The following is a 72,089-nucleotide window of genomic DNA, read 5'->3' as shown; positions in this document are numbered from 1 at the left end:
CCATGCTGACTAGGCTACTTCCTTATCCTCTGGTGTGGGACTGTTTAGTATAGCCTCATCTTTTTCATTAGTTAAATCTATTGCGTTTTGCCCACTAAAGTTTTGGGTTTTATCTGTCCACCTTCAAAGTTTGCTCTCCTATCACTTTGATTCTGCACTTCATGCTATTGTAGCATGATAGTAAGTGGGAAGACAATGTGGTTTGTGGGAGATGGAGTGAGAAAGAGAAAGAAAGCAGTTAATTAAGCATTAACTAAGTTGCTGCAACTATATAAAATTTATTCTTTAATTCTTAAGATAACTTTGAAAGGAAGACTATGTTATTTTCCCAGTTTATAGATTAGGAAACTGGGTCTGGTCTTTTCTTTATCTTTGTTCTTCTTTTAAAAGTCTGTGTGTGTGTGTGTGTGTGTGTGTGTGTGTGTGTGTGTGTGTGTGTGTTTAATTGTGTGTGAGAAAACCAAGGAGGTTCTTAACAAAGGCAACATTTCTCAGTCAGCATTTCAAGAGATAGTACTTGTACCTAAAAACTAGTTAAACACTTTTGTGGTTAGATATGATCTGCATAGCTACCGCCACCTCTACTCTTCTCACCTTTGTGACCTTCTTCCTTCTAGCTCTTTCCATCCTAGACTCACCCAGCAGCTCTGGCCATCTTGGTTTCCTTACACACTCTGGGGATGCTCCTTTCTCAGGACCTTTGCCCTTGCTGTGTCCTCTGCTTAGAATGCCTTTTCTCCCAGTGGCTGGCTCCCTTATCTCCTTCAAGTCTTTGCTCAAACATCTCAATATAACCCATTCAACTTCACTCCTGCTGAGAACCAATTCCAGCATGTAATAATTACAAGAGTTTCACCAAAAGGTTGGTGAAGCTTGGGGGGCTCAACAAGGGTGAGCCACATATGCAATTTACATGTTGGAAATGGCTAAATGTCACTTCCCCCAAACCTGAATAGGATTGTTAGCTGCCAGACAGCTCAGGGCATTTTATTGCCTTCTGTTGGTCAAACACCTGAACAGCTGTAGGCTATTCCCCAATCTGACAATATCCTTTGATGCCCTACCCTTTGAAGTGTATTATCTCCATCTTGCCTTAGGACAAATTGTGTTAAATAAATACCATGGGGTACTTAGACAAGGAAGAGTCTTTAGCTCCTTCAGCTGAAGATCCTCTGAACCCCAATGCCTTTCAAAATTATTTTTCGTCTCTGGACTCTTTAATCATCTACACACAGCCCCTTCTCCAGAATGCAGAATCCTTTGTAATGCTGGGAAAAGAATCCCGGCAGACTCCCAACTCCCTGTCACAGTCTCCCTAACCCTCTTGCCTCTTTATTTTTCTCTATTGCACTTACCACTATGTGATAGACTTAAATGCTTTTTTTAAATATATGTCACTAGAGGCCCGGTACACCGATTCATGCACTGGTGGGGTCCCTCGGCCTGGCCTGTGCCTCTCGCAATCCAGAACCCCTCAGGGAATGTTGGACTGCCCATTGTGGCCCGATCCCCACAGGCCAGGCCAAGGGACCCCACCAGTGCACAAATTTGTGCACCGGGCCTCTAGTATGCATATAAGAGCTTTGGTTAATCTCTTCCCACCCTCTCCCTTTCCCCCTTCCCTCTGATATTCATCAGTCTGTTCCATGTTTCCATGCCTGTAAGTTCCAGAGAGCAGAGACTTTTGTCTGATTTTTTACTCCCAGTGCCTACACCATTTTCTGGCACACAGTAGATGTACAACTAATCTTTACCAAATGAAATGAAATAAATGAATAAAGTTGAGGAAAAGTTGAGTTAGGCAATTTAACCATATGTTTAACTGCAGGAGAAAAGGTCTTTAGTATTTCCATGGGCCTTTCAATCACCAAGAATAGAATCTAGCAAGCACAATTTCCCAAACTTATGTGAGCATACCACCTTCTTTACATGAAGCAGAGTTGTGCTTAAATGAAAATGGAGTTGTAAGAGCAGGTTTTAATGAGAAGAGAAAGGGGGAGGATACTAGAATCCAGTGTGTCTCAAGGAAAGTGAGAGAGAGCAATTTCATTAATTAATTCATTCATTTGTCCAGAAAATATCTATCAAGTACATCTGAAGAGCCACAAATCCTTCCAGACACAGGAACAGAGCAGAGACCCAAAGCAGTGGGGCCCTAGCTCCCACAGAGCTCACATCCTCCACTAACCTCTCTGGCTTTGCTGACTGCTTTTAATCCTATAAAATCTCTGAGAAATTTTCCAAGACTGTGTCCCAGTTGTTTTGAAATGTTCCAAGACTGTGTCCCAGAAATATAATTAACCCCTAAATGAGAAAGTCACATGTAAATTGGTGAAGCAACACAAGCTATGGATTTCCCACCTGCTCTGAGTTCATCCTTTCAAGATCTGCACCATAATCAATATCTTGCCATCCAGAATGCATGACTGAGGAATCCCAGATGACTGTCAAAACAGAACTGTACTCTTTTGTCATATCTTCCTCTGCAGCAAGGGAGATGATCATAATACAGAAGGAAGGGACTGGCTAGAGTATTAATTGGCAGGAGGTTGCTTTATCATCTCCAGTAGTCGAAATAAATAAATAGTTTTATCTTTAAAAAGGTCTTGTCTTGCTGATAAACAGAACAGGGCAACAATATATTGTCCAATAAGTTACTGTGGCTAAAATCTCACTCTGAAAATTACTTGTCATGGCAACAGGCTGGTGTCATCTCTGAAACAAGCAGCCTGAAGTAGATAGATTGTTTCAATTATCTAATTTTCATAATGAATGAATCCTGTTTATAGGCAATCCATAGGTGGTGGCAGTAGCAAATGGTGACTGTGATGTGTTGGTAGAAGGTAGAGTTTTACATTCTCTTTCAAAATACAAAACAGGATTGTCATTTCCTGTAAATAATCACAGAATTAAAAGAAGAGCAGGAGGGAGGGAGGAACTCCTAAAACGTCTCATTTTGTCTTAGCTCCTGTGATGTGCCCTTTCTTTCCAATCTGACCTCGCTCTGTCTAGTTCAGACAATGCTACAGGGAGGCAGGGACCCTTTTGTGATGTACTGTCTAACTGCATCTTGCTCTGCCCACTGTGCTCTTATAGTGTTGTGGGGGTGTTATACATACCGTGTTTCCCCGAAAATAAGACCTACTTACAGGTTTACTTCTGAGTGAAATATAAGGCATCCCCCAAAAATAAGACCCCAGGCTCTGTCTCAGAATGAAAATTAATTTACCGTAAACTGGTCGCTAGGGCCGCCCCGACTGGCGTCTAGCAACCAGTGACGTTACGCCGAGTCCTGACGTCACTGCTGTGTGGAGGCAGAGCGGAGGTCGGAGTGAGCGGTGAGCACGGGGCGGGAGAGAGGAGGAGACTTTCGCAGATGCGTGTAGAAGAACAGGAGGATTAGAGCAGATGGGATGCAGCGAAGGTGGTGAGTGCTGGTCTGTCTCTGGTGACACTACCTGATGCTCGCGGCCACCTTCATGATGACTGAAGGTTCTCAGTCAGTGGTAGACCCTGCTCCAGCCCAGATCCAGGCCCCAGCAAGCCCAGTGACAGTCCCCAGGCAGGCCACAGGGGATAAATGTCTGATAAAGGGGTAGGGGGGATGTCTGGTGAAGGTGTTCAGTGGCACAGGGGTGGGGGGAGGGGGATCAAAAGGGGTTACTAAAATGGTAATCCCCCCTCTGATTCTCCTGTGCCATTTTGATTCCCCCCTCTGATCCCCCCTGTGTCATTTTGAGTGATCCCCCTCCCCCCACCTTGATACCCCAATTCCTTTTTTTTTACCCCTAGAAAAAGCTACTCCATGGAGTACAAGAAAGGAATTGTGAAAGACTCTTGGGGCCAAAATCTTACTGCTTTCTGCAAAGAGAAGATGTTGAGTATCCTATTGGTCCGAAAATGGCAAGCAGAGTATGGTAACCTCATTGAACAAGTGGACAAGGGAAATGCTAAAAAGCGCAAGTGTGGATCAGGTCGGCAACCATTATTTTCCGAGCTGGAAGACCTGATCTGTGAATGGGTTGTTGACAGGACAGCAAAGGCTTTGGTTGTGAATAGGGCTCAGATTCAAGAATTTGCCCTTGCAATGGCACCACAGTTTGACATAGCCCCTGAAGACTTCAAAGCATCACAACACTGGCTGGATAATTTCCTTCAGCGAAGTGAACTGTCTTTAAGAAGATCTACAACATTGTTTAGGTTGGAAGATACTCAAGTTATTAAGCGAGCACTTGCATTCAAGTCCTTTATTGATGATGCTGACTTCTCTAAATACAATCTTTTCAGCATGATTGCTATGGATGAAACTGCAGTGTTTATGGGCCAAACATCTCAAACAACAATTGAACAGCGGGGTGCCTCCTTAGCGTACATTCCCTCCACTGCTTACGAAAGTGCACGTGTTTCCTGTATTTTGGCAATTAGTCTGGATGGCACTAAAATCCCACCTTTAATCATTTCTAAGGGCAAGAAGGAAAAGATTGAACGTGTTTTGGGCGTTTTTATTCTTGAAACTGAAAAAGCCTGGGCCACACAAGCAGTTATAAGGAAGTGGGTCAATTTAATGCTGCCACTTGTTATGCGAGGGAGCCAAAGAGGTCTGCTAGTCTGGGATACAGCCAGCACTCACCACGTTAAAGACATGAAGACATTTCTTCACAAAAGAAAAATAGATCAGATAATGATTCCCGCAGGAATGACGGCCTATCTCCAGACTCTTGATATTGCAATAAACAAGCCATTCAAAGACAATTTGCGCATGGAAATTAATGACTACATTGAAAATAGAATGGAGAGAAATCAGCGTGGAAACTTTGTGAAACCTAAACTGCAAGAAGTTGTGACTTGGGTGAAGAATTCATGGGAGAAAATCACTGACAGTTGCATTGCAAATGCACTGCGAGCAGGCTACCTTGACAAGAAGTACTCATTTAAAGACAGTGCTATTGCTAAACATGAAAGATCTGGTCCACTGATTCTGAAAGAAATGGAGTCACAAGAAATTCACCAGGAAATTCAGGAATTGGATTGTTATGATGATGTTCCAGAAGATGATGACATGATTGTCATTGAATAAATGAGTAAATTCTTGATACTGTAGGATTCAGTTTGTCTGGTTTGTGTTGACAACTACCGTACTACCGTACCGTATACAGGTAATAAATTTCCTTTATTTTCATTTAACAATAAATGTGTACCGTATTCTTCTTCATGGAAAAAAATAAGACATCCCCTGAAAATAAGACCTAGCGTGTCTTTGGGGGCAAAAAATAATATAAGACACTGTCTTATTTTCGGGGAAACACGGTAGGACCAGCAAATGCCCCAAGAACTCCTTGGCTTCATGGTAAGTGCTATTTCACAAATTAAGTTTCATATAAAATGTATGGTAACATTGTTTATAAAGCTCACTGCTAAACAAGAAATTCTATTACCCTACATTTGAGTAACCCCACTTCTTTGTGTTTTCTCCCAACCTTTTTAGGCCAGCAGTCTAGAGCATTTCTAGGGAGGCCAAAGAGATAGCATTAATTTCCTGCCCCACCCAGAGAAATGTCCTTGGTTTTGGTTAAACTCAAACCGAGAAGGAGGTAGGCCTGTGATTGGTGCATTTCATCCTCACTAACATGGTCCTGCTTTATCCCTCTCCACCTGTCCTGTGCCAAACAGGGATGATATGGCTCTCGATTACTCTCCCTTTTTACCATCCCAGCTTTCATACCTGGCACCATAACGGTCTCACTGTGTGCAATCATCCTCTCCAAACAAACATGGCTGTTAGTATGACTCTCAGTCCTGAAGAAAATTGACACTCACCCATCTTACACTTTCACTTAAATTCTCAATGCCTTCAGAGTCTGACTACAGTGAAAAATTTCCATTCCCTGCACTGATTTTTTCCTAATAATCACATCTCCTTTTCCATGCAGATCAAAAATAGAGAAGAAGGATTTGATTTAATTGTAATATTTCTTGGGTTGTGCACACATTGATTGAGTTGGTTTGCTTACCAAGCAATGCTTGCTGAATCCCAAAAATGAACAGGGACTTAGGCATTCAGTTATGCATCACTTTGATTACTTGTTTGACAAAGTTCAGTTTACAAAGCAAAGCTCAGAAACCTTTTTATTTTTAATAAACTGGAAGAACACATAAGAAAAACATTTTCCAAACGCTGCTGGCTGCATGCATCTTCAGAAAATTAGAGCCATATTCTCCCTGCAAAGACTCTGGTGACAGATAAGAGAACCTATAATCATCAATGTTTTAAATTCTAGCCCCATGAAATTTTCTGATCTCTGTTCAATCTTTGTTCAAAGACCATCTGTCTTCAGTCCAGTAGTTTAAATACTAATGACCAAATTAGTAAACATTTATTTTGTAAATTGGCAAAGGGGTAGGCAGAAGCAGGCTGAACCTTTCATTAATATTTTGTTTACAGTGATAGAAAATGCCATCAGACGAATTCGAGCCAGAGAGCTTTTTTTCTAACAGGCACATAACATTTATTAATGAGTGGCTGAGGACTCTTCTGTTTTAAAAAATGAAAAATGTATTAAAATAGCATTTTTGAGGCTTCCATATCATTGCCCTTTACCTCATGATTTATTAAGGCAATGATAAAAATCTTTGCAGCAAAGTTAGTATATTTGCTATTGTAGTTATTAAATAGACTGTATATTTGCAAGATACTTTGGGAATAAATGTCGTTGGGCTCTTCTAGAAGGTAACCTTTGAGTGAGAAGTGTGGAGAGTCAAGGGTAGAACAATTTAAGTTTTCACAAAATTTAGAACTAAAGGTTCTGAGACCCCCATTCCAAATGTGGAATTTTTTCCCCAACACATCAAGGCCTTTCTCAGACACCAGCTGGGTGTCCTGCAATTCACCTCAATTCTGACACTATCTACCCAGGGATAGCGTCAGTTCCACTGCTGAAGCGCTCAGTCCCCCAAGGCTGCCCTCCACTGCTATGTCAATAGCAAGCCAGGGTTGTTACCTGTGCTTCTGTCAGACTGGCTGTAATCAGAGATTCCCATGACCCACTCCTTGGGTTCCATTCATTTGCTACAGTGACTCATAGAACTCAGAGAAACATTTTACTTACTCACTGTTCTTATCACCCAGAAAATTCCAAGGGTATTAGGAGCTGTGAGCAAGGAGCCATGAATGAAGACCAAATATATATGAGAAATATATGTTGGTCATGTATTTCTTATAAATCACAATATCACTAGGGCTCTGTGAAGAATGATTTCCTTTGAATTTTAGCAATAGTGGAGGTAAGAGGAGTGTTAGATGAACCCACAGTTGATCTATCCATCATACTTATATTTATACTTTTGCTAGAGGCCTGGTGCATGAAAATTCATGCACTGGAGGAGGGGGGCACCACTCAGCCCAGCCTGCCCCCTCTCACAGTCCAAGAGCCCTCAGGGGTGGGAGGTGACCCAGAGATCAGGGGAAGGAGATGCCCCCATCACACCTCTGCTGCTGTCACTGCACCTCGGGCCTGCCCTGGGTGGCTGGGCAGCCAACATCTGAGGCTTGCCTGTGCCTTGGGCTGGCCCTGGGTGGCTGGGGGGCTGAGGGCAGGTCCAGCCGCATTGCTCACCTGCCACACTCCGGCGGGGCTGAAAGGACTGGGGGACTCTGGTGGGGCTGAGGGGACTGGGTGCCGCCATCTTGTGGCTATGGCGCTGCCATTTTTGTGACAGTGTGATGGTCAGTCTGCATATTCCCTCTTTATTAGATAGGATTCTCCAAGTGTACCATTTACATTCTTAAGTTTCATGACTTTGGAGAATTCCAAAAGCCTGACTTCTTCTAAATTGCATAATATTTTTATGGATATTAATGTATAAATATCTACTTGGACTTCATACTTATGTAAGATGAGAAGTTGAATGAGGCTTGTGACGCTTATGGTGCTGTGTATAGAGTTAAGGCTGTTCCTCAGAGGGGTCTATCAGGATACTACCACTTGAAAAATACAGGAGTTTGAAGGCTTCTGTTTAAATAGTCATTAAGCAGAAGTTCAGACCACCAGGTAGGGACAATCAAGAATCACATTTTGAGCAAGGGTATGGCTTAGATCAAGACAGAAAGCAGATGCCCAACAGAGAGGGTGCAGGCCAACATGCCCACCAAGACCAGCATGAAGGAGCCAGTTAGCACAAGGACCCAACAAGGCTTTCCCCACTGTTCTGAGGGCTGTAATCAGGTGTCCCATAGAGTGGTTTTAAAAGTAATGGTAGGCCCTAACCAGTTTGGCTCAGTGGATAGAGCGTCAGCCTGTGGACTCAAGGGTCCCAGGTTTGATTCCGGTCAAGGGCATGTACCTTGGTTGCGGGCACATACCCGGTGGGGAGTGTGCAGGAGACAGCTGATTGATGTTTCTCTCTCATCGATGTTTCTAACTCTCTATCCCTCTCCCTTCCTCTCTATAAAAAATCAATAAAATATATTTTTAAAAAATAAATGTAATGGTAGGGCCCTGGCCAGTGTGGCTCAGTTGGTTGAGTGCCATCCCATGCACTGAAGGGTAGCCAGTTTGATTCTCAGTCAGGGCAATTACCCAGGTTTCAGGTTCGATCCCCAGATAGGGTATATTCAGGAAGCAACCGATCAATGTTTCTCTCTCACATTTATCTTTTTCTCTGTGTGTGTCTCTCTCTCCCTTTGTCTCTCTCTAAAATCAATTTAAAAACATTTTTTAATAGATAAGGGTTGGCAACTGAACTCTGCATGAAAAGCCAGTTTCTTATTCAATAAATATGTATAGCTCCTCCTATGTCCAGGCACTCCATTAGGTTCTGAGGATATGGTGTATAAAACAGACTTGGTTCTTGCTTAACTGAGTTTATAATCCAGTGGGAAGGCCAACTTTAAAGAAATTCACCACACATAGAAACTCTACATAATAAACAGCCTTGGTCTCACGTGCTATGAAGGGAAAATGTAAGAAACAATTTGGAATCAGGAAAGAGTTTCTGAGAGTTTCTTTTAACTGTGACACGAAGGATTGGTAGAGGTCAAAGGGGTAAGGCAGAAGTGAGACAAAAGGAGCAGGCTGTTAGGGGAGGGGAGAGCTCCCTGGTCCGGGGGTCTGACAGAAGTCCCACCTGGCTGGAGCATAGTAAGGAGGACACGAAACCAGGGAGTACAGGGCGTTGTAGACTGGGGTAGGATTTGGAATTTTATGCCAAGTGAAGTGGAAAGCCATTGGAAGGTTTCCACCAGGGAAGTAAACCATATAGGTTGGCATTTGTTTAAAAAGCTCACCTTGGCTTCCTACATTGGAGCAGGGAGAGAATGGAGGCAGACACAGTAGACAGGAGGTTTATGCTATGGTCAGATGTGAGCTGATGGTGGCTTGGGTTGGTGTAGGGCAGTGTGGACAGAGAGAAACCAGAGGAAATTCTTTCCAGCTGCCCTCTGCTGTGACAGAAAAGCGCAGCCCACCCCCCACTTTCAGTCCCCAGCTGAGTACCTATCGCAATTGCTGCTACCCAGTTTCATCTGATGGGCCCTTTAATATTAGAGAAAAGGATATGAGACCACCCTAGCAGCCACCTGAATTAATAATCCTTGGAAAGGTTTTTATAACTGAGATTCACTTGAAAACTCTCTTTTGTTAGGTTGAAAGATTGCCTATGGTGAGCAAAGCAAAAGCAGTGCATGCTGCTAATTCGTTTGGCAGGAGATGTCTACTACGAAAGTCAGAAACACACTAGAACCGACCTAACCACAGGAAGAGCAATACCTCTTAGTTGAAAATCTGCAAGAAACTCATCATTTATTATTAATGTCACCAGGGGCACCAATGGCTTTGATATGCATGCTGGAGCTACCTGCCTGGCCCCAGCCGGGCACAGCGGCCTCGCACCTCCTCCTCCAGCCAGGAGCACTGATTCCAGGGGAAGGAGCTTTTCGGGAGTTTGCCCTCTAGACTATGGGCACACGAGTAGAAGTTTTGAGTGCAGAAAACAAATCATTTCAAAGGGGATGTGGGATTTGCTCTCAGCACTATTTAGAAAACCACAAAGTTTGTAGAAACAGAGCCTGAAAAGGAAATGAGTGCTTCTAAGCAGGACTGCAGGGCAGAGGCCATGCCATTTAATGTGAACCCACGTTTGTCCTCTAACCCTAAAGTTCCTGATATATTGCCTTGACTTACCTGTAGATTCCCCGAGAGACAGAAAACACTTAGGACCTCTATTTCTGTCCCCAGTTCTTGAGCAGACACAGTTTTATGTATAGCTAGATCAGAGGAAATATTTTGGCTGAACACGGAGAGCCTGGCAAAGCGGAATTGGGGTGGGACGGAAGGTGGGCAAGGCAGGATTGTGTAGACAGCAGACTACAGAGTGCATAACTGGGAAAGCAGGGACTTGGCATCCTGCCAGTGGTGCTTGCCAGTAACGCTCCCATGCCTAGTCTGCTAAGCCTTCCTGCTGCCACAGGGAATATTTATTCCAATAAAATGGGAGAAGAGGCTCCCTTTATTGATTCCCTGTATTGGCTGAATAACATTCATTTATACTTTATTGATTCAGCAAATATTTGAATGCCAGACACTGGGCTCTTTAGACAAGTTACTAAACCTCTCTGAGGACCAGAGGTCTCATTCTTATGGGGAGTTCATAGCCCAATTATAAAGTGATTTTGACAATTAAGTGAAATAATACCTTTAAAGTAAAAAGCACAGTGTCTGACCATTTGAAGCTGCTCCGTTTTTCCTTCCTTTCTCTTGCCTTACACCTGCACCTGTCACTCCTTCAGTGTGGTCCGTCTTGTTGTTGAATTGTACCCACCTCGGAAAAACAGGCAGCTACATAGCCCTGGGGGCTGCAGGGAGAGATTCTATAGTGAATATTCTAGAGCCATCTCTGTGCTATGGAAAACAGTAACAACAACCAGGAACACTTGCAGTTATTTGCAGTTTCTGAATGACATGAATTCAATTAGTCTGGTAACATCTCCACTCTAGTAGGGTGCATCTACTTCCCTTTCTCTCTGCTGATGCCAAGGTGATTTCTAAGTTCAGCCTTTGGGAGGGCAGGTGAGCCTTGTTTACACCATGTGGATCCACAATTTGGCATTTTCTGTGCTCTCCCAAGGAAGAGCTTCTTTGGCCTCGGGATTTCCTATGAAGGCACAGAGCTCTGCTTGGCCACAGCACAGGCTCTGAAAAGTCTCAAGAGCAGCTTACTTGAAAAAGTACCGCAAAATATCAAGCTGACCACACAGCAGTGGAAAAAATAAAACATTCATCAGAGGACATTACTGGGAAGGAAACAGCATAGCTAATTTCATGAAAGCTCCATTGCAATTGAGAAACAAAATTAACTGGGCAACAGTGTTATGAGCAACCTCAAAGCCAACATAAGATAACTAAGGAAAAAATAAAAATAAAACAAATCTATGCCATACATGTAGAGAATGCATGACTGGAAGTCGATTGAACAATATCAAATAATAAGTTTCAAGCAGTGCAAATGCCGGCTGGAGTCCTCTCATTTACTTAGGAAGACAAAACTTACATTTTGCTAAGGTTAATGCTAATAGTCATATCTTGTTTGAATATATTTGAGGAGAGAGCATGGTGAAGTAGAAAGGAAAAAACCTAGGAGCAAAGGTTGGCAAGATCAGAATGGAGTTAATTTTGTTAGCCTCAGCTGCAAAATTGGAGACTCCATGACCTGTATTTTCCCTAAAGGAGAGCCTGGTAAGTACACTTTTTATTCTATCTCGCTATAGGAATGGTTGAGAAAAATGTGACCCTCCAAGGGGCCTGAGAGGGAGTGACCAAAGCTAAGGGAGTAACTATCATTTCTTGAGCACCTATTCTCTGCCAGGCCCTAGGCCAGGCACTTCACGCCTCCTACGTACCTCCTTTGAACCATCTGTGTGAATGAATTTGAGGGGCAGCAGTGAGAACAGGCAGGAAAATTTTCCAAAGGGTCAGAAACCTGTGAAAAATGTCTGTCTGCCTGGTATTAGGCAAGCCAAGCACTCTTCCTGTGCCTCAGTTACCCTGTCTGGATGACAATCCTTGCTGGACCTACCTCAGATGGACCAAATAAGAGGATAGATACAAAAGAAATGTAACACAATGCCAAGAGCTTTTCTATTATTTTTTCTTATTTTCTTTTGGAATTCTTTGGACTTAAAATATAAAATATTGATCAACAGAATAAGTGAACTTGCTAAACCTATCAAGAGGTGGACTCAAGCCCACGGCACCGGTTTTTTCAGGAACTTGGGTAAATGGGCCCTGCTTCACTGATTGATAGGACTGGCAGAGTTCCTCGTCACGCATGCCTTGCTCTAATTACCATACCCCTAAAATGAAGGGGTGGGAAGCACGTGGTTTTGTTATTTTTTTTCCAGGAATCTTGGAGTCTCTCCAGATATTTAAAGAGATTGAATTTTATGGAATAAACCTCCTACTTATTTCTCAGACTCCAGCAACACCCAAGTACTGACACATCTTTATATTCAGAAATTGACAGTAGCCAAACGATCTTGCTTCTACCTATTCCTCTTTAGTGACACTCGTGCCCACTTCCCCTCTCATTTCAAGCACTCCATGGGTGCATCTGTGTGAATCTCCGAATGTATTTGTCAAGCAAAGATGAGAGAGAGGGGCCTGTTGGGTAACTCAGAGTTTTTTACCCAAAATGACATTGTTCCTACCTTTTCACAGAGTCTGAGCCTTTTAGATTCCTAAGGGACCTTAACAGTTACCTAATTTGACACTCTGCATATGTAGATGCAAAAATTTGGTGCAAGGAGGCTCAGAAACTTGACTGATATCTGAACCTGGAAAGTGGATCACTTGCCTCTGCTTTATTTTTCTTTCATAATCAGGAGTCCTCCACCTGAGTGACAAGGAGCATGGCAGGGAAGGGCTGGACTATGACTGCTGAGAGGACCCTGAAATACCTAGTGTTAAAAATCCAGAGACAAGGGTATCCACTGGGTACAAAGGATGATTTCCATGTTTCCCAAACAGACTCAATGACAAACAGAAAATGAAATGCACATGACCAAAATTACAGATTTATGTATTTAAGATATCATAACCAAAGGCATGTGATCTAAAACACAGGGAATCAGAATTATAGTGAACTAGGGCACAGTGTATGAACAAGTGCCAAGAAATGCTGATGTTTAAATACATAGCCAAAATACAGGTTTAAACATTATTCTTTATTTCATCTCTGTTCCATAATTTAATGTTTAAAAACTGAAGTGTGTAATAAAAGAAGCTTTTAACAAAATATAAATGTAAGTTTTTTACAAACTATACCTATTTTCAGTAACATCTAATTTTTGAATTTTTATTTCTAATAAATGATTTTTATCACATCAAAGTACTTATTTAAATGGTTAGATAATCAATTAATACAGAAAAGCTTAGGATAAAAACTAAGTCTCTACCAGACCTCTCCCCTCTTCTCCTTTCCTCATACCTGAGTCAACTACTTTATCTTTCTTAGTTGTTTGGGTTGTTGTTTTTCTATTGTTGCTGTTGTTAGCACTTTTCATATCACTAATATGCTTAGGCCAATATTTATTGATTTATCAATTAACTAATCACTTTTGTAACTGGTTATAATTTGTGTTTTTATTGTCATTGGTTGAACAATTAGATATTTCGTTAAACAAAATTAAACAGGTTTCCTATCGACGGAGTTTTGATGATTTATGAGGCCACTAAAGTGTTAAAGTTACCTGATAAGCACTGTTATCAATATATAGTGGGTAATGGGTCTTATTTATTTATTTATGTATTTATTTATTTATTTTACCTCTATGTGCTTTAATGTGTTTTTCCCCAAATTTCTTGTGTAGAATTTTTTTTTTTTTACTTCAAAATTTAGAAAAACATGTATACACTCAGTGGCCAGATTATTATGATCTCTGAACCCATAATAATCTAGCCACTCAGTGTGTGTGGGATCGGGCCTAAATGGGCAGTCGGACATCCCTCTCACATTCCAGGACTGCTGGCTCCCAACTGCTCGCCTGCTTGCCTTCCTGATTGCCTCTAACTGCTTCTGCCTGCCAGCCTGATCACCCCCTAACCACTCCCCTGCCAGTCTGATTGATGCCTAACTGCTCCCCTGCCAGCCTGTTTGCCCCTAACTGCCCTCCCCTGCAGGCTTGATCACCCACAACTGCCCTCCCTTGCAGGCCTGGTCCCTCCCAACTGCCCTCCCCTGCTGGCCATCTTGTGGTGTCCATCTTGTGTCCACATGGGCGCAAGATCTTTGACTACATGGGGGCAGCCATCTTGTGTGTTGGAGTGACAGTCAATCTGCATATTACTCTTTTATTAGATAGGATAGAGGCCTGGTGCATGGGTGGGGGCCAGCTGGTTTGCCCTGAAGGGTGTCCCAGATCAGGGTGAGGGTTCCCTTGGGGTGTGGGGCGGCCTGGGCAAGGGGCCTGTGGTGGTTTGCAGGCCAGCCAAGCTCCCCAGCGACCCAAGCGGAGGCCCTGGTATCTGGGGTTTATTTATCTTCTACAATTGAAACTTTGTAGCCTGAAGTGAAGCCAAGCCTTCTGCTCGCTCCATGGCTGCCGCCATTTCTGTTGGGATTTATTTATCTTCTATAATTGAAACTTTGTAGCCTGGAGTGGAGGCCTGGGCCAGCAAGGGCAGGCAGAAAGCTTGGCTTCCTCCATTGCCAGGGAAACCCAAGCCTCCCTCCTGCTCTCTGTGGCTGCAGCCATCTTGGTTGGGTTTATTTGCATATTCCCTCCTGATTGGCTGGTGGGCGTGGCTGGTGGGCGTGGCTTTTGGGTGTAGTGGAGATACGGTCAATTTGCATATTACTCTTTTATTAGATAGGATATATATATATATATATATATATATATATATATATATATATATTAGAGGCCTGGTGCATGAATTCGTGCATGGTTGGGGTCCTGCCAGCCTGGCCAGGGGGAGGGGACATGAGTAGTTGTCTGGCCTGTCTGCTGGTCAAACTCCTGGTCAAGGGGACAATTTGCATATTAGCCTTTTATTATATAGGATATACACTGAGTGGCCAGATTATTATGCATTCAGAGATCATAATAATCTGGCCACTCAGTGTATATATGAAGCCAGTGGCTGGAATGCTGAAACGCCAGAACGACTGGAATGACCAGTCACTATGACACACACTGCAACTAGCAAACCGGCCCGATAGGGCCCACCCCTGATTGGCCTCTCCCACCCCAATAGAGGGCTGGGTAGCTGGCAAAACCCCCCCTCAGCCCTTCCCCCCCACCGGCCCCACCCCCAATCTGCCTGCCCCACCCCAGTCAGCCTGCAGCCCCTCCCCCCAGCCATCCCTGCCCCTGATCACTCCCCCCTACCCCAATAGGGGACAGGGCAAACCTCCTACAGCTCCACCTCCTGCCAGGCCCTATTGCAGATCAGTCCCCCCACCCCCATCAGCGGCAGGGCTGGCTGGCCATCTGCCTTCGACCCCTCCCCCCAGCCAGCCACGCCCCCAATCAGCCCCCACCACACTGATCAGCCCACGGACCCTCCCCCCACCCAACTCTGCCCCCAATTGCCCTCCCCACCTCATTTGAGGGTGGGGCTGGCCCCCCACAACTTGCCCTGCTTTCAATCAGCCTCCCCACCCCAATCAGGGGTGTGAACCACCAGCCAATCACTGGCAGCCTCTCCTCCCAGCCAGCCTGGCCCTGATTGGGGTAGGCCGTCTGGCAACCTCCTGCCATCTCCTCCTCCCAACAGGCCCATCCCTGATCCCCTGATTGGGGCCGGGCTGGCCGGACCCCACCCATGCATGAATTTGTGCATTGGGCCTCTAGTATGTTAATAAAACTTAAATAGGGAGACATCTTGTTAGAAACAGTGACATAAAGACATGTCTACCTCCAAGAAAAAACAACACAATGAAAGAAAGAGATGGGCAGGAACGGGTTGGGAAGAGGCAGAGAGAGAATCTCATCTCATTGAAATTATAAAATGTCCAGAAACCATAATATGTTAAATTTGTATCAAATATATAAAATACACAGAGACATAACATGTACTTTTATGATGTCACATGACAGAAAATTTCCATAGGAGTTAGCAAGGCCTTGAAGAGCCCAAATTTCTTACTTAGGACATCAAGGGCAGGGTGTGAGAGGCGATAGATACCTCACAGAATGTTACTCTGGAGGTTAAGGGAGAGGGACAAATGAGGAAATCAGCAGGCATGTTATCTTTCAAAGGGCCACTTTCTGGTGTGACTGGGTAGGTCTTTTGCTTTGTAACTGACTCTTACAGTCACAGAAAAATAAAGACTTAAAACACTAGGGAGAGAGAGACCAAGAGGAGGGACTTGCGATGTACAGGACTGAGATATTTGGCATAGGCATTCCCTACCTCCTCAGAGGGCGAAGCAGCAGTCTGAGAGCACAGAACGCATATACTCTTGAGGCAGAATAAATAGCTGAGTTGATGAGAAGGTGTTGAGAAACAACATAAGTGGATTTAACCTGTGCTCCCTGAGGCTTCATTTCCCCAGACCCTTGTCATGTATATTCCAGACCACAGCTAGTCCCAACAGACTACACAACTATCTATAATGATAAAAGCATAATATTAGACCAGACAGCTGAATGACCTCCTGGATGTCCTTCCTGATGAAGCCGTGGTGGTGGGGCCCAAGGCAGAGGCAGTTAGGAGCAATCAGGCAGGCAGGTAAGCAGTTAGGGGCAATCAGGCAGAGGCAGTTAGGGGTGATCAGGCAGGCAGGCAAGTGGTTAGGGGCGATCAGGCAGGATCGGGCCTAACCTGTCAGTTGGACATCCCTGAGGGGTGCCAGATTGCGAGAGGGTGCAGGCAGGGCTGAGGGACCCTGCCTTCCCCATGCATGAATTTCGTGCACCGGGCCTCTAGTAATCTATAATTAGTTAGTTAGGATCCAATATAGACAAGAAAATAAAAAGAAAGAAAATAATATGGCCAACAAAAAATAAAAGAAGAATACTTTCCAGGATTATATCAGGAAGAAGGAAAATATTTTAAAAGCTATGGTATCAAATAAATAGTAAAATTGTGACTATTTTGAAGTTAAAATGTAAATAAAAGCAAAACAGATTTAAAAAGAAATGTAAAATGAGTTATAATAATATAAAAGATATTAAAATATGAAGAGAAATACAAAATAAATACTAAGCTGACAGATCTCAGTAAAAAAAAATTGAAGATATAATAAACTATCAAGAGAATTAAAAACAAATTTTAAAAAAATAAAATTAATTCTGTTGAAAACATCCAGGGACATTAGAGGCAGGCTTTAGCAACTTAAGTGAGAAAAATAAAATTGTAAAAAGAACTAATAATAAGGAGAAAATAATATATGTAGGACAAAAGGAGATCCAATATACATATAATAAGTCTTCTTGAAGTAAAAACAAACAATTAAAGAGATAATGTTCAATGATACAGTAAAAGAAATGTTTTTCTAAAGTAAAAATAGACCTTATATATTTTCTTTAAGAAAGTTTTTCTTCTACTATATCTTGCATGAGTTTTCTTCCATTATGACTTGTGTGGGGTGCATGTGTGTAGAATGGTACAGGAAAATTTCATAGAATGATTAACAATGAAATATATACTTTTAGAGATGTTACTAAACTTCAAGGATTGAACAAAGATTTCTAAGGGGGATGGATATAGGCATCTGGGCAAAAATTAGTTCTGTTCAAAAGCCAAATTTTTCTTATAATTTTCTATGGTGATGTTCAATGCTGAAATATTTAACTAAAGACATATAAAATGGTCTTGATAACATACAAAGCTGACAGATTAGAAGAATGTATTGAGTTAAGTAACCTTGGAAATGAGTAGAATCTGTAAAACTAAAGCAAAAGGAACTGTCCATAAGCACTGTATTCTAGTTGATAAAATTGTTTCCTGTAAGATATGGATTAATAGTTCTGATGCTGCTGTACATGTCCACTGAAAATGAACAATTAAGTAAATGGATGATGGGTAGTTACAGACCAGCAAGAGTAAGTAGCTGGAATGATCCAAGCAGTAATGGATTAGAGTTGGAGACCTCCATAAGAACTCATGTTTAACTTAATATAGATACAGTTCATTATATACTAGTACAAATATAGGAATATTTATAGGTATATGGATAAGTATGAGTTAGTATACACAAATATACTTTTGCTTTTTCAGGTGAGAGAGCCTAAAAGAAACAATACCACAGTAACAATGAGCACATTTAACACCCAGTACTTGGTGTCTAATACCATTTTCCAAAAAGAAACCAAGGCTTATTGGAGAAATGGCTGATTCTATGACCAGAGCAGGAAAAATACAACATGAATCTGGATCATCTTGCAGCCCAGAAAGTAAAGAAGTACACAAACAATAAACAAACAAAAAACACATATGCACAAATACAGGATATAGGAAAAGGGCACAAAAGATGAATGAAAAGAGTCCCAATAACCAATGCTAGAAGAGTTTAAGTAACAATGAAAATGTGTAGACAGTGCCTGGGAAGGCACATGGGCATTCTTTAATTGTTGTCAGCTGAACCCAAGGCGACAGGCAAAGCCACGCCCTGGGAACACGCCTTGCCAAAAGGGCAAGGGTGTTGTCAGCTTGACCTTCATTTCAGCCCATGGTGTGGGGAAGTGGTTTTGATATCTAAATCCAGCCTAGCACCAGGAATGCTCAGGGCCTACTCAAGAATGCAAATAATCTCCTTTTGTCTTGACCTTTTGGTGAAACTTCCTGGTATTTGGGATATAAAATAAACACACTGGATTGGCTCTGGGTCCCTGTCCCTGTCTCTCCATCAGAAGAGGATGGTGGTCCCACCCAGTCCCAGCTTTTTCCTTCTATCTCTGTGTCTTGTCTCTTTCTTTTATTTCTCAATCCCCAGCTTCCCCTACTCAGGAACTGGACCCACTCTCTAGCCGAGCTGGACGCGGAAAGAGAGAAATACCTACAAAAATGGCCCTTTATTGCTGTTAACTTTTTACAAAAAATCCATAACCTCAATCTAATCACAAGAAAAACATCAGGAATTTTCAATTGAAGGGCATCCTACAATGTACCCAACTAATCTTTTTCAAAAATGTCAAGGTCCTTGCGAACAAGAAAAGTATCAGAAACTGTCCCTGCAAGAGGAGCCTAATGAGACATGACAACTAAATGTGATATAAAATCTCAGATGGGCTCCCAGATCAGAACATGAGCACTAGGTAAAAACTAAAGCAATATGAACAAATTGGGTACTTCAGTTAATAACAATGTATCAGTATTAGCTTATTAATTGTAACAAATTTAACTATACTAAGAGAAACTGTGGGGGTGGCATATGGGAACTCTCAGTACTATTTTTGCAAATCTAAAACTACTCCAACGAATTGTCTGGATCATTTTTAAAATGTAAAACATGGGATGGAAATGAGCCTGAAACTTAATGAGGAACCCAGCCTGACCCATAGCAGTAGCCTGACCTTCCATCCAGCCTAAACCAGCAGACTTACAAAGCTAAACTGGGAATTCTGGAAATTCCCAGAATTCCTAAAATAGAAGACATGCAGCCTCCACTTTGCTAAATACTGTCAAATTGATGCCCCAAATGATTCTACTACTTAAACTCCTACCAAATTCATAAGCTTTTATTTTTCCCATGTTTGCTACCACTTGGCAACACAAACCATTTTATTTTTGTTAATCAAAACAATGAAGTTTTTACTTCTCTGAATTTCATGTCACGGATCCCTAATAAATGTGGGCATCTTTTATCAAAAAATACTCCAGCCCCGACTGGTGTGGCTCAGTAGCTTGAGCATCATCTTATGGACTGAAAGGTTGAGGGTTCAATTCCCTGGGTTGTGGGCTCAATCTCACATCGATGTTTCTCTCTCTTCTGCCTTCCTCTCTCTAAAAATCAATGAACTATTCTTTTTTTTTTTAATATATATTTTATTGATATTTCACAGAGAGGAAGGGAGAGGGATAGAGAGCCAGAAACATCAATGAGAGAGAAACATCGATCAGCTGCCTCCTGCACACCTCCCACTGAGGATGTGCCTGCAACCAAGGTACATGCCCTTGACCGGAATTGAACCCGGGACCCCTCAGTCCGCAGGCCGACGCTCTATCCACTGAGCCAAACCGGCTTCGGCACAATGAACTATTCTTTAAAAAATAATAAATAAATAAACAAGTACTCTAGCAGGGATTTCAGCAGGTGAGGACATTTTAAAAACATAGCTCCAATAACATCATTATGAAAATAACATTAATATTTATAACATATTAATATCTACCCAAAGTTCAATGTTCCCTCATTATTTAAAATATATTTTAAGTTAACTTGTTTGAGTCAATATCCAAACAAAGTTCATACCCTGCATTTAGATTATTGTATCAGAAGTGATAATAGGGAACAATGATCCTCTTTTGTGTTATTTATTACTTGAAGAAACTGAATCCTTTGTCTTACAGAAGATCTGGATCTGGCTGACTAAATTTTCTTGATGTCATTTAACATGACCTCCATCCCCCACACCCATCCTATCTAATAAAAGAGTAATATGCAAATTAACCATCACTTCAATACACCCACAAAACCACACCCACAAGCCATGGCCACCAGCCAATCAGGAGCGAGTATACAAATTAACCCAACCAAGATGGCTGTGGCCACAGAGAGAGAGGAGGGAGGCTTGGGTTTCCCCAGCAATGGAGGAAGCCAAGCTTTCTGCACAACCTGGCCAGCCCAGGCCTCCACTCCAGGCTACAAAGTTTCAATTATAGAAGATAAATAAATCCCAACAGAAATGGTGGCAGCCACAGAGCTGGAGAGAGCAGGAGGCTAGGATTGCCCCCGGCGATGGAGAAAGCCAAGTTTCTGAAGCCCTGGCCTGCCTTGGCCTCCACTTAAGGCTACAAAGTTTCAATTATAGAAGATAAATAAATCCCAACAGAAATGGCTGCCACCATGGAGCGAGCAGAAGGCTTGGCTTCACTCCAGGCTACAAAGTTTCAATTGTAGAAGATAAATAAATTCCAGATACCAGGGCCTCCACTTGGGTCACGGGGGGACATGACTGGCCTGCAAACCACCACAGGCCCCTCGCCCAGGCCACCCCACACCCCAAGGGAACCCTCACCCTGATCTGGGACACCCTTCAGGGCAAACCAGCTGGCCCCCACCTGTGCACCAGGCCTCTATCCTATCTAATAAAAGAGTAATATGCAAGTTGACCATAACTCCAACACACAAGATTTCTGCCCCCATGTGGTCAAAGATGGCTGCCCCCATGTGGACACAAGATGGCCACCTCAAGATGGCCAGCAGGGGGGGCAGTTGGGAGGGACCAGGCCTGCAAAGGAGGGCAGTTGTGGGTGATCAGGCCAGCAGGGGAGGGCAGTTGGGAGGGACCAGGCCTGCAAGGGAGGGCAGTTGGGGGCAATCAAGCCTGCAGGGGAGGGCAGTTAGAAGTGACCAGTCCAGCAGAGGAGGGAAGTTGGGGGTGACCGGGACTGCAGGGAAGGGCAGTTGGGAGGGACCCAGGCCTGAAGGGGAGGGCAGTTAGGGGTGACCAGGCCTGCAGGAGAGGGCAGTTAGGGGCAAACAGGCTGGCAGGGGAGCAGTTATGCATCAATCCGGCTGGCAGGTGAGTGGTTAGGGGTGATCAGGCTGATCGGTCCTAAACAGGCAGTCGGACATCCCTCAAGGGGTCCCAGATTGGAGAGGGTGCAGGCTGGGCTGAGGGACACCCCCCCATGCACGAATTTCATGCACCGGGCCTCTAGTGCTTTTTATAAACTGGGAGTGAGGTAAAGAGGCCTAATCAGATATGGGTTATTTCCTTTGTCAACAAGCTATATATATAAAAGCCTAAGTGACCGTTACGACCAGATGACCGGCCAGCCAGCTGGTAGCTATGATGCGCACTGACCACGAAGGGGCAGACACTCAATGCAGGAGCTGTCCCCTGGTGGTCAGTGTGCTCCCACAGCCAACCTGCAGCCATCCCTCCCCTTGGCTGGTGAGCCCTGATCAGCCCCAATCTTCCCATGCCCCTCCCCCTAACCAGCTGGCCAGGCCAACTTCCCATGCCCCTCCTCCCGGCCAGCTGGCCAGGTGGTCAGTGTGCTCCCACAGCCAACCTCCCCTGGCCAGCCAACCTCCCACAACCCCTCCCCACAGCTGGCCAGCCCTGATCTGCCCCAATCAGGACTAGGTGAGACAGCCCTGATCGGCTGGGAGGGACCCCACCTGTGCACAAACTTGTGCACTGGGTCTCTAGTACTTAATAATATTTCTGCACACTTCCTATTGCCTTGCATCAAAAGAAGAAGAATGTCCTGTTTGCCCCTTTTAGTGATGAAAGTTTAATTAGTGAATTCAGGCCATGTCAGCCTGATCCATCTTGTATAAAGTTTCACAGCTAATGTATGTGTCTTAACTAATGGTTTTAGAAACTGTTGATGACTATCAGCTAGATCCATTAAGGTTTGTAAATGTGGTTTTCTATTTCTATCATTCCTTCTGACTTTTTAGCTATTTTTCTTTAAAAAGTTATATTTTCTCACCAATTATTTTACTGTTCTGAAATATAATTCATACAGGAAAGATGACTTAGTCTCCCATTTGAAATGCAGTCTGTTTGAATCTGGGAGATACTGCAGCCACTTTTTTCAGTGAGTGGATGAGGGGAGCCGACTCAGGAAGTATAGCATGGGGATTTCTTTGGGATACAATTTCTTTTCCAATGCAATTAGGTGAGCACCAAATGCCTCATGCCAACCCTCTTCATACCCCCTCTGAGTCATCCTATTAGAAGCTTGTGCCAGGGCTGCCTCTGGAGAATACCTAGACGTTCTCTCTGCCAAACAGTCTGAGTAGGAACCAGGGTGGCAGGAAGACGGCAGTGACATTGCTGTCTCCTTTGGTATTATTGACTGGCTGGAAGCAACTTGTGGCAGCCCAGCTGGCGGTTTCCCTTGGCATGATTATTTATTCTCTGTGTCTCTTGGTATATGCTAGAATTGATCAAATAGACATGCAATAATCTTTACAAATCAGCCAAAGCTTATGTTAGCATCTTCTTCCCCCTTACGATATTTGCTTCCAGACAACACCAAGAACAGCACTACTGAAGACATCTTTTTGAGTTTGGAAAAGCACAAATTTCCTTTATTGCCTTTCACAGGAAATGTTCTGTTTGTCAGTCTCTTGCTATATACTACTACTATGCCAAGTGCTTTAAAATAGTGTACATGATTTAATGTTGACTTCACAAAAACCCTGCAAGGTTGTTTTATAATTTACTAACATGCCCATAATCTTTCAGAGCATTAAGTGGTAGAACTTATATTGTAATAGAGATCTGTATCATTCCAAGGTCTGTATTCTTTCCTTTTCCCATGCCGCCCTGAACATTCATTGAACACAGTCACTCTCCAAGGTGCTGGGGAAACAGGGTAAGAAACTGGTCCCACCCTGTGTTACCTCTCCACTTGCTCCTCAAGGTATGGTCTGAGATCCAGCAGCAGGGCATCGTCTGGGAGCTCCTTAAGTACACAGAATCTACTATTTTACCCCAAACATATTTAATCAGAATGTGTATTTTTAAAAGATACCCCAGTGTTGTGTGTGTATAAACATTATGTTTGAGTTGCACTGACAACGAATTTTCAACCTAGTGGTGAAAAGAGTACACAGACATTTAAAAAGAAAACTAGCCACACAGAGTAGCCAGAGGTGAGTGGACAGTGAGTGTTGTAAGACGCTGCTCTATGGGGACCCAAAGGGGGCAGAGAGTGTGCAGCAGGGACCCGGGGAAGACTGTGTGCAGGAGGCCTAGCTCAAGTTGGGTCACGCAAAAGTCTACGGTAACATGGGGAGATGATTCTGAGCAGAGAGAGTCCAAAGAGGAAGGCATAGATAAGACGTTTATATGATGCATGAGAAGCAGAGTGGACTCTGTCCCAAATGCCCACTCCTTAGACTTTCTAGGGAAGGGCAAAGACTGTGGTTTCATTTCTGTTCTCCCAGCATCTTACTCAGAGTCTAGCACTTTGTTGATATTCAATAAATATTTATTGAATGAAAGGCACTTCTTACAAGTTACACTTTCTTACCGAATTACTTTATATGTAGTTAACCTTCCTAATATTTGTTGATATTTTCTAGATAAGTATGTTTGGGATGGTGTTACCTTGAGGAGACAGGTCAGCCATTGCCATCTAAAATCTTGGTTGGCTGTGTGCATAACACAGTGATGGCGTCCAAAACAAAGTATACACAAAATTAATTTCTTTAAGTTCTGTGCAGAGATCAGAAAATTACATAAGCATCTTATTTTATGAATGGATATATTATGGCCTCTTTTTAAGAATGTTTCCTTAGAATTGAGTCATAAAATGGAATTGCTTGATAAAAGGGATATAACATTTTAAAGCTTTGAATTGAACTGCCAAATTGATTTTCAAAAATTATATCCCCTTCAGCAATACCCTGATCTGTAAAAACTGATTAGGAAAAAAGAAGGTAAGGGGAGTGGGTTAACTGATGAAGAACGAAGGATTGTTTCTGTGTTATTATCATAGAAAATGTAACAGTCACTTTACATAGTATGTCTCTAATCCTCACTATAGTCTTTAAAAGACGTATCATTATTGCCATTTTACAGATTAGGAAGCTACAGCTGAGAGGGGTTTACAATCTGCCCCCGAAGTCATGTGGCTCTAAAATGTTGAGGTCAAATTTGAAACCAGAGTTCTAAGTCTATAAGACCTGTATTCTTCCGCTTACCAAGACTCTTCCACTGCTCCACCTGTTCTGGCTTCCTATGGCTGCATACCGACCTACTCCAAACGCAGAGGCTTAAAACAGCCACTCTTTTACCATATCCCCCAATTTGTGCCTTAGGAATTTGGGCAGGGCTTGAATGGGAAGTTCTTTGTCTCCACATGGCATTAGCTGGGCAGTTGAGGTGGGAGGGAAATATCCACTTCCAAGATAACTCACTCACACAATCGCAAGACAGAGCTGGCTGTTGGCCGGCAGCACAGCTAGGGCGAGCAGGGGAGGGCCTTAGGTCTTTCCTGCATGGGCCTCTGCACAGGCTAATTGAGTTTTCTCATCAAATGGCACATGAGTTCCATGGGTAAGTATTCCAAGAGACAGACAGTAGAAGCTTATAGTCTCTTAAGACCTGGGTCCTAAAACTGGCACAGAATCACTTCTATCTTATTCAATTGTCCAGAGCAGTCACTGAGTCCACCAGATTTAAAGGGAAGATATGTTGACACAGACCCCAACACAAGTATCAACAATTAGCAGACACCTTTAACGTATCGCATTTCCTAAAATAGAACATGGAAAGTGCCAGCATTCAAGTCATGTATCCTATATGATTATTCCAGAATAGTTCACATGCATGATGCCTCCGAGAAGAATGTTGTTTTCCCTTATAAGGCCTTTCCTTCTGTTCTCTTTTCTGTAACCAGGTGCATGAATTCTTGTGGAAAAAAAGAAAGACATTTTCTTAAGATTTTCCTGTGAAGTTTCTGTGTATTTCAGAAGCAAGAAGTGGTCAGAGAGAACGCTGAATTATGGAGAAGGTAGGTGTGTACTTTTAGTTTCCTCTCTTTTGTGCTATGTGCTGACTTGCTAATGTGAAGTTGCAATGTGGGGAGTGGCAATTCTCCGGATTCAAGACCCTGTTTCCTAGATGATAGTAGTTAGAGAGATACAGCTCCTCTTCCATGAAGCTCTGCAGTGTGGGGTGCTTCGGAGTGGCAGGGGTCTACTGAAGAGAGCCCCGTTTTCCCAATTACAGGTAGAGCTGCCCTGGGATCCTCAGGGTGCCTAAACTAGTTAGAATTCAAATGACATTTCCATTACACAAATCCATGCAGATCTCATTCTAAGCCAACACAGGTGTATCTGGCTCTGGCAGCCATAAGCATTGCTGATACATTTCCACTTCATTAACAATTGCCCTTCCTCCCACAGCTATGTTGGGACCCCACACTGATGGTGAGCAGAGTGCACTGTCAGTAACCAGAACACCACTAACCCGTTCCCCCGTTTAAGCAAATATGGAAATCTAACATAATCCCCATGTGTCCACCTAATTTAACACCCCCTCTCCTGACCTAAACAAATCTCCCTTGGAGACTCGCCAGGCTCTTCCTTCTACCCATGCCCACTGAAGTCTCAGGGTCCCTACAGTAGACGCACTGAGAAGAACAGCCATAAAGTGAATTGATAACAAGATATAAAATTCGTTAACAGTGCAATAGGAACTTCTTTTATGAACCTATCTCCATATGAATGGCAAACCATACAGGAGGAGTAACAGTGTGGGAGTTATGCCTGACAAGCATGCCACACTCTAGATCCGGATCCATAATTGATAGGTTATGAGCTATTCCCAACATTCTCAAAGAAAATGCACCATTCTGGGTAGTATATGCCCATTGGAGAATCTGCTAGACGCTCTGTGAAAAGATGTAAAGTGAGCTACATGCTCCTTGTGGCCAGGAAATTGTCAGAGCTGCAAATGTGGATCTGGATTTGGCCTGCTGGGGTTGGTGCGAAGAACACATGGCAAGCTGACAAGCCAGAGATCAGCCTCAGTTGCCCAGGTTTTGAAAGATTCCATTTATTCCAGATTCTAAACGCTTCTCACTTTGCCTACACACACTCTACACGGAGACACTAAATAAGATGAAAACCATCCTGTAACCCTTTCCATCCGCTGCAGGGTGTGCTAAAACTTGGGCAAAGGCCCATCAAGCTCTCTCTTGGTCGTGACAGTATGAAAGTGTGTGTTAAATACCTTTCCAACAATAGCAAATGCCACAAAGGGCACCCTGATGAGGCACTTTTGAGCTATTTCATATTTTCTGAAAGATGGCTCCTGTGTGAACAGTAACTGTTTATAGTGTAATTCAGAGAAGAATAAAAAACTAATTCAGGCTCTGTTTTATTTAGCAACGAACTTATAGCACTGAAACCCACCACATAAAGGATCTCATGTAACATTATACCTGACGTGCACAAAGAGAGGCGCTTTACCGCCACTAAATGTTCAAAAAATAACACGGTATTACTTTACAGCATACAATACATAATAGCATCATTTTCTCATGATGGAAATGTTAACAATTAATGAAAAATGAAAACAACAATACCTATGTTTGTAATTGGATATATCTGATTAAAAAGTAGGGTGGTATAACGAAATGAGCACATTCACATTCCCTTTTACCTACTACTGCTATTTTTTTTTAGAATACATCTTTTCTAAGCCCACATTTTCTAGAAACAAAGCTTGAGGCAGAACATACATAAAATGTTGTATCAGGGGTACGATCCCAAGGAAGCTAGAATAGAGAAAAAGAAGTGAGTTGAGAAAAGAGGGAAAGCAAATATAAAGTGGTGTATTATAAATTTGGCCAGTGCCTAGCCTTAGCAGAAAGCACACCTGGTTGCTTAAGTCACAGCACATCTCCTGAGAGGACTTATGAAACTCTGCATCTGGCAACAGCCCATTGAGCAGAGGAAGGGAGAAGAATCTATTCGCCATCTCCATGTCCCTTTTGATGAAGGCCCCCTGGGGGGACTATAAGTATACTAGAGGCCCGATGCACGAAATTCATGCAAGAGTAGGCCTTCCTTCCCCTGGCTGCCGGCACCAGCTTCCCTCTGGCACCCGGGACACAGGCTTCCCTGCAGCCGCTGGCAGGCACCCAGGACCCAGGGTTCCCTCACAGCCCCGGCTTCGTCCAGAAGGACAGAAGGATGTCCGGAAGGATATCTGGTCTAATTAGCATATTACGATTTTATTATTATAGATTCTTAGCACCAGGCTAACTGGAAGGTCACCCAGTGGCATCCAGCAGAAAACCAAGACCAAGCAAATCTGATGAGAAACATAAACTTGATCCAGCACAACTGTAAGAAAATACTTGCACATGTGCTTAATGGACATTATTGTAGCATTATTTTTATCAAGAAAACTGAAAAAAGACTGGATATCCATTATTAGAGAAATGGTTAAATATATTATTGTATACCTATATAATGGATGGATTAAAAAGAATAAAATACATCTATATCTACTTACCCAAAAATACAGAACTCATTAAATTTAAAAAAAACAAGTCACATAATTATATATAGGTCATAATCCACTTTAATAAAAATAGAAAAAAACTTTATATGTTTATATCCATAAATATCAAATAAATGGGGAAATGGTCAGCAAGATACACATTAAAATGGTGATGACTACAATGGAAGAGAAGAGAGAGTGTGGAGGATCCTCTGAAGGGGAATTTTACAATTATTCTAAGTATGCTTTTAAAGCTTCACATTTTTTAAGTTGATAAATAAATTAAAGAAGGAAGGGAGGAGAGAAGGATGGAGGAGGGAAAAACATAGGACTGGTATCCAGATTTCACTGCTTCTGAGTTCTGGTGGAGTGGCCAATTATCTCAGACAACAGACTCAGTGTTTCTCTCTGAGCTCCAATCCTAATACTATTGTGGCAATTTTATAAGCTTTTGTTTTGGAAAGTCGTGATAATGTGTTTCAATATTATAATGATGTACATGTTAGAAGGAAACCTACTATGAAGTTGAACAGAGTTTGAATGACTTTTGTTGAAGATTACAGACCAAAGAATGCCCCCCAAAATCATCATGAAGAGAAGGTCCAGAGAGCATATGAGTGAAAGAAAAAGAGCCAGACAAATCAAACCAACTCGGAGGAATGTGGTCTCAGGCGCTGAGGGTAAGGAGAGGCAAGGTAAGCAAAGGAGCAAAAAGAGCTAACAACTGCTAAGAGGACTGAAGAGGTTCTTGAAGCAATCTGTGTAAATGATGCCTAACAAATGCATCTAAGTGACAGCAATGAAAACACCTACCACCATCCTCAGCCTAACAGGAAGTGGAGGGGAATAAGAGCTCCCTTGGATAGTGAGGAACTGGTAACGTTTTTTCCAAAGCCTTTTAGCTAGACCAGTGGTCTGCAAACTCATTAGTCAACAGAGCCAAATATCAACAGTACAACGATTGAAATTTCTTTTGAGAACCGAAAACCGACTTCTGCGCATGGGCCACGAAGTTTCAATCGCACTGTACATGCGCACCCACACGTGGTATTTTGTGGAAGAGCCACACTCAAGGGGCCAAAGAGCCGCATGTGGCTCAAGAGCAGCAGTTTGCCAACCACTGAGCTAGACAAATAAAGGAAATAAGTCTCTGCAATTGGTAAATAAAAGATCTTATTCTGAAATAGCTCAGACTAAATGTGATAATTTAAGTCAATGGAGCTAGTGGTTCCGAGTTGTTGTCTCTTGTGTCTTCAAGTCATTAATTTGTTTTCAAAGGTCATTGGATTTTAAAGCAGAGATAAACCTTAAAGGCTCTCTTACAAACTTCCTATTTTTAAAGTGGAAAACAAAACACAAGCGCAGAGAGTGATGGAATGCAGTGTCACACAATGGGGTTGGGGTGTCAAAAGACTTGGATGAGGTCATAACTCTTCCCTGATGACCTGTGTTACCTTGAGGAAGTTGCTTACCCTCTCTGTAGCTCTGCCACCTCCTCTGTAAACACTTCAAAATATGGTCTACCTCTGAATTCCCTGCCAGATTAATTCTGTTGTGAATTATTTCTCTTAGGGAAATAGAACATTTTTGAGCTATGCATAAGTAAGCATACCCTTCCATTTTAACCGTAGGTTAACTGGGGCTTAGTAGCATCAAATTACCCATCTAAGTTCTCATAGCAAGTTCATTGAGCATGAAGAGGTTTGAGAAACTACATGCTTCCAAAAAATAGTTTGGTTATTTTTAAAGTGTTATATGTGTTTGTTTTTAAAATTAAAGTGTAGAAAAAAATCACCTCAAATGTTATAACACAGTAGAAATTTGGGTGAAAATGCATCTATAAATAACCCCCTTTCTTTCTCACTGTGTCTCCAATACCCCTCTCTCCCATTGGAGGAAACTTTTATTATATTTGTTTTTGCTAAACATTCTATTGGCACCCAAAAATTGAATATTGCTGAGATATGTAAAGAAAAATGCTATAAATAGAGCCTCCTGGAGGGAAAAACATAGGACTGGGATCCAGATTTCACTGCTTCTGAGTTCTGGTGGAGTGGCCAATTATCTCAGACAACAGACTCAGTGTTTCTCTCTGAGCTCCAATCCTAATACTATTGTGGCAATTTTATAAGCTTTTGTTTTGGAAAGTCGTGATAATGTGTTTCAATATTATAATGATGTACATGTTAGAAGGAAACCCTTCTAAAGCTCAGACCCTTTTCATGAAGATTAAAAGATACAGGAACTTATTGTGTTAATCCAGAAAGACAAATAGGACCACTGTAAAGAAATTTCCAAAGGGACGCAGAAAAACAAGGCCTCAGTGGGCATTTCCAGGCACTAGAGAAATAGGGCCTGTGACTGATGGACATTGAAGCCCACCAAACCTGTCTCGCTCCCTAGTGCTGCATGGCCCAGAGTTGACTTCATGGAATGTCCCTCCCTGCCTCATCAGAGGATCATGTGTGCTTTCTGGAAGGAACCTGCTCCAGGGCCAGGCGTAGTCATCAGAACTAGAGGCGCAGACTGAGTCACATCACCCAGACTTGATGGGCGTGGTGATATGCTCCCCCAGTGCAGATGACAGGGTCAGCCCTCCAGAAAAAAAAGTTGCAACCCAGGTCTTTGGCGTGGTAATGCATGATCCTGCCCGAAGGAGCCCGATTTTATTGGCATTTGTTGTAGTTTTCAGCCTTAAGGAAGCACAGCTGAGATTTTACTTCAATTGTGAGCCCAAAGTAGTCCCAACAGAGCCTGTGGGCATGAAAAAGAACCTTGGTAATTTGATGAGACCATCATGGGAGAGGGTGCCCTGGGGAGAGGAAAGGACTTTTGATTAGAGGCAAACTGGAGAATTTGACTTTTTAGTTAGCGAATGTAAAAGGAAATATGACATCTAATTTTAAGCCACAAACTCATATAAAGAGTCATATTGATGGCATATATGTGCACGTGCATACATTTAAATAAATTATGCCATATTAGATATGCCCTTCATTCAATTTTTTTAAATGTATTTTATTGATTTTAGAGAGGAAAGGAGAGGGAAAGAGAGATAGAAACATCAACGATGAAAGAGAATCATTGATTGGTTGCCTCCTCCACGTCCCCTACTGGGGATTGAGCCCGCAACCCAGGCATGTGCCCTTGGCCAGAATTGAACCTGGGACCTTCCAGTCCGCAGGCTGACGCTCTATCCATTGAGCCAAACCAGCTAGGGCTTCAATTTTATCTTTTGGTTGTCATTCTAGGTCAATTAATGAAGACTGATATCCTTATTAATGGCTGCATACTATTCTAAAATAAATGTATGAGCCATAATTTATTTAACCATTTCCTTATTAATGGGCACCAAACTTGAACCTTCTTATTTTCTTTGTCAATATTACAAGCACTGTTCATTCATTAATGATCCCTCAAGAATTATCATTATGAAGTATTTATCTTTTGCTGTTGAGCTCATTATCTCATTAGGACCATTTCTCAGAAGTGGAAATGCTAGGTCAGAAAGGATTCAATGTTTCTCTTTTTGGTGCCTTCTGCCAAACAGCCCTTAGGAAATATTGTACTAATTTGTAATCTATTAACAGTGAATGAATGTGTTCATTTCTCTATTTTCTATTTACATGTTGCACTACCAATCTCTTTTATATGCAAATTTAATAAATGGAGAAGCTGCTGCTGTTTTTATATAGAATATAAAATAAAATGTTAAACATAGTTTCCTTGTTTATTGGGCACTTTTATTTATTCTGTTGTAAATTTCCTGTCTATATCATTTGCCCATTTTTAATGCAGACAGTAATCTTTTTATCAATACCTTATGGGAGTTTTTTAAAAAATATTTTGGAGACATTGATCCTGACCTACATTATAAGCACTTTCCCCACTTTTTCTTTCTTTAAACTTTGCTTCATGACAATTTTTCCATATGAAAGTTTATCATTTTAAGCAGTCAAATCTATCATCCTTTTCTTTTGTGATTTCTAGTTGGGATTTATACTTTAAAATCCCTTCTTCATCCTCAAAATATACAAAACACCCATATTTTTATCTAGTATATATATGGTATAATTTCTACATTTAAGCTATTGATTCATTTAGAGTTATTTTAAGGCCTCATCTTTTTTCAATGTCTAGACACTTATTCCAACATTAATTATTGAATAATTAGTTATTGAATCATCCATTTTTCTTTACTCACTTAAAATGCTAAACTCCCATATGCTCTTGGAACATTTTCTAGAATCTGTGTTTTGTTTCACTTGTGTGTCAGTTCATTACTACCCCAGTACCACATGGTTAGATTACTGATAGTTTAAATATGTTTTGATGCTAATGAGTCATTTAAAAATATTCAAGAAATTTTAACAAGTCCCATGAGATTGAGACATATGAAATGGACCTAGGAAATTAGGAGACTGTTGATATGAACTGATGTACAGAACACCCAAGTGATACCATAGGTCCATATGATCATGTAAACAAAACCATCCAGAGATAAGGTATTTCTTACTCAGGAAATTTGGGGAGGAATCTTAAAAATATATATTTGGAAATCAATAAATTAAGTTGGTGCAAAACTATCTATGTGGTAAGACCTATCAGGAAATTCTAATAAAAACCCTTCCAGCCGAAACCGGTTTGGCTCAGTGGATAGAGCGTCGGCCTGCGGACTGAAGGGTCCCGGGTTCGATTCCGGTTGAGGGCATGTACCTTGGTTGCGGGCACATCCTCAGTGGGAGGTGTGCAGGAGGCAGCTGATCGATGTTTCTCTCTCATCGATGTTTCTAGCTCTCTATCCCTCTCCCTTCCTCTCTGTAAAATATCAATAAAATATATTTAAAAAAAAAAAACCCTTCCATAATTTAACACTGTCTAGGTTTCTGATAGGTGTAAGATAAAATCTTATTTTATGAGCATTAGCTTTTTTCCCAAATGCCTTGTCAATATAGACCTTTTCTAGAGTTTTTCACATAAGATCCCATTTTCCCTCCTTTATTCTCCACAGAGAATCTGTGCTCCTGACTTATATTACAAAGTTCCAGAAACTTCTAAAAACCCATACACTCAATTTTTAGGAGACTACACCCCACATGCTCAGTACTGATTCAGAAGCATGAGTTATAAAGGCTCCAACTGCCCCAGGTGTAGAAACATACATTTATGAAAATGAATGGGAATAATTCTGGCCTTGAGCAAAGAGTAGGAAAGAGGTCCTAGAAAGATGGTCTTATCCTTGAAAAAATGAAAGAAAGAACAGAAAGACATCCCAGTATCTAAGTCTGTAGGTTATAAATATGAACAAGAAAAAAGAAATAAGTAGGAAAGTGGTCTCTGTACTAGGGTATGGCTGCAAGTAGGGTGAGGCTGAACTCTGGGTGATGCTGGGACTGAGTCTTGGCCACAGTTTTGATCCTATCAGTCAGCCAATTAATGTGGGGTAATAGACACTCAATTCAGTGGTTGATCATAGGTCTAATGCTAAGCTGTGATATCAAAACACATCAGCAGAACCCTGACGATAATTGCTACCAAGGCAAATCCAGAACACATTTAGAAGAATCCTTAGTTTATCATGTCACTAAAAATAAACAAATGTTATTCATCCTAAACATCACAAAAGATCTTATATCATCTTTTGTAAATTTTATAGCTAGCTCTAGTTTTATTTACTCTAAATTGGATAAAAATGCTTTCCAGTTAAGCATTTAGATGAACATGTTAGGGAACAGAACATATTCTAGTGATATAAGTTAGGAATAGGTTGCACATACTCATGTAGAGAGAAAAAATCTCCAACTTTCTAGCAGAAATTGTAGAGCCATCCATTCACTCAATAAATATGCATTGAGAACCACCAGCATGCCAGCTGTTGTTCTAGGAACTCGGGATAGAATAGTAAATAGGCAGGTAAGGCACTTGCTTTTGCAGAGCTTACATGTACTGTAGTAGAAGTACAAGAATAAATCAATCAATAAATAAAATATCAGATTTTGAAAAGTTTTACAAAGAAATGTGTGTGTCAGGGAAGACCTCTGAGAGGAGATGGGATTTGAACTGAGAGCACAGAGAAGTAAGGGAGCACAACCTTCCAAGGTTTAGAATAAGAGCATTCCATGGAAAAGGGTTAGGTGGCCAGAGGTAGACAATGGTGAGGGATGAGGTGGTAGAGAAGGCAAGATTCAGTTCAGGCGGGACCTTGTAGAATGATCAGGGGTTGGATTTAATTTTTGGAAGTTATCAGAAGCCACTGAAGAGTCTGAGCAGGGGAATTAAATGATTAGATTTACATCTATAATTGATCACTTTGTTGACATGAGAAATGATTCTAGAAAAGCAATAACAAATAACTTCTTTCAGTGACTAAGAAGAGAGATAATGGCAGGTAGGATTAGATTGATAGAAGTCAAGTTGCAGGAAAGTGGGCAGCCTTAGGATGTGAACTCAACAGCTATAGCATGCATTAGATGTCTAGGTCATTACAGTTTAGATTCTGGTACTGATCTTAGGTGATTTCTTAATCTACCTGAGCCATTCTGGGATCATTTGTTTTATTCTATAGAATAAAAAATGCATAATGATTTTGCAAAATTTAATTAATCCTCTGGCAAGAATATTTTTGCTCAATTTTTCAGTATACGTATGTCATTTTATTTCTCTCTATATATATACATATAATATTTTTTTACCAAGTGCTCAAATAATGTTTTCAAGTAATTAATTTTAAAGATAATTGTGATTCCATACTGGCCAGTATATATAAATCCTCAGTTTTTAAAAAAAGGATAAAATATTGAGTCTTTTTTTGAAGTGATATTTTGCCATATATAGATGCAATTTCAATAAACAAATCACCTGCTGCTCTCATTGATACAACAAATATATAAACCATGTAAAATCCATGCTTCTGTGAAAATGTCTCTTGAGAATGCCATGTGCACAGGGCTTTTCAATCGAATAAGGAAAGAAGTCTATTAAAATATGGTAGCTATTTTTGAATTTTTAATTCCATCATAAAATTTCCCTCCTCTCTCTCTCTCTCTCTCTCTCTCTCTCTCTCTCTCTCTCTCTCTCTCCCCCACACATACACACACACATACACACACACACACACACACACACACACACACATAATATGGTAAATTCTATAAACAATAGTCATAAACTAATGGGCACCATCAGATAAAATGTCACACTATGTAGTATGCCAACCATTTACAGGTCCAGATTTGACATTATTTTTATTGACTTTAGTGAAAAGGATGACATACCTAAAGGGAAATTAGACCATTTTTCCAGTCTCCAAAAACACCAAACACTGAAGTTAGCAGTCTGTGATTTAATTCTGGGTCCTGTATTTCACATCAGTGGGAAGATCCACTATCATCTTTTTGGGAGCCGCTGCAATAGTCAATAAAGAAGTAGCATTTCATTGAGAACACACATTCTCCAGGCAGCTGTTGCTTATTTGTGCTTAAATAAGCCAGGGGACAAGGAAGAACACAAAACCAGAACACTGAGGGCCAACTCAGAGAGTAAACTTGATTGTACCTCAACCCCATGACACCCAAAATGCTATATTCTCTGACTTTGGAAATTCTTGACTAGCCTCACGTTAAAAAAAAATTACCCTAATAAATGTATGTCATCATAAAATCATCTGAGCTCAGCTAAAATGGTTTTATGGATATAGTTAGAGGGCATTATTTTAAGTTATGCTGGAGGCAAAATGATGATGGCGAAGGCCATGCATACAAGAAATTATGTCTGAAGTCTTCACACTGATACTAGTTCTAGTATCTTTATTCTTAATGGTCACATTCAGATACTAAATCCATTTGCAATTATTTCATTAGGAAAAGAACAAAATCCCATTTTATGTATATTTTTCCTCTGAGTGCTTTACCCCCAAAAAGGCGGTGATATTGTAAAATATTTATTCCATTAGTTTTAGGTAATTGAAATGCCAAGAGCTAAGCGCTTAATCTCTGCCGGCAGGGAGAGCTGCCTGCTGTCACTTTTTATTAAGTCTTTTTCTGCTGTTTTTTTGCATAGTCAATAACAGTGTCTGAACCCAAGAAAAGATATGGAGTAACATTTAAAAAGCAGTCTATGATAAGGTACTGTTTACGTTCAGGATAATATGAAAATGTCCACTCTAAAGTGGCAAAGATTTTTCTCCAGGTTAACTAATTAGAATGTTTATTAGCTGCATTCATTATTCTGACAGGCTCAGGGATTTCTAAACATTATTAACTTCTTAAGCACCTTATTCCCTAAAGAGCTTGTGTCTGCTGAGATCTGGACAGGTGGATTTTGGCAGCACTTGATATTTATCTTCCCATGCCTACAACAGTGCAGCAACGGAATGCAGAACATTCATTCTTGGGTCCTTCAGGGCACAGAGAGGGCCTCCATAACTCCCCTCACCATTTTTATGGCAACCTTCTCAGCACTGCCTGGTTAATGCACAGCTTCCCCAGCTAGACGCGGATCAGTGACTTGTCATCACAGTAAATGGACAGAAAACAAATCTGTCTTTAGTGACACTCACTGAAAAGGGAAAGGTGGTTTCTACTGCAAGGGGTGGTGAGCACAAAGCAGGGCATACAGCCTCCTATTACCTGAGACACCACTTGGTGAGAAGTAAATCCCTGGGAAATCTGGATCCTTAGTCATAAAACGTGAAGACTTCATATCTTTATTTGACCTGTGTTTACCTTGTGTTTTCTACCACATGTGAGTGTTTATTATTCTCAACTTCATAACTTGAGCCTGAAATATAGAGCCAAACTAACTTTTAAAGCCTCTTAGTTATGCATCATGGAACAGGGAAAAGTACATGGACTTTACACTCAACATGGATGGCCTTCCCTATGTACCAGCTGTGTGATCTGAATCAGAATCCTTGATCTCTCTGGGCTTCCATATCTGTCTGATGGAGTTATTGTGAGGATTGAGACAGATGAAAGGCAGTGTAGACAAGTGGTTCAACATGGACTCAAGAGTTGAATCCTAGCTTTGATTCTTGACTCTGTTTACTAAGTTCATGGTCTTGGACAAGATATGTGACCTAAGCCCCTATTTTCTTACATGTGACAAGCAAACAATTATAATCATAGCACCTGTTGCATGGGATGAGAGACTTACTAATACAACTGGTGGTTATCATCTAGGGACTAGGCACAGAGTAAGGAAATTAAAAAGACAGTAATCTGATACTGTACATAGAAAACCCTAAAGATTCCATCAAAAAAATTATTAGACTTAATAAATGAATTCGGCAATGTAGCAGGATACAAAATTAACGCCAAGAAATCTATGGCATTTCTATACACCAATAATGAACTTACAGAAAGAGAGACTGAAAAAGCAATCCCATTTACCATCGCACCAAAAAAATTAAGATACCTAGGAATAAACTTAACTAAGGAGGTAAAAGACCTATACGTGGAAAACTACACGACACTGAAAAAAGAGATAGAGGAAGACATAAACAGATGAAAGAACATACTATGTTCATGGATTGGTAGAATCAACATCATCAAAATGTCCATACTACCCAAAGGAATCTATAAATTCAATGCAATTCCCATTAAAATACCAATGGCATATTTCACAGACCTAGAACAAACCTTCAAAAAATTCAACTGGAATAAAAAAAGAACCCGAATAGCTGCAGCAATCCTGAGAAGGAAGAACAAAGTAGGGAGGATCTCAATACCAGATATCAAGCTGTATTACAAAGCCACTGTTCTTAAAAGAGCCTGGTACTGGCACAAGAACAGACATATAGATCAATGGAATAGAATAGAAAACCCAGAAATTGACCCAAACCACTGTGCCCAATTAATATTTGACAAAAGAGGCATGAACATACAATGGAGTCAAGACAGTCTCTTCAACAAATGGTGTTGGGAAAATTGGACAGATACATGCAAAAAAATAAAACTAGATCACCAACTTTCACCATATACAAAAATAAACTCAAAATGGATAAAGAACTTAAACATAAGATGGGAAACCATAAAAATACTAGAGGAATCCACAGGCAGAAAAATCTCAGACATATGCCGAAGGAACTTCTTCACTGATACTGCCCCTAGGGCAATGGAAACTAAAGAGAAAATAAACAAATGGGACTACATCAAAATAAAAAGCTTTTGCACAGCAAAGGAAACCATCAATAAAACAACAAGAAAGCCCACTGCATGGGAGAACATATTTGCCAATGATATCAACGATAAGGGTTTAATCTCCAACATTTACAGAGAACTCATACAACTTAACAAAAAGAAGATAAACAACCCAATCAAAAAATGGGCAACTGACCTAAATAGACACTTTTTGAAAGAAGACAGAAGGAAGGCCAAGAGACATATGAAAACCTGCTCAAAGTCACTAATCATCAGAGAGATGCAAATCAAAACAACAATGCGGTACCATCTTACACCTGTCAGAATGGCTATAATCAACAAATCAATAAATGACAAGTGCTGGCGAGGATGCGGAGAAAAAGAAACCCTTGTGTACTGCTGGTGGGAATGCAGACTGGTGCAGCCACTGTGGAGAACAGTATGGAGTTTCCTCAAAAAACTAAAAATGGAACTCTCATTTGACCCAGTGATCCCACTTCTAGGAATATATCCCAAGAAAACAGGAACACCCATCAGAAAGGATATATGCACCCCTATGTTCATAGCAGCACAATTCACCATAGCTAAGATTTGGAAACAGCCTAAATGCCCATCCGCAAATGAGTGGATTAAAAAACTGTGGTACATCTACACAACGGAATACTACGCTGAGGTAAAAAAGAAGGAGTTCCTACCATTTGCATCAACATGGATGGAGATGGAGAGCATTATGCTAAGTGAAATAAGCCAGTCAGAGAAAGATAAATGTCACATGATCTCACTCATTTGTGGAATATAATGAACGGCATAGACTGATGAACAAGAACAGATTCAGAGACTGAGAAACGTTGATCAGAACCTCAAACCTCAGGGAAGAAAGGGGTCGGTGGGAGTAAGGGGGAGAGATCAACCAAGGGACTTGTGTGCATGCATATGAGCCTGATCAATGGATGCAGACAACAGGAGGGTGGGGCATGAATGGGGGGTGGGGGATAATGGGGGAATAAGAACACATATGTAAAAAAATAATAATAAAAATAATAAATAAAAATAAAAAAATAGAAAAGAAATTGTGAGGTAACCAGAACTCCCCCCCCCCACCACCACAAAAAAAAGACAGTAATCTCTGCCCTCATGGAATTTATACTCTAGTAAGGAAAGACTGAAAACAAACAAAATTAATGATAAATTTATGCAGTACTACTTAAAAAAGCAATACATTTTATGGAGAAAAATAAAACAGAAAAGTAGTAATTAGATGTAAGAAGTTCAGCTTAGTGTCTGGAACTTGGGAAACACCAAAAATGGGCTTCTCAGTCTATAGTAAACGCTTCCCAAAATGTTAGCATTTATCCTTTTCCCTTTCCTATATCTAGTTCCCCAAAATGGTTCATGTTTGAGGAAGAAGTAGAAGCCAAAATCTACATCAACAGGAATGAGCTTTTGCAGGGCTTTTTGGCAGGCAGCTTATACCCAGATCAGGGCCACTTAAAAACATGAGAACACGAAATAGTCTTTCATTTCAATTCATGATGAGGTTTAAAATGAAAATGTCTCATTGAGGTACCATTCTTAGTGAGAGTGAGTTGCTGTAGGAGAATAAATTGTAAACAAATCGACACACTTAAGGCTCATTAGTTGTTCCCTATTTTGAATGTAGGAAGAGAAGAGAAATTAACTATAGCAGAGTTACTCATCCAAGACCAAAGGCTAAGTCTTTTTAGAAACTGATGGGCTGTGAACTCTCCAGGGTACATGTGAAGAGAACAGTACGTATCCATTGGGGATTTTGTTGAGGGGAGCAGGGTAGTATTGAGAGAAGATAAAAGAGTTTGTGGAAAGCTTTAATGAAAGAGAAGTAATGAAAAGAACTGCTTTCATAAAAGACTTTGGGATAGCTACAGAAGAAAGGTTTCCTTGGGGCCAAGAGAACAAGCTCAGAGCAAACATTGTCCTTATCCTGTGGAGAAGCCAGCACAATGAAAACCAGCTGTGGGACAATCGGGATGGCCCCGCTGGCCCAGGCGCTGGTCACTTCACAGAGGAATTCAGCCAGAGCTCCATGTTAAAGCACCAATGGGGCTGAGCAGAAATCCACCAGAAACCAGAAATAGCTGAAGGATAATTCACTGAGAAAAATTGTTGTGAGAAAGGAAATTGACTTTAGATAATATTAGGAACTTTTTGTAAGTAGAAATTAGTGTATTTTTTTAAGTCAATCTTGGTATTTCATAGCTAGATCTTTTTTTCTTTTTAACTGCTTAAAAAATCATGGAAGTCCTTCTGTGTGGCAAGGATTTATAAAATTATAAGCTGAATTCAGATAAAATAAAATTCTCTGCAGTTATCTTCTATAAAACCTGACCAGCCCACCCAGCATGGCTCCGTCATTGAGCATCCACCTATGAACCAGGAGGTTACAGCTTGATTCTCAGTCAGGGCACATACCCAGGTTGCAGGCTGGATCCCCAGTGTGACATGTGTGGGAGGCAGCCGATCAATGATTCTCTCTCATCATTGATGTTTCTATCTCTCTCTCCCTCCCCCTTCCTCTCTGAAATCAATAAAGATAAAAATAGAAAATATAAAACTTGACCAACTTTACTTGTTTCCCAAAGAACAACCCCAAACCCCCACACAGGTACACACAATTATTTGTCTCATAAGATACACAAGGACAAGGATTAGGTTCCCCCATTGTATATGGAAATGGAAACTAAGACTGTCTACTCAATGCTAATGGCTTAAGTTGGTGCTGGTAGGGAGAATGCAGTTCCCCATTACTTGCATGAACTGGCAGTTACATTATACTTTGCTGCCTTTTCTTTGTCTCCTCAATCATTCTCCATTCCTCCAGGTGGTTAGTGATTAGGGAGTTGGGCATGCAAAGCTGACACCCTTTCTCCCTGTCTTTTGGGAACAAGATGCAGTCCTTTCTGTTCTGGTTGTAAAGGAAGGCCTGCCTGGTCCTGTGTTTGGGTAAAAATCCACCTAATTCTAGGCTTTGGTTTTAGGAGTTCATTTGACTTACACACAGCTCTTCCTTTCCCTCTCTTTCTTTCTTGGGAGTTTGCCTATCTATGAATAGCATGTGCTCACAATTGCTCTCTTCCAGGCAAAAAAAAAAAAAAAAAAATCACAAGACCAGGTCCAGTCTGACATTGCCAGAGGAAATAAATTCAAGCTCCAGCTTCTGGAACATTGAGTAAGGAGTTTGGGAAATCAACAAAAAGAAGCAAAGACAAGTAGATTCTGAAATTATGTAAGCAAAAAATCAAAGGGCCTAGGAGAGTCTAAACTATTTTGAAAGAGATTAATAAGTTTAGAGAACTCATACTAATTTATTTCAATATTTACTATAAAGCTACATAATCACAAAAGTGCTGTTGGCATAAGGACAGATATATAGATCAATGTGACAGAATAGTGTGCCCAGAAATAGACCCACATATATATGGGCAATTGATTTTGATAAAAGTACAAAGTAAATCAATGGAAAGAAAACAGTATTTTCAACAAATGGTAATAGAATCGTTAAACATCCATCAGCCCCCAATAAAGAGCAGTGGTGAGGGTGGGGAGGGGATGAAAAAAAAAGTAAACGAAAAATCTAGGAAAAAATATAGAAATATTTGTCACCTTGAATTATGCAGAAGTTTTATTAGGCCACAAGAAGCATCAACTACTCTCTCTCTCTCTCTCTCTCTCTCTCTCTCTCTCTCTCTCTCTCTCACACACACACACACACACACACACACACACAATATGCACCAAAATTAAAACACCTGCTGTTCCAAAGACTCTCATAAGAAAATGAAAACAAAAACAAAACTAAGCTTAGATCAGGAGAAAATATTTGCAAAATACCTATCTGAAAAACAACATGCATCCAAAATATATAAATAATTCTCAAAAGTTAGTAAGAGGACAATCAGGTAAAATTAAGTAAATGGTTTGAACAAATATTTTACCAAAGAAGAGAAACGGGTGACAAATAAACACATGAAAAGACACAATATATTTAAACATGAGATAATGTAAATTAAAACCATAATGAGCTACAACTACATATTTATTCAAATGACTTAGGAAAAAAATAACAATACCAATTTACTAGTTCAGAGCAATGGGAATGCTCTTACATTGCTGATAGAAATGCAAAATGGCAAAATGCAAAAATGCAAATCATCTTTGGAAAACAGTTAAGCAGTTAAATATATACATTTTCCACAAGATTCAATTGTCCTACTACAAGGCAAATGAATTACCCACAAAGAATGAAAACATATGTTGACACAAAGACCTACATCTGAATGTTTATTGCACCTTTACTCAATTGCCCAAAACTGAACTCAAATCAAATGCAAATCAGTAGGTGAGGGGATAAATAAGTTGTGATATATCAATAATTAAACGCTGCTCAGCAGTAAAAAGGTACAAATTACTGATGACATAAAAATGTGAATAAATCTCAAAAATAGTATGATAGTAAATGAAAGAAGTTAAATAGAGAAGGCCCTGTACTCCCACTTATATGACACTCTGTAAAAGACAAAACTATAGGAATAGAAATTAGGTCAGTGATTGCCAAGCGTTGGGGGTTGGGAAAGGATTCATTATAAAGGAGCATTAGGGAACTTTCTGGGTTCCATATTATGATTGTGGTGGTTACTACATAACTATATATATTTGTTAAAAATTCAGAACTGTGTACCCAAAAGGGTAAATTTTACTGAATCTAAAAGATATCTCAATAAACCTCACCTCTAAAATAAAAAGTTGAAATTTAGGGGAGCAAATAAATAAAGGTTTATTATCACTTCTCGTGTGTCAGCATGCAGACTGTTTAAGCTCTGCTGGCACTTTTCAGGCGATAAAAGGTTTTAACCTCATCCATTTGTAAAGTTTATTCTGGGTTATGAGGCTGGGCTTTTATAGTTGGGTAATTTCAGTGGTGGTTGGAACCTCTTGTATTGGCTTGAAGAAAATACTGTCTTCATCTCTTCCCATGTTTACGGACTTCTGTAAAATTGACCATGGAAATCGGCAAATACTATAAACCAGGTTGGGGTGAGGGTTTATCTCCAGAGAGCTGGTTGTTAAACATTTACCAGCACACCACTGAGTATTTGCCTTTTTACTGTTGTCACCTTGTCACCTCTGCCACCAGGGTCAGGAGACTTGGAATTTCCACCATGCTGGGGGTCTGCAGTTAAGGTGGCTTGGTCCACAGATGAGGACTATTTGGGGGGAACTGTAACTGCAAAAACAAGGCTTTAAATTAGAGGGCTTGCCCTGGCTGGGAAGCTCAGTAGATTACAGAGTCATCCCTGATACACCAAGGGTGCGAGTTGGATCCCCAGTCAGGGCACTAACAAGAATTAACCAATGAATGCATCAGTAAGTGGAACAATGAATTGATGTTTCTCCCTCTCTCTATCTCTCTCAAATCAAGAAATAAAAATTAAAAAATAAAATAAAGTAGAGGGCATGGCAAAGGACTTACCAAAAATGCAGGATTAGGTTTAGGCATAAGGAAAGCCACAGTGTGGAATGCCAGGCCTCAGCAAAGATGCCAGCCAGAGGGGAGTGCAAAGAGGTGCCTCTCCATCCACTGGCCCCAAAGCTGATTTCCACAGCTGCTGGTCATGCAGAGCCTAGCAAGAAAAGGCTGTGAGTTGGACCGTTAGCAGGTTCTATCAGCTTTTGATTTAGCTGACATAGCTTTTCCTGAGCTACACTGGCTCAACTTTTAGTACATAGTCACGTATAACATAAAAATTTAATGATAGAGTAGAATCTATTTTAATACAAGCCATTTAGACACTATGGTGCAAATAATATTTACTGCTGTTAAAATGTAAGAAAGTCGTGCTCTGTCTCACAGAGAGTCATTCCAAAGTTTCTAAATTTATATTGTTAGTACTACACGTAACAAAGAGAAAAAGAATATTTAAAAGTGAAGAACACCTAAAAATTGAAATACTTAGGTATAAATCTAACAAAATATGTACAAGATATATATGAAGAAAACTATAAAACACTAATGAATGAAGTCAGGGAAGAGTTATATAAATGGAGAGATATTCCATGTTCGTGAATAGGAAGAATCAATGTTGTTGAGATGCCAGTTTTTCTCAACATGACGTATAGATTCAATGTAATTCCAATAAAAATCCCAGCAAGTTACTTCACAGATTTTTGACACACTTATTCCAAAGTTTATATGAAGAGTCAAAAGTCCCAAAGTGGTCAACACAATATTGAAGAACTAAGTTGAATAACTAACAGTATATAATTTTAAGATTTTATTATAAAACTATGGTAATTAAGACAGTATAGTATTGTCAAAGAATAAACAAACAGATCAGTGGAACAAAATAGAGAGCAGAGAAATAGACCCCTCCCTGAACACAGTCAACTTATCATTAACAAGGAAGCAAAAGGGCAATACAATGGAACAGAGACAGTCTCTTCAACAAATGGTTCTGAGGTAACTGGACATGCACATGCAAAAAAAAAGGAATAGACACAGACCTTACACACTTCATAAAAATTAATTAAAAATGGATCACAGACCTAAATATAAAACACAAAACTATAAAACTTGTAGAACACAACATAGAAGACAATCTAGATGGTCTTGGGCAGGGGTCCTCAAACTACGGCCCACAGGCCACATGCGGCCCGCCGAGGACATTTATCCAGCCTGCCGGGTGCCGCTGCCTGTCCTGCTTAGCAGCCAACTTGTCCCGGGCCCACAGTGCGCATAGGAATTTGTTCATAGTTTTTTTTTTTAAACTATAGTCCGGCCCTCCAACGGTCTGAGGGACAGTGAACTGGCCCCCTGTTTAAAAAGTTTGAGGACCCCTGGTCTTGGGTATGGTGATGCCTTTTTAGATACATCAAAGACATGACCCATGAAAGACATAATTGATTAACTGAACTTTATTAAAATTAAAAAATCATGTTCTGTGAAAGATAATATCAAAAGAGTGAGACAACAAATCACAGGCTGGGAGAAAATATTTGGAAAAGACATATCTGACTTAAAAACACTGTTATCCAAAATATATAAAGAACTCTTAAAACTCAACAATAACAAAACAAACAACCCAATTTAAAAATGGACAAAAAAACCTTAAGTTGCACCTCCCCAGAAAAGATATGCAGATGTCAAATAACATGTGAAAATATGCTCCACATCATATGTCATCAGGGAAATGAAAATTAAAGTAACAATGAGATACCACTACATAACTATTAGAATGGTCAAAATCTTGAATGCTGATAACACAAAATGCTGGTGAGGCTGTGGAACATCAGGAATGCTCATATATTGCTGGTGGGAATGCAAAATGGTATAGCCACTATGGAAGAAAATTTGATAGTTTCTTACAAAACTAAACATATTCTTACTATACGATCTAGTAATTGTATTCCTTGGTATTTACCCAAAGGGACTAAAAATTTGTGTCCATGCAAACACCTGAACATGGATGTTTATACCATTTTGATAATAATTGCCAAAACTTTGAGGCAATCAATATGTCCTTCAGCCCTAGCTGGTTTGGCTCAGTGGATAGAGCATTGGCCTGCGGACTGAAGGGTCCCCGGTTCGACTCCGTCAAGGACACGTACCTTGTTTGCAGGATCCTTTCCAGCCCTGAGCCCTGGTCAGGTTGCATGCAGGAGGCAACTAATCGATGTGTTTCTACCCTCAACGATGTTTCTCTTTGTCTTTCCTTTTCTCTTCCACTCTCTCTAAAAAAATCAATGGAAAAATATCCTTGGGTGAGGATTTAAAATAAATAAATAAATAAATAAATAAATAAATAAATAAATAAATAGATGTCCTTCAGTAGCTCAGTGGATAAACTGTGATACATAAATAGTGGAATATTATTCAGCACTATAAAAAATGAGCTATCAAGCCATGAAAAGACATGGAGGAAACCTAATACATATTACAAAGTGAAAGAAGCCAATCTATAAAGGCTACATTCTGTAGGATTTCAATTATATGACACTAGAGGCCCGGTGCACAAAATTCATGTACTGGGGGAGGGGGGGGGCTGTCCCTCAGCCCAGCCTGCACTCTTTCCAATCTGGGACCCCTCAGGGGATGTCCTACTGCCAGTTTAGGCCTGATGCCACAGGTATCATCTTAAACTGGCAGTTGGACATCCCTCTCACAATCCGGGACTGCTGGCTCCTAACTGCTCACCTGCCTGCTGCCTGATTGCTCCCTAACTGCTCCCCTGCTGGCCTGGTTGCCCCCAACTTCCCTCCCCTGCTGGCCTGTTTGCCTCCAACTGCCCTCCCCTGCTGGTCATTTTGTGGTGGCCATCTTGTAGTGGCCATCTTGTGGCAGCCATCTTGTGACAGCCATCTTGTGACAACATGGGGGCGGCCATCTTTTTTTTTTTTTAATATATTTTATTGATATTTTATAGAGAGGAAGGGAGAGGGATAGAGAGCTAGAAACATGGATGAGAGAGAAACATCCATCAGCTGCCTCCTGCACACCTCCCACTGGGGATGTGCCCGCAACCAAGGTACATGCCCTTGACCGGAATCGAACCCGGGACCCTTCAGTCCACAGGCCGACGCTCTATCCACTGAGCCAAACCGGTTTTGGCTTTTTTTTTTTTTTTTTAATTTTACATTTTTTTTTTTATATTTTATTGATTTTTTACAGAGAGGAAGGAAGAGGGATAGATAGTCAGAAACATCAATGAGAGAGAAACATCGATCAGCTGCCTCTTGCACACCTCCCACTGGGGATGTGCCCGCAACCAAGTTACATGCCCTTGACCGGAATCGAACCTGGGACCTTTCAGTCCGCAGGCTGACGCTCTATCCACTGAGCCAAACCGGTTTTGGCGGGGTGGCCATCTTTTGATGATGCAAGGGTGAGATGCCACCTAGGCTTTTATTAGTATAGGAAAAGGCACGACTGTAGAGACAGTAGGATCAGTGGTTGCCAGAGGTTTGGGAGGGAGATAAATAGGCAGAGCACAGAGGAATTTTTAGGACAGTAAAAATACTCTTTATAGTATCGTAATGATAGATATATGTCATTATACATTTCTTCAAACCTATAGAATGTACAACACTGAGATTAAAACCCAGGTTAAACTATGGACTTTGGATGATTATGATGTGTCAATATAGGTCCATCCTTGGTAAAATATGTACAGTTCTGGTGATTGGCCTTGATACTGGGGGAGGCTATTGCATGTGTGGGGGCAGGGAATATAGGGAAAATCTCTGTGCCTTTCTCTCAATTTATTTTGGCAAACCCAAAGCTGCTCCAAAAACAAATTGTTTTTTTGTTTTGTTTTGTTTTTGTTTTTTTTTTTTTAAGTTAAGACAATCCTTAAAGACAAAGGAAGAATATTTAAGTAAGACCCAGTGATTGCATATTCCCCTGGGGCAAATTTCTAAACTGAATAAAGTGGGAGAGGACATGGGGTAATAGGTGGCTTTCTTCTGGATGTGGTAGGAGCATATTACTCCAATTAAGCTCCTACTTAAAGATTTTCTCCCAGTTGAGCTTAGTTTACAGGTGGTGAACTCCAGAAAACTGGCATGAATTAAGTGACTTCCTGACACAGTTAAAATATAGATTGTCTTCATCACTGGAATGGTCATACAATTTATTTTTCAAACAATGCAATTTTCAGAGTAAAAGTGAGTGCTACAAATCATACTCTGGGATAAGAGGCCTAACCCTGGGACAGTCTTGGAGCAATTGGGATTTATGGTCACCCTTCTGAGTAATTACTGAGCCTCTGCCGTGGATGTGAGCGGCACCAAGGACTGTGTTCTAGAAGCAAAGGCTTGCCCAGAACCACTGTTTCAGGACTGGGGATTGGCGTACTTTCTCAATGTAAGGGGTGTGGCACCAGTGCTAGTAGCCATCACTTGTAGCTTTTTAAAGTGAGATTCATCAGAGATTTGCAGTGGACTAATTCATCTTCTCAGATCATAATAATTCCAGTCAAAGCTGATGAAAAATACCTCAATGTTACACCAAATATCATGTTTAGCTAAAAGTGAACAAAATAAGAAATGGGGAAGAACTTTGATTTTACTAGACTTTTAATTCACTAAAAGCAAGCAAATTTGATTTCTGACTTTAATTCCTTTGCACTTGAGTTCGAAAAGCAATTTAATTTTCGTTCTAATTTCTCCCCAGGAATTTGATAATGGGAGGGTGTTTATAATCAATTTGGGGCATTTCTGTGTTCTTGACATTTTGTTATTGGGAGTATCTTAATGTTGTCATTTAATTTTACTGTAGTATCTCTGGTGGGCTATATTGGAAAATATGGCTAGACATAATTTAGGATAGGAATGAATGTTCAGCCTGGAGCACAGAGTGGCCTCAGCGTTCACTTAATATACTCATTTCAGAGATTTCAGGGCCAAAATCTATGCTGCTCACCAGGGGTCCCAGAAAACAGGGCTTTGGGGTAAGAAAATGACTTTGAAGCTAGAAGCAGACTCTTTTAGACAATTACCACCTCCCTGAGGAGGGTGTTCAGACTCCTGGTCTTTTCTTTCACATACCTGGTTTCTTACCACTCTCCTTCCTTGTTCTTCTTTAGGAAAGGCAAAAAAAAATAAAAAAAAAATTAAAAAAAACCACAACTCCCTTAGAGATAGTCTTTTATCTATGGGTCTCAACTGGGACAAACTAGTGCATCCACACTCCTACACACATGAGATGTGGACTCTCCTTCCCTCTTCACCCAGAGAGTGGGGAGCAGTAACCAGGGGAGCATGTCTGCTCTTCAGACTCTGCCTGCCCACTGCTAAGTTCTCCACTGACAAGAAGTTAGCAAACACATTCTGTTTCTCCATCCACTCTCTGTTGACTTACTTCTCACTTGGCTCAGAAACCTAGTCAAGAAAAACTGGTATTGTTTATTGGGTTCTTCTAAGATTCCTGGCAAACAGCTCATATGGAGCTGCTAGTAGAGTATCTGGATTCTCAGTCACTATTGTTGAAAGGATGATGAGAGCTCAGATGCATAAATCATATCACAGAGATAATGGTTCCCAAGTCAGAGCAATTCTTGACTAAAGATATTGACATGTGTAAAGAATGCTGTCAATCATATGGAGGTGGGGTTTAATTTGCTAAAAAATGTAGGTTAAAAAAAAAGCCTGGGAAGTAAGTTCTAACCTAAGTCCTGGCAGGAGAGGGGAAGTTGGCCTATAGGGTTGCATGAGAGATTTTGGTGTCTGAAAGGCCCTCAAGTATTGCTTCTTACTTTTTTTTTATAATATGAAGAATTAATGTTTGTTATAGAATTGTTGGAAACCCAGATAAAATAAACCAAAAAAATCAATGCCCTGATATATAAAAATCCATAGAGAATCATTACTAATGTTACTAATGTGTATATCTTTGTACTTACTATTTTTCAGTTAAACACATATGATTACATAGAATTTTCACCAAAGTAGGATCATAGATTCTATTTTGTCCTTTCACCAGACAAAAAATGAAAGGCTAATATGCAAATAAACCAAACGGCGGAATGACCAGTCGCTATGATGCGCACTGACCACCAGGGAGCAGATGCTCAATGCAGGAGCTGCCCCCTGGTGGTCAGTGCGCTCCCACAGGGGGAGCGCTGCTCAGCCAGAAGCCAGGCTCATGGCTGGCGAGTGCAGCAGTGGTGGTGGGAGCCTCTCCCCTCTCTGTGGCAGCGCTAAGGATGTCAAGGGCTCCTCAACTGCAAGAGGGTGCAGGCCTGGCTGAGGAACCCCTACCCCTAATGCACGCATTTTGTGCACCAGGACTCTAGTCTTCATATAACAATGAATGTATTGTCATTTAAAAATGAATATAAACATTACATGATTTAGTTATAGAATGTATTTCATTGATCCTCTATTTTTTTATTGATATTAGGGGGAGAGAGAGAGATTTATTTGTTGTTCCACTTATTTATGCATTCATTGGTCACTTCTTATATGTGCCCTAACCGGAGATCAAACCTGCAAATTTGGTATATAAGGACGATGCTCTAATCAACTGAGCTACCCACCCAGGGCTGATCCTCTATTTTTATCATATATGTAGTTGTTTCAGTTTTTCTCTATTAAGGCAAATGTACAAAGAACATAATTATGCATATTCTTTATGCACACATATTTGTGCAGATGACTGACTTTTCCCAGGATGGATTGTTACCGTGTGCTAGCAGAGTTTTGGAATTTCTCAGTAATAATCTCGGCGCCAGCATTTTATTCAGCATTTTTGGATACATTGTCTTTTTTACTCTAATAAGACTCCCATGAGGTATCACTTACTCAGTTTTACAGAAGAGAATGCAGGTTCAGGTTAGTTAAGTGGCACATAACTAGTAAGTGAAGGAACTAAAGTTGCAACTGATCTTTTTACAAAGCTGGACAAAACCACATTATGGAATTCTACTCAGGCTTCAGGCAGGGTTAAGCTTTTCCCCAGCAAATTTGTTCTTTTTGGTACTACTATAAATGGGACTTGCTTCCCAATTTATTTTTTAGTAAAGTGATTATTGTTATATAGTAAAACAGTTACTGAAATCTTTTGAACTCATTATTTCCAACAGCTAATTTCAGATTATTATATTAGTTTTTTTTACACAGTCATTCATCTCATTATATCTCCTATAAGTAATAAATTTACCTTTTCCCATTTTTTGTACTTCATTTATTTGCTGTTGTTTTTATTTCTTTTTGAAAAAACTAACATTTCCAAAACTATGCCAAATAGTAAAGATAGAAGTAGGTATTGTTGTTTTGTTTCATCTGACCTCATCTAATCTAGTTTGTCTTTCGTAAAGTGGAACTGGTGTTCCCTTAAGTTCAACTCTCCATCCCCCTCATCTTAAGAAAGAATACCTCTCTTACTAAAGACCAAGATTTGTGTGTATTTTTAATGATAATGTTAAATTTTATCAAATGCATATTTGACAACAATGAAAATTATGAGTTCCCCATTAACCTACTAATATCATGAACTACAATAATAGGTTTCCTAATGTTCCCCACTTGCTTTCCTAGAATAAATTCTACTTAGTCATGGTAAATTATTGATTGAAAATGCTGGTGGATTTATATTCATCATATATGACTTTAAGATCTTTGCTTCATGTCTGTGAGAAATTAGAGTTTTTTATTTGTTTCTATTCTGCACCATCTCTATCAAGTACTGGCTTATGCTATCCATGTCAAAATAAATAGCATATGGCAAGGGTCTTTTTGCCTATACCTTGTAAAGTTGAAATAATGTCAGCATCGTTTATCTCTTGAAGGACCATAAAACATTGGTGAAAGCATCCTGGAATTAGCTTTCCTAAAGCTAATTCTTCTGACAATCTTTTGATTTATTTTAAAGTTATTGATAGATATATTGACACTTTCTATCTTCTTATTGTCTAATTTTGGTAATTGGTCAAAAAATATATATGTTTTAATGAGACCTTGAAGCTTAATAGCTTATAATTTTATAAAGTAATTTTTGTATAATTGATTTAATTTGTTTATATTTGCCATGACTAATTTTGCATGTTTGCTTATTTTTTATCTCATTTTAATGGACTTGGAAGCTTAATAGCCTATAATTTCACAAAGTGTTTTTGTATAATTGATTTAATCTGCTTATATTTGTCATTGCTAATTTTGCATATTTGTTTACTTCTTATCTAATTAGGTTACATAATCTTTTGTCTTTGTTATTGTTTTTTACAAAATAAGCTCTTATAATTTAATGTAAACTGTCCTCCCTTTTCTAACTTATAAAATTGTTTTTTAATCTTTATGAAGGCTTTTTGCTTATTTCTTTGTATTTGTTTTGCTGTACTTTTCCATTTATTTTGACAGCTAATTTTTCTTTTTTCTTAAAGAAGATCTGTGCAAAAGCACTGTAGTCCTAAATTTTTGCATGCCCATGCATCCTTTTTTGTTGCTTTTAAATGAATGACAGCTTGGTTAAGGATAGAATTTGGGAGCATAACCTATTCCATCAAACTGCTGTAATCACTGTTTTATTATCTTCCAGCATCTAGCATTACAAAGATATCTGAGGGCCATTCAGACTTTCCTCTTTCTTTTTAAATGTTTTAATTGTTAGTTAGTTTATTGTTGTTATTATTTTCATACCATTATGCATTTTCAATTCTTTCTACATCTTTCAAAATCAACACTTTCCTATTTAATTTTTTTCCTTTGTACCCCTGAACCCTTTTCATCTGCAGTACATCCATTATTTTCTACCAGGCTGCTTATTGTTATTCTACCCACTCCCAGTGTGGAGACAAAGCTGTTTTTCTAAGCCCGTTGGGAACTGGAAGTTAAATCAAGAGCAGTAGTGAAGTCCCCTGGATAAATGTCACTCTGTGGACACCCTGGGTCATTAGCTAGTCAGTTAAGATCACATTTTGAGGGCAAATTTGCCAGAACAATTCTAATATTATGACAATTAGTTACATTCACACATCAGTCCTTCTAAAAAAACTCAAATAACAAAGGAAACTAGAGAAAGACAATTAGATGATTCTAGATAGCCACACAGTCTGATCTTTACACAAGATTCTGAGTACCAGCAAAAACATTGATAGCATTGTTTGTTTGTTTGTTTGTTTTCCTTATTCATGTTTACATCATCATCCAGCCAGGGTAATGGTTTTAGGGAACCAAATGCATGCCTTCTTGTCCTTCTAGCTGAGTTTTGAATTTTTTTCAAGGCACTTGCCCTATATTTTCTTCTTATAGATTTTTGGGATAGATCAGAGTATAGAGCCATTGTGTGTGTGCATGCATGTACAAATGAGAAAAGCTAGTGGAGAGAAGAAAAAAAAAAACATTTTCTCAGGAGAAAAAAAAATGGCCCTTGAGTATGTTGACACAGAGAAGAAACCTGCCAAGAAGGACTTCTTATAGTTAATTGGGGTCAAATTCATAACCAAAGTCTAGCAGCCATTGCTAGCACTCTCTGTACACTGCATTTCAGAGGGAAAGCTGCAGAGTGAGCTGCCCAGCCACCTGCTCTGTATTCCTACTGGCTGAGTTGACGGTTATAAAGAAGTTCCTGGGATCTAATATTGAGAAATGGTCTGAGATAGTCTCCATCTAATCAGAACTGTGCAGCTACATCCTTATTTGCATCTTTACCAACCAATCAGAGCAGCTCTATAATGACCAATCATAATGCATGATTCTGACCAATCAGGACAGTGTTATTTGGACCAAACTGCACAAATTTGTATTCCTGATTTGCATAAAAATGGACTGATCAGGGACCAGGTCAGACACTTTCTTTATATAATCAGGTCTCCCATTTGTCTCAGAGGAGCACCCTTTTGGTTTCCTCTGGAGAAGGCTGTGTTTCCTGTTTTACAAACTGTTCACCTGAGTAAAATTTCTCCTTCACTGCATCCCAGATTGGGTACTCCTATTGGCAATGGGTTACTGGCAGCAGACTTTGGTTGACAAATGATAGGAAATAAATCTGTCTTCCCTAAACATTTAGTCATCCATGCCTTGATCACAGTAAGAAACTAGAGACCAAAAAAAAAAGGAAAAAAAAGAAAAGAAAAGAAATTAGAGACAAGAGGGGTTAGGAAATTGAGAAGGGACACAGAATGGAAGCAATCTTACCATGGGGAGAGGCAGGTAGACAATCTGATCTGATTATAATCATATCAAGCATTTTTGGTAATAAGAAATTTAAAAAGACAGTTAAATCTAATAGCGTCAATATTTTTCAGGGACTACAAATGTAATACCAAAATGCAGTAATGGGGACTAATGTACTATGTGGAAAAGCTATTATTTCATGAGTTAATTAATTAACACTCACTTTGCTCCTCCTGGAATGTGTTTTAAATACTCCCAATGAAGACATATTTTCTACTTTATCCTACTTAGTACCTATCCCTATTAATAATAACATTTCCAAGGAGAGAGATTCTGGATAACTCCAAGGATGCATAATTTAAAAATGTGTAGATTAAGAGGACCAGTAATTTCCCCAAAATATTTTGTGTTCCTGTGAAATAATGAAGAACCACGAAAAATTCTACTGGTGGTAAAAGGCCATGATAAGGATCTGCAGGCTGAAAAACAAGACTTAGCTTAAATGAGTCATTACCTTGTGCAAACTAGTGCATTTCATAAGCACTGTTACTTCACATGGTATCTCATAAAACTCCATATCAGTTCTTTGAGTGCATACTACTATTTAACATTAGAGGTGGAAACTGGTAATCAAAAAAAATTATATACAGCCACACAATAAATAGCAGAGGTCTTCTCTTTAAATATCGGAGGATAGTTTCTTCCTTAAAATAAACAAAAAGATTATAATCTCAGACTCAATTCTTAATTGCCAAAGTTATTAGAATCGAATTACAGAGTTAAATTTTGTAACTCACAAATCTATTTCTAGATTAAATGTTGCCAATATATTAATTCAATAATTCTTTTTTAATCTTTTAAAACCATAACATAATACCATTCCATATTTTCAATTAACATTACACACAACACTCATGCACAACATATTATATGCCTACATTATTTAAATGTAATCTCTATTAATGTTACAACACATGATTTAAATTTTTAAAAAGAAGTGTGCTGAGGTTTTCTGGTGTTCACAACTGACTGCAAGTTCTGGTCTTGCATATCTAATTTTCAGATTTTGTTCAGAATTTGTGCTTTGTCATGTGAGACCATCACCATCTGAAATTACTGAAGATTAGATGAAACTAATACATGCTATCAACCACATGATTGAGCTTAAATCCTCCAGCCCCAGTTGGGCCTCCAGATGATTGCAATCCCAGCAAACATTTTTACTGCAATTTTATAAGATCCTGAACTAGAATCTTCATCTATGCCTCTTTCTGATTCTAGCCATGTGTGATAATAAAGATGTTCTTGTTTAAATCACTGAGTCTTGAGGTAATTTGTTATACAGCAATAGATAGTACATGTCTAGTGATTTTGATTGAAAACTGGATATTGTAGATAATAACTTGTAACAACTCTGGATTCTGTCATTTGCTTCTGAAAATTATCAGATTTTTGTAGTTAGGCACTTTAAGTTGCCTGAAATGTAACTGCAAACATTAGCCCCCCCCCCCCCCCCCCGCCGACCACCCCCCAATATTCAGCTGCTTATTTCCTGTTCTCACACCCTCCCATGTGAGCTCCTTTGCCTATTAAATTTGACAGTCAGTCAGCCAAAGATTTGAACAGAAATAGAGTTTACCCCTCTGTAGCTTCCTTGCTTTTAAAAAGCTTTTGAATTCCTAGCTTCCCTGTCAGCCTTTGGTTCCAAATTCTGACCCTTTAATATTTCTGCCTCCCAAGCTGGGCATGGTTGGGAGATTAAGAAAAGCATGACATTCACAGATTTATTTTTCAAGAGTAGATGTATGTCTGGTCTCTGCCTGCTCTTCTGCCATGCTTCCTGTCAGCCTCCCCCAATGCCTTGCTTAATTAATTGACAACCACAGATTTGGGCATTTTATGTTCTAAATTTGGGTCTAATTTCCTTAGTGGTGCTTGTGTTTCCAGGATTTCTCCTAAAGTTTCCAGCTTCATGTCTCACATTTAACCTCAGAGGATGTAGACCAGGAGAGCAAGTGCTTCCCCACAGCCATGGCCTAGGATGGATGGCGCCCAGGTTGAGAAACCCAGCGCTTTCTTTCCATTCTTTCTGTCACACAGCTTTCTTTTTGTTTTCTTTTTTGAGAGCAGATTCTCCTCCAGTTTTTCTCTGTTTTGGGATACACTTCAATATTTATTTTTCTTTTGTCCAGTTTTATAACTGTGATCTGCCAGGGGTTTGTACAACCACTTCAATATTCCCCTGTTAACAAAAGTGATCCCAAATGTCTGTTTTCAAACCTTTCTTTTGATTTTAAATGTGGCATCTTTAGACATTACAGGAGACTAAACATTTTTGAATTTTTACATTTAGGGACTGGAATTATATCAAGAAGACAGTAATCAGTAAGATATATTGCAAACCTTCAAGACTTAAGAACAGAGAACAGGTTAATAGATAATTTTGATTTAGATCTAGTATGTATAAGCATTTATGCTGCCGAGGGCCTGCTTCAATGGGCTTAGTATTAGAGTGGGTATTTGTATTAGTCATCTGCTGTTGCATAACAAATTACCACAAACTTGAAAACCATTTATTAGCTTACAGTTCTACAGGTCAGAAGTCCAGGGAGCATTACTGGGCTGCTCTGTTGAGAGTATCATAAGACTGAAAATTGCTAGCCAGATTAGAGGATCTGGAGATAAATTGCTTCCAAGCTCAGAGAGTTAACAGAAGTCAGTTCCTTACAGTTCTAGGACTGAGGCCACTGGTGTCTTCCTAGCTGTTGGTAAGAGGACTCTCTCAGCTACTCGATACAACCTGCATTCCTTCTCACACATCCCCTCTGTTTTCAGGCCAACAACAGCTCATCAAATTCCCTTCGTGCCTCAAATCTCTCTGATTTCCTCTTCTGCCACCAACCAGAGAAAATCTTACCTTCAAAGGAGTTCACATAATTACATCAGGCCCACCTGGATAAATGTTCCTATCTTACAGTCCACTTTGCCATATAACATGACATAATCATTGTAGTAATCCTATATAATAAAAGGCTAATATGCAAATCAAATCTACCGAATGGCGGAATGACCAGTCACTATGACGTGCACTAACCACCAGGGGCCAATGCAGGATCTGTCCCCTGGTGGTCAGTGTGCTCCCACAGGGGGAGCACCACTCAGCCAAAAGCCGGGCTCACAGCTGGCAAGCCCAATGGCGGTGGCGAGAGTGGGCCTAAGCCATCAGTTGGACATCCCCCAAGAGCTCCCGGACTGTGAGAGGGCACAGGCTGGGCTGAGGGACCCCCCAAGTGCACGAATTTTGTCTACTTTGGGGGTCTCTAGTAGTCATTATAATAATGGAATCTTGGGCCCATTTTTAGAATTTTGTTTACTGCAATCTAGTCATAAAAACATCTATTTTACTATATCCAGATGCCACCCAATTACATAAAAACACAGAATATCTTCACAAATTACCCACTTGGCCCTGTACCTGTCAAATTCAATTATTAATCAACAGCCAGTGTGCCCTACATTGTAATAAGCAAACCAAGAGAATACAATGAGACCAGATCCTCCCATCATACAAATTATAGATGCTTGCCTATTTTTTTACACCAATGGGAATGGTATAGTATTTATGCATGAGTACTCATACATTGCATTTGGGAACTGGAGCATGTAATTTGCACTCCAAACTGTGGAGAGAAGTAACCAATTTACACATGAAAAATGATTTATATGCAATGCTCACTACAGCTTCATTTATAATAATGAAAATGGTGTTTAACAACACTAGAGTGCAAAGCAAATTTTAGCACATCTGCAAGATAGTCATTTATATATTCTTTCAGCCTTTCAAAAAATATTTATAGTTTATCTGCCATGTTCCAGGTACTGTTAGGTGCTAGGTATACAAAGGTACAAAAGAGATCTAGTACTTAGTCTTATGGAAATCATATTCTAGTTGGGGAAGAAAGACATTAATTAAATAATTACACAAACTAGTGTAAATTGTAACCTCTGAAGTGTGTAGCCATTTAAAATTATTTTAATTTAAAAGTTGTCAAAAAAGGAGAAATCTGCCTATGATCTCATGTTAAGATAAATAAGAAGCATCTGTAATTGTATTCAAACAATGACACTAATAATATAACATAAACTTTGCAAGGAGAAAACACTGGAAGGATATAAACCAAATGTTAACATTGGTTGTCTTATTTATAATTCTATCTAGTTCTCAAATATATAATTTGCATATATCTATAATAATAAAAGGTAATATGCTAATTAGACTGAAAATCTTTGGGAAGTCATTCCAGATGTCCTTCCTGATGAAGCCAGGGACGGAAGGAAGCCAGCCCAGGTCCCGGGTGCCTGCGGGCGGCAGTAGGAGGGAATCCCAGGTCCCCGGTGCCAGAGGGAAGCTGGTGCTAGCAGCCGGGGGAAGGAAAGCCTACTCTTGCACTAATTTTCGTGCAGCAGACCTCTACTTACTTTTATAAATAGAAAAATTAAATTCTATTACAAGAACAAAAAAAAATCATTTTTATTCTATCTACTCCTGTAATCTGATGCTTAAAGTTTGAATGGTAGGCCATTTTACATCTTCTTTATTTAAATTTTGTGGTTTAGGCTGAACTAATTGAAAACATTAAAATAAATGTGAAACTACCCAGTTTTTGCTTGGCAAAATCCCACTCCTTACATTGACTTGCAGATGTTGCTCAATATTCTAAAAGCCTTCAAATATTTTTCAGCAGTAATTAAGCTCAAAATATGCGACTGTGAGTGCTCTTCTGTTCACCTCTCTCCCCTCCCACCTTTGTCAACACCAGCATCTCCCTCTCTTGTCATAACATCACTGCTTATGGAGGACTCGCTATACCAGGTCATTATATACATTGCCTCAAATCTCTACAGTGATGCTGCATGTGGGAGACATGCCTACCCTCACCTGACACACCTGGTACCAGGAAAGCTTTATTACTTAAGAGGTTGTAAAGGCCAAAGGCAGGAGTTGAACCAGGGCTTTCTGCCTCCCAGGATCATTTTCTTTCACTAATTTGGTAGGCAGAACTCTAAGATGATCCCAAGATTGCCCATCCCCTGGTGTGTGTGCCCTCCACAGTCCCCTGCACTCCAGAATGAAAAATCACTCCTGTGATTGTTACATTATAAAGCAAAGAAATTTTGCAGATGTAATTAAGCTTTCACTTAGAGTTAATCAAAAGAGAGATTATTCTGGGTGGGCCGATCCCAATTAGGTGAGCCCTTAAAAGTGAGGCTGGGCCCCTCCCTGCATCAGAGAGATCTGCCGCCTGCTGGCCTTGAAGGAGCAAGCAACCTGAGTCCTATAGCCACAAGGGAGTGAATTCTGCCAGCAACCAGGGATGTGGGAAATTGATCCTAAGCCTAAATGAGATTACAGCTCCAGACAACACCTTGGCTTAAGTCTGGTGAGACCCAAAGCAGAGAACCCAGCAAACCCATGCCCAAACTCCTGACATATGGAGACTAATAAGTTTGTTTTGTTTTAAGCTGCTCAATGTGTATTGTGGCTCAGAACTAATATAACTGTCTTACTCTGATTTCTGTCTCTGGTGTGACCTCTTTATTTGGGTAAGTAGTAGCCCAGTTTCTACCCAGGCTGAGGGGCTAGGAGCTTGGGCTGGTGTGCCATGTGGAGAATTGAGTCTTCCTGCATAAAGGGCACTTGGAAGCTTTGGGTCTAGTTGGATGGCCATGTAGCAAGAACTGAACCCCCAGCAAGAGTCGGACCAAGACAGAACCAATGGAGTGAATGGGTTCAACAGGTTCAATTGCATCTTACAGACATTCCACAAAGTAAGAAGCAGCAGACCTTTTTGGTGGTCCCAAAATGACAAAAGGGGGTTGATTAAGGCATCAAACTAAGGATTTCTTCTCCTGACTCTCCCTGCCTTCCTTTGTGTCATTTTAATGTCCCTAACCTAAGAGCCAAGTATGAGCCAGCAGGAAGGCCACCCAGTCCCTCTTCCTATAACCAGCATGGACTCTCAAGAAGTCAAGTTGGGTTCAAACATAAACATCAGGTTGCGGTGTTTGGGACCTCTCCAGGCTCCAGTTCCAACCACTGAGCATGGTGATATAGAGGGTGGGAGATTTATGACTGCCATTTCCCAAAAGATCCATCTTAACATTCATTTTTTTTCTGTGGAGGTTGATGTCATAGGAGATACTTAATATAAACTCCTGTAAGATATATATCTGCATTAAAGTATAGCTGACATACAATATTATATAGTTTCACGTGTACAACATAATGATTCAACATTTATGTTATAAAGCAATCACCATGATAAATCTAGTAATCATCTATCATCATACAAAGTTAATGCAATATTATTGACTATATTCCCTATGCTGTACATCTCTGTGACTTATTTTATCAGTGGAAGTTTGTACCTGTTAATCCACTTCACTTTTTTTACCCATCCTCCCATCCCCCTCCCCATCAGCCTGTTCTCTGTTTCTATGAGTCTGTTTCTATTTTATTTAGTTTGTTAATTTCTTTTGTTTCTTTAGATTCTACATATAAATGAAATAATATGGCATTTCTCCTTCTCTGTCTGACTTATTTCACTGAGCATAATACCCTCTGGTGCATCCATGTTATGGCAAGATTTCATTCTTTTTATGGCTGAGTAATATTCCATTGTGTACTATATTTTTTTTCTATTCATTCACATATTGATGGACATCTAGGTTGTTTCCATAGATCGACTATTGCAAATAATGGTACAGTAACCATAGGGGTGTATATACCTTTTCAAATGAATGTTTTTGCTCTCTTCAGATAAATAACCAGGAGTGGAATTGCTGGGTCATATGGCAGTTTATTTTTAATATTTTGAGAAACCCTCATAGAGTTTTTCATAGTGGTTGCACCAATTTACAATCTCACCAACTGTGCCTGAGATTTCCCTTTTTTCACATCATCAACACTTACTGATTTTCTGATAAGAACTACTCTGACAGGTGTGAGGTGATATTGTGACTTTGATTTTCATTTCTTATAATTAATGGTGCTCAGCATCTTTTCATGTGTTCTGTGGACATCTGTATGTCTTCTTTGGTTGGAGAAAAGTCTATTAAGGTCTTCTGCCCATTTTTAATTGAATTGTTTTTTTAATGGAGTTTCAATGATGAAAGGGAATCATTGATCAGCTGCCTCCTGCATGCCCTGCACTGGGGATGGAACCCACAACCCAAACATGTACCCTGAACAGGGAATTGAACCATGACTTCCTGGTTCATAGGTCGATGCTCAACCACTCAGCTACACTGGCTAGGCATGAGTTTTTTATATATTTTGGATATTAACCCCTTTGCAAAAATGTTTTCCCATTCAGTAGTTTGTCTTTTCGCTGTGTTGATGGTTTCCTTCACTGTGTTTGATGTAGTCCTACTTATTTTTGCTTTTGTTGCCCTTGCCAAAGGAAACTTAACCAAGAAAATATTGCTAAGGGTGATGTCAAAGATTTTACTGTCTATGTTTATTTCTAGGAATTTTATGATTTCAGGTCTTACTTTGAAGTCTTCGATTTTGATGTCAATGAGAGCTTTGAACAAGATGTCTCTGAGCAGTGATGTTCCAAACCCTTCTGGTGGGTGGGTAATTCACCAGATTTCAGTTGATTCTGGGACAACTGAAAACATCTAATGATTCCAAATGTCTTAGGCCTTGCTGGCCAACACTTACAATGCATTTATCAAGCTTGAATTCTTGGGTTCACAGGGCTGTGCTTATTAAAACAGGCACAAACCTCAGCAGACTTCACACCCTGCCTTGTGAGAAGATGTGACCATAAAGGAATAAGAAATGAGTAAAATACAGAGGCTCTGAAGAGGAAATATGGAGAGCAACCATGTACAGAATGGTTACTGAAGGTACTGGACTCAAAAGTCAAATATTCCCTTTGCTAGAAGCACCAGGGTGCTGAGCAGTCTTTCTTTAAGTTCCATTGAAATGAGGTCATTATATTTAAGTAGAAATTCCCACTTACCTTATGTCTCTCCAGTTCGAAATTCACCATTGTCCCTTACTTCACCCACAGAATAGCAGGTGTAATCCCTAATCTCACAATTACATATGGAACATGAAGTTAGTGAGAACTATCTTACCTAATAAAAGAGGAACATGCAAATTAACCATCACTCCGCTAAGCCCACAGCCAATCAGAGTGAGTATGCAAATTAACCCAACAAAGATGGAGGTTAATTTGCATATGCAGGCGCAGAGCGGTGTGAAGCCTGCTATGAGGGGAAGGGGGGCAGCGGAGGGAGCTACTGGAGTGGTGCTCCAGACATAAGTGAGGCCTGGGAGCGGGGACTTGCCAGCTCCGGGGCAGCTGGGAGTGAAGCCAGGGGCCTATTCTTGCACGAATATTGTGCAATAGGCCTCTGGTTTTCATATAAATGAGGAGGACACTGATAAAACAGAACCCACACTTAGTAACTAGGGAGATTTACACGTGTCTGCACCAAACCTTGGACATAGAAGACGTCCTTTAAAACACAGACATGATGTTCCCAACACAGGACAAATGCACTGTTCCCCAGGACAGTGCGGGGCAAAGGCCTGCCCTTCCCCAGAAGCATGGGCACTGGTGTGAGCTTTTACTGTTGTGCTGCCCCCTTTAAATGCCCAGCCTGGGGCACAGATCAGCTCAGAAACCAGAGGGCCTCAGGAATCTGCCACCATAAGCTCAGCTCTAATCACTTTCCTTTTTTTTTTTTTTTTTAATTTATTTTTGTTGTTGTTTGAAGTATTACTAACTAGAGGCCCGTTGCAGGAAGATTCCTGCAAGAACAGGGCTTCCTGCGGCCTGAGCGAAGCCCACCCAGGCAGGCTTCCCTCCAGCCTCCGCTGCCACCCCCACTGCCCCCCCTCCGCCCCCACCCCCCTTTCCCTCCCACCCCACTGCCCTGTGCTTTCCCTTCCCTCCCACTGCCGCTGCCCCCCGCCCCCCCGCACTTTTCCTCCCGCCGCTGCTGCCGCCACTGCTGCTGCCCCGTGCTTTCCCTCCCGCTGCCACCACCGCCCCGCTTTCCGCTTTCCCTCCTTCTTCCTTCTATGCTGTCTTCAGCCTTCACTCCACATCTGCTTATGCAAATTAACCACCATCTTTGTTGGGTTAATTTGCATACTCGCTCTGATTGGCTGGTGGGCAGAGCGTAGTGATGGTCAATTTGCATGTTTCTCTTTTATTAGTGTAGATAGTAGTACATATGTCTCCTTTTTTTTTTTCCCCATTGACCTCCCCCCTGGCCTCCCCTACCCCCAAGTACATGCCTTTACCTGCCCCTCCCCCCCGCAGTGTCTTGTATCCATTGGTTATGCTTATATGCATGCGTACAAGTCCTTCGGTTGATCTCTTACAGCGCCCCCGCCCCAACCTCCCCTGCCTTCCCGCTGTAGTTTGACAGTCTGTTCAATGCTTCTTTGCCTCTGTATCTATTTTTCCCCCATTTCTTTACTTTAAAAAATCTTGCCTCTGCAGACTAGAAATAAACATATAATAACAAAAAATGTTTGAGTCCCAATTTCCATGTCCAACAGTTCTGAGTCCCCGTTTCAATGTCAAACAGTTCCTTATGTGTACATGTCAGCAATGATATCTGGATGGTGGGCAGATATCAGGTGGCAATGCAGGTCCGACCCTCTCTGGTTTGGTCCTAGGCAACCTGCTGCGTCGCACAGCTGCTGACTGCTAGCGTGGCAAAGCGTCGTCTGTGTCTTCCATGTCTGGACTGTTTCTCCTCTTGTCTTCATGGTTGGAGCAGACCTGTCAATTCCTCTCTGTTGCAGGAATCCACATGGTCTTGGAGTTGTTTTCTGAAAATATACAAACATATTCTCAACCAAAAGTTAATAAAGGAATCTTTTCTATATAATTGATTTGGGATCCTTTTTATTTTTGCCCAAACGATTTTCCTTTGTCTTATTTAGACACCATGTGTGTTTTTCATGGGTGTCTTGCTGTTAGCATTATAATCCTTTCCACCATCCTTCTCATGGCCTGCATACTACTCCTTTTGGTCCTGAAATCCCAATAGGCCATCCTCCTTTGTAAACAGCAGAATATGATCTCGGGGGACGAAGGGTACACTATCAAACATAAGCTTGTTTGCCTTGGAGTGGGGAGGAGGGAAGGATGGGCGCCACAAAGCAATTCTGCATAAAGGCAACATCTGGCACCTCTTTCTGGAAAAGAGACACCCACACATTTAATCTCTGACAAAGATTATGCTGCACAGGATTCAACATGGTGAGCACTACCTTAGAACTGGGCAAAAGGGGACCTTGCAGAATATTTAGACATGTGTTCCCTCCATCAATCATCAAGACACTGGCAGTGCATGTGCCAGGCACTGTGCTGGTTGCTGCACACCCAGAGATTAATGGGAGTTGGCAGCATAGGGAGGGGAACCACCAACGAAAGTCACATTGTGTGAAGATACTACAGCAGATGAAAGTATAGTGTGTGCACAGCAAGGAATGCAAGGTAGCTATAGTCCCCTACCCGGAAGTCTGGGGGAGTAGTCCAGAGCTCTCAGGCTACTTGTAATAGAAGGCAAACCTTTCTCGGAAGCAGCTGAAGGCCATGCCTCACATGCAACTAAGCTCCTAGTCTTATCAGCAGCTAAGCAGATACTTTTGAGTGATTGGTGGATTGATGTAAAATCCTACCAGCGGGATTGTTAAACCAGTCTGTTGAAATGTGCCAGTTTAAGTTAAATGTACACAAACATCATTTCCCAAATATGACACAATGTAACCTCAGAGAGGAAGAAAAGATAGGTTTCAGGGGAGCCTTGTTGGGAGCTGAGGGAGCAGCTCAGAGGGAGAGATAAGAACGAAGACTGTCAGGTTCTCAATGGCAGCAACTTCACTGCAGTCTTTTCACATTTATGGGGAGTTGATTATCCAGAGAGATAAGATTGAAACTGGTGAGGGAAACCAAAGTGAAATAGAAATCTCCGTATAGCCTCAGAAATAGGGTTATTTGGGGGAGAGGGGAACAGAGACCAGTCAGCCAGTTGTTTTCTATTAAAAATAAAATCCTCAAAGCCAAGATTTCCAAGTTGGTATTGAGTCTTTCATAACAAAGATGAAAAATTCAAACATCAAGGGTACTGAACTAAACTTTATATTAAAAAAAAACAAAACTAAAGCATTGATTTAAGCCATAAGAGTAATTTACAAATATAGAATTGTTTGGAAGAAGCTTGTAAACTGAAGGTAAGACTTACCACAGACCATATTTTATTATTTAAAAAATTAATGTAAATCTTCATATTGTTTAAAGTTGAATCAGTTGACATTGTATTTTCAATTCCGAATTCCAATCTTGATATCTGAACAATAATGAATAAAACTAAAATTAATGATGAAACAAATAAGAAGACGCTGGGGAGATATTTTTCTTTCCTTTTAACTGATTAAGCAATAGCACATTCTGCCAGACTATGAATTTCATACCACACACACAAATATGAGTACACCCACTCAAAACCCAGAACATAAACAGTTGGTCCACAAACCGATTGAGCCTGGTTTATAAAAAGAAAAAAGAGCAATAGAGAGAGAGGGAATGATGGTAAAAACTATCTTACCTAATAAAAGAGGAACATGCAAATTAACCATCACTCCGCTAAGCCCACAGCCAATCAGAGTGAGTATGCAAATTAACCCAACAAAGATGGAGGTTAATTTGCATATGCAGGCGCAGAGCGGTGTGAAGCCTCATAATAAGAATGATGGTGATTATGTTGGGCTATTCCTTGGCTGCTGTGAGACAGGTTGCAGTTATTTACAGACAGACCCTGTGCCACAGGCTGATTAAAACTGACAGCTGCCCAAGCCATGGATAATGGCCCCTCCCTTGCCTGGTTAGGAAAATAAACCATAGAGTAACTGTGTCCATTCTTCATTTTCCCACACACGCCTAGCTCATAGCTGACCCAATGCATACATCTAAGTCATCCAGCCTCTAACTCAGGGGAAGAAGTGGGAAAGCCAGGGGGTTAGGCAGGTCCAATTCATCTCCTAGAAAATAAGCACAGCCCTGCTCCTGCAATGGTGAGAAGACGGCAGCTGGGCTGTAACTAAGCGCCCAGCAGTGGATGCTGCGCAGGGAACAGCCAATAAAAACTTGACCTTGAGGAGCAGAGAGGCAGAAGACAGATGATCGGGCCAGAGAGATGAGTTTTGTTCTTTGTAAAATGAGAAGAGGCTATGCAACTTCTTCTATTTCTCTAGTTCTCCACTTTACAAAGCACAGTACCAAACACATCACATTTGATCCTCATGACCTGGTCAGAGACTTCAAAGGATGCTATTGTCCAACCTTATCATTTCACAAGATTCATGCATTCATTTTCTTCTTGAATTAGTCTGTTAGCAATATTATTAATTGCTACTGAAGCTTGGTTATCATAACTCGTAGTTCTAAGGGGAACATATTTTTTAAAAAAAGAAAACTACCAGGGCAACAGCCTCCCAAGCATATAAAGCATGACTTTAAGGTGTCAAAACTGATAATGTTTTTTAACTTTTATTGCCTAGTAGCAGAGACCAAATCAGCACTGCTTTCAATCCAGTCTGCCTATTCTGAGAACAATTCATGGTTGCCAATATTTTTGGAGCTTTTTATTGCATGAAAATCCATAAGACATTAAAGCTTCCTTCTTTACAGTTACATTTGCAATTGAATTTATTGGAGTGACATTGATTAATTAAACTACATAGGTTTCAAGTGAACAATTCTATAATACATCATCTGTACATTTTATTGTATGTTCACCACCCCAATCAAGTCTCTTTCTGTCACCATTTATCCCCCTTTTACCCTTTCTACCTCCCCTCACACCCTCTTTCCTCTTTTAATCACCATACTATTGTCTTACGGTTTTTGTGTAATCCCTTTACCATTTTCACCTAGACCCCCAAACTCCTCCCCTCTTGCCGGAAGCCAATTCCAGCATGTCAGCAGGGCTGAATCATCTGGAGGTGGTTGAGGGCATTTCCCCAAACCTGAAAAGGATGCAAAAACTGACTGCTTGCTGCCAGACAGCTGAGGGCATCTTAATCTACATGTTATTGCCTCCTCCTGGCCAAACACCTGAACAGCTGGAGGTAATTCTTCCAATCTGACAATGGATTCTGTGTACTAAACCCTGGCCTTTGAAGTGTATATCTACTTTTCCTTAGGACAATTTGTGTTAATAAAAACAAGGGGTCCTGAGACAAGGGAGAACTTATTTCCTTTAGCTAAGTCTTCTCTGGCCCCCCATAATGCCTTCCAAAATTATGTTTCGTCTCTGGACTCTTATTTAATTTACACACAGCGCTTCTCCATATTCATGAACCCTTCTAGATGCTGGATCAAGACCATCGGCACCCTCTGACAGCTGTCATTTCTATGTTTATCAGTCTGTTTCCATTCAGTTCATTTATTTTGTTCATAAGATTCCACATATAAGTGAAATTACCATGGCATTACCTCCTCTGGCTGGCTTATTGCACTCAGCATAATACTGAACAGGTCCATCCATGCTGTCACAAAAGGTAAGTTTTCCTTCTTTTTTTACAGCCGAGTAGTAGTATTCCATTGTGTAAATGTACCACAGCTTTTATGTTCACTCATCTACAGATGGGCACTTGGGCTTGCTTCCAAATCTTAACTATTGTACATAATACTTCAATGAATAGAGGGGTGCATATATTCTTTCAAATAAGTGTTTCAGGTTTCTTCGGATACATACACATAAGTGGAATTGTTGGGTCATAAAGCAGTACCATTTTTTAATTTTTTAGAAGCTCCATACTGTTTTCCACAGTGGCTGTACCAGTCTGCACTCCCACCAACAGCCTGGGAGGGTTCCCTTTTCTTCACTCCTCACTAACACTTGTTGTTTGTTGATTTATGGATGATAGCCATGCTGACAGGTGTGAGGTGATAGTTTATGCAGTTTTAACTTACATCTTGAGTAGTGACTTTGAGCATCTTTTTTCATGTCTATTGGCCATCTGTATGTCCTCTTTGGAGAAGTATCTATTCAGACACTTTCCCCATTTTTTATTGGATTGTTGCTTGGCTTTTTAGTGCTGTTGTTGGTTTTTTTCTTGGTGTTGAGCTTTGTAAGTTTTTTACAAATTTTGAATATTAATCTATTACCAGAAGTATCATTGATGAATATGTTCTCCCTTTTAGTGGTTGTCTTTACATTTTGTTAATTGTTTCTTTTGCTTTGCAAAAACTTTTTAGTTTGATCTAGTCCCATTTGTTTATTTTTTTCTTTTGTATCCTTTACTTGAGGAGATATATCAGAAAAAAATATATTGCTATGAGAAATGTTTGAGATTTACTTTGTTTTCTTTTAGAACTATTTTGGTTTTTGAGTCTAATATTTAAGTCTTTAATCCATTCTGAGTTTATTCTTATGTATGGTGTAAGGTGCTTTATGTGGGTTTTTGTGTTTGTTTGTTTGTTTGTTTGTTTGTATCTGTCCAATTTTCTAACATCATTTATTGAATAGTCTTTACCATATTGTATGTTCTCACCTACTTTGTCAAATATTAATTGACTATAAAGATGTGGGTTTATTTGTTGGCTTTCTATTCTGTTCTATTGATCTATCGGTTTCATGCCAAAACCAATGCTGTTTTGATTACTATGGCCTTGTAGTATCCTTTGATATACCATAAGGTAGTATGATTCCTTTAACTTTGTTTTTCTTTCTCAAATTGCTATGGCTATTCAGGGTCTTTTGTGACTCCATATAAATTTTTGGAATATTTGTTCTAGTTCTGTGAAATATGCCATTATATCTTGGTAGGGATTGCATTGACTCTAAAGATTACTCTGGGTAGTATGGGCATTTTGATGATGTTCATTCTTCCTATCCATGAACACGATATATGCTTCCACTTATTTGTATAATTTATTTCTAGGGTCCTGGCTGGGTAGCTCAGTTGATTTGGAAATCATCATCCCATATAATTATTATTTCTAGTATACTATTAATTATAATTTGTGATCACTTCTCTAAAATGTTGACTATCAGACCTTTGTTCTAGGGGTGGGGGGATGATATAACCATTGTAATAAAAGAAATAAAGCATATATTTTTATTATAAAATTTTACTGTGAGAATATCCTATTTTAGGAGGTGAATATTTTTGAAAAGCTCCTTAGGGTGTGAGGTAAAAAGAAACCTCTGCCCATTGTCTGCCCACCTTCCTGGCCAGAGGCCATGCTTGAGGAACAACTGACTATGACAGCTCTGCTAACTATCCTGGATTTTTGCTGAGTGGTATAGATAGTTAAGTGTTAGCTACATTTCTTGACACAAGAGAAAAGTTTCCTTAGGTTTCCACAGATGAGAAGTAGGCTGGGAAGAAGATCTTTGATGCTAAGCAGAGTGGACTGACAAGCAATTTTATTAAATAGGATGTAATGTGAATCCTCTTCCTTATTTTACAACTGGATTTCCAGTAAAATACAGGTGGGGCAAAAGTAGGTTTACAGGTGTTCATATGGAAAATAATACAATAGTTAATAAATAATAATACAGTGTTTTGCATTGTCACAACTGAAAACCAACTTTTGCCCCACTCTCTATCTAGCTCTCATTGATTGTTGGTTTAAAACTGTTTGGGGAAGATGCAGCAACACCATGTGAGGAGCACAGCTGAGGCAATGCCTCAGGCCTGGGTGTCCAGGAGGCAGACTCTCTAACTTTAAATATTGTTATTTCCATGGGAAACTCAGAATGATTATTACTTTAGTGCTGGGTTTTTATGAGAGTGTGATCAGATGTCCATACAAGACTTCTCATATTTAAAATAATGACAATAATAATGCCTTTGATATTTCTTTTTTATGGCATTTCTGTATGAAAAAATATTTCTCTTTAACTGCTATAAGGGAAGACAGAGGAGACATGAGGGAACCAGAAAAATAAATGATAATTGACCTAAGTGTTGTCAACTGGTGCTAGTAATGTTAGCCACCCCTTCTATGTTCACCCTAAATCACAAGTATAAAACACTAAAATCTACATTCCCAGACTCCCTTGGGTCTAGGAATGTGGATAAAATATAGGCTCTGAGAGCAAGATAAGTTTATGTGAGATTTTGAGGGCAGAAGGAGGTGGAGGCATTCTTCAGAGGCTGCAAATAGTGTCTGGACTCCGGGCTCCACGGTTGTCACCTATCCAGATCACAGCAACTGCAACGGCCCCAGGTTGCTGCTTCTACAAGCATTTGAATAATTTTATAAGCACCTAATTTTCTATATTAAATCTCATCCTGGCTGGAGTGCCTATCAGAGATTTTTGTTTTCCATATGAAATCTAAATAGTATAATGACAAATTAGATCGCCCATACTAATAAATTTGTAATTGGCATGATCACTCTCCAAACTGTTCTGTAAAAAGAAGAAAACCAATTTACTTTTTGCTAGCTTAATTTGTTCAATTATATTAATATTTAGAAAACATCTACTAAGCAATAGGGCTACTTATCCCATTTATAAAAACGTTACCACATAGGGTATGCAACTCCAAATTTTAAAACATTCAACCACCATCAATAAAACAAGCAGCAGCCATTAAAACAGATTCAATAGAAATTCCTTAGAAAGCAACATAAACCAAGTTTGTCATGTGGCCTAAAGGTCAGCATTGGACATCTTAGCAAAGCAGATTATCCAGGTAAATGTCTCTACCCACCCTTAAGCAAGGCATATCCAAGTCATATTGATTGTTCTGTTTCCTTTTTCAAATCATTTATCTCTTTTGAAATTTCTACTTTACCCTCACTCACCTACCCACATTTCTAACGTCCTTTTGAACCCAGACGGAATCTTACCTCCTCCAGGGAGATTTCCCTGACCCATTCACAAAATTTTTTCCTCATCTGCCATTTTATAATTCCCATACCTAATCTATATCCCATTATTTCTGACATAACACATTTCTTTCTATTGACTTTTTGTTTATATAAAAACACAATTGTTGCTCCCTGAAATCTATCAGATGGTAAACTCAAGGTGTTAAAGGCTGAATTTTTTATTTTAATTTTTTTGTTTGTCAGCTTATTTTGTCATTGTTTCATCTCCAGCACCTTGCACAGTGCTTAATATTTGCTAGGCTCTCTAGAAATAATTGTTAAAAAAATAAATTCTGTGATAAACAGATATTGGTCCACTGGAAAAACATGTACCCCTGTCCATTACAGAGTTATTCACCGGACTCAAGTTCCCAGTCCCCTTGCATCCTGGGGTGGCCGCATGTCTATTTCTTACTAGTAGAATATGCGCAGAAGTGAGGTATGCCCTTTCTCGACTGGAGTAGTAGAAGCAGATCCCTTTCCCACCCAATGGCTGGAGACAAAGAATCCAAGGCCCTTGCTAGTTAGGGAGCCACAAGAAGAAAGAGGCCTCAATTCCCAAGTTCCCAGGCAGAAAAACAAAGCACTCATTCATCATTAATCCATATGGCACACTTACATGAGTGGGAAATAAAAATGTATCTTATTATCCACATAGAGATTGGTACATGACTGTCTGTAGAAGTTTTATTCATAATAGCTAAAAACTAGAAACAATCCAAATGGGGTTTTTTTTAGGTAAATATCTTTTTATTATTTTTTTTTAATTTCTTTATTGATTAAGGTATTACATCTGTCCTTATCCCCCAATTACCCCCCAACCCCCCACTCATGCCCTCACCCCCCTATTGTCTGTGTCCATTGGTTAGGCTTATATGCATGTATACAAGTCCTTTGGTTGATCTCTCCCCCTTACCCCCACCCTCTGCTACCTTCCCTCTGAGGTTTGACATTCTGGTTGATGTTTCTCTGTCTCTGGATCTGTTTTTGTTCATCCGTTTATGTTGTTCATTATATTCCACAAATGCGTGAGATCATGTGATATTTATCTTTCTCTGACTGGCTTACTTCACTTAGCATAAAGCTCTCCAGTTCCATCCATGCTGTTGCAAACAGTAAGAACTCCTTTTTTTTTACAGCAGCATAGTATTCCATTGTGTAGATTACCACAGTTTTTTAATCCACTCATCTGCTGATGGGCACTTAGGCTGTTTCCAAATCTTAGCTATTATAAATTGT

Source organism: Plecotus auritus (genome assembly GCF_963455305.1).
Source record: "Plecotus auritus genome assembly, chromosome: 5".
In the NCBI taxonomy this organism is placed as follows: Eukaryota; Metazoa; Chordata; class Mammalia; order Chiroptera; family Vespertilionidae; genus Plecotus; species Plecotus auritus.
This window is presented reverse-complemented; position numbering follows the sequence as displayed.